At 48.2% G+C, this 72,089-nt stretch overlaps 1 protein-coding gene across 1 annotated transcript; it reads right to left on the minus strand.

The window, feature by feature from the left end:
- Positions 1–46,463: 46,463 nt before the first annotated feature.
- Positions 46,464–47,969, minus strand: LOC144097358 (uncharacterized). Its single transcript, XM_077630099.1, has one exon. The coding sequence runs from the start codon at positions 47,897–47,899 to the stop codon at positions 47,009–47,011; it is 891 nt and encodes a 296-aa protein (XP_077486225.1). The 5' UTR covers positions 47,900–47,969; the 3' UTR covers positions 46,464–47,008.
- Positions 47,970–72,089: the final 24,120 nt, after the last annotated feature.

Genomic DNA, 72,089 nt, shown 5'->3' on the forward strand with positions numbered 1-72,089 from the left:
TCCAGGCTCTTTGGTTCGTTCGCCACGCGTGACGAGCTCTGCGGCGGCACTTCTCTGCGGTTGATCCCCGAACAGTAGCCACAGCTTCGCTCCGCCCTCAAGAAGAAAGCATCGATACTGAGGCGGGTGACGATGATTCCGCTCCGCCAATCACGCTCCTTTTGTGACCGGTTCGGTATACTGTCGACTGCGCACACACGTTCAATGTCTGCTTCGTCTTCACACGCGCTTCCTTTGTATACCCTCTTTGCCTTTCAGAGGCTGCTCTAAGCGCTTCGTTCTGTTAAGCGGGCAGGTATTTGCTGTACTTAGCACGCGCATTTCACACATTGCGACAAAGACTGGTTTTGTGGGTAAATGGTGTCAAGCAGGCTCTCGCACGTAGGTGCCTTGCTCGCTGGGCGCTCGACAACTCCGAGTGGGTGCGCTCTGTGCAGACGCGTAGCTTCGGGGCCGCCGCCATTTATAGAGGGGATGCTTAAGAGATCCGGCTTGTAGAAAGGCCGTCGAAAGTGAAAAGGAAGGGTTCTCGCTTCGTTGCGTTCCCGGATGAACGGAAACAGGGGCGCAGGGAACTAGCGCCAGTATGAACCAGTGCCTTCAGCAAGAGAGACCGGTCTCGGGGGCAAATGGAGCCTTGTGCGCTCACAGAGCATGCAGCAATACAGCCTTGAAATTTTTCGCGCGACTAATGTCCCAAGCAGTAGCTTTCTTATTTTATGAGTGCCGATATAGGCACCCTCGAGTGTTTTTGTGGTTCAAAAAAAAAACAGTTTTCGCGTTTACTTTTTTTTCTTGGCCCTGTTTCAGTGCACTTTGTCCAGTGCGTAATTCTGCTCACTCTTTATTGTCTGATCTGTGTGTCACCTAGCGACTTCTAAAATTTTCAGCGTTATCTACACCTTTGTTTGATGCACATTGCTTCTGCATTGTCGCTGTACTTCACATATGTGCTCGCAACTATTTCTCAAAGTTTTAATTTGTTTGAGCGCGCGTGCAAATAACAACACATGGTGTTGTGAGCCGCCGGAAAAGAAGAACTTAATGGTGCAGGCTACAGCTTAAAGTGCGCAGGACATCATGAATTAAAAAAAAATTTTTTGCTCTGGGGACTCATGTCTCTGGAATTCAAATTGTTTTTCCAGCGTTCGCGGTCTCCACCCACTCGGAAACCATTAATTCCACGCCACAAGTGTCAGCTGTCAAAGGCTGGAATAACGTTCTGGTGCAGTGTGAACTTTCCTATGCATGCAATACATATCTGAGGCAATTTCAGGCGGCGTCCTACGCAGTTAGGTTTTGCCCAGGGTCTTTTTCAGCTCGTCGCTCTATTCCGCGTTGTCTTATATACAGCTGTGCAAAGAAGTGGAATTTTCTTTTTTCTTGGGAAGAGTGCTTTAGAAACATATTTAATTAACTAGAAACAGCTTAACAGGGGCATTCTGCAAGTAAAATACACGCCCCTGAATAGTTTTTACCTTTTTAACCTAGATGATTACGACCAACCACACTCCGGCTATTCTGCCATCAGCCGGAATTAGAAAGAAAATGTAGTGGTTCATCAGTCAAACTTGGCCGATCATTATTGGAAAATTGATATGAATACCCTGTAGAAATCGAGTATGACCGACCAGCATTGTGAATCTGTTGCATGAGCAAAATCACATTTCAGCCAAATTATTGCTCATTTACGGGAAGTGATGACCAGACAGATTGTAAAGCGGAGTGCCACTCCCTCTTGGTGACGTGCTCAGCCTTGCTTCCCTTCTAGTGCTTCGTTGTCTGGATGACGTGCTTTGTTTTTAGATGGTTTTGATGCTACTTTTAAAGACTATGAATAGTTAATGTTCACTGAACGTTATTTCACTCTAACAAATGCCACGCTTTAAAAAAATTTCGGCCCTAGCCGTGTGGCCTGAGGCATCGGAAAACGGAGCTGCTCGATTTGCGGCTGCGTTGCTTCGAACCCCGCTCGGATACCAGATCGAAATAGAGAAAAAAAAATTATGCTGGATTCCGTTCGTGCAGAAAATTCTGCTTTGGGGGCTATTGGTTTCGGTGTCAGGTCAACACTGGTTTCGGTGTCACTTTAGCCTCGATTTCTGAACCATGCTGGCCTGAATTCGCTGAGGATGGGAGTAGAAGCATTGGATGCTGAAGACTGCTTCGCGCCAGTTGCAAGCGTGCCATACATCACTGCGCCTGCACACCCAAAAGCTGAGTGCTTAGCAGCGAATGACCAAACACGGTGTGACCCCCACCACTCCCCCTCTTTGCACTGCCCTCTATATCCACCAGATGCCGCTCCACGCGTCATTTTGTTTTTCTCGGGCGAATAATATATCTTCAAATGGCAGCGGTTTTTGCCAAACGGCATAGCGTCTAAGAGGCCTTAAATACGTTGAGAAATGCTTTCAGTAGGAGTTAAAACACGCATCTATAAGTCTGGTGTATTACGGAGAGATTGCATTGAAAGCGGTTGAAGTGTTTCTTCTGCATTAAAAGCTAAAGAAAATTAATGTAGGTCAAAATGATCAGACTCAGTAAATAAAAAAGAAGAAAGTATGGGTCAACCCCTACTGCCACATTCTCTGATATAATCTTAAACAGCTTACGAATTGTGCTAAAGTGAAGGTAGCTAGCCCTTGCAAAAATTAATAATAATAATAATTGGTTTTTGGTGGAAAGGAAATGGCGCAGTATCTGTCTCATATATCGTTGGACACCTGAACCGCGCCGTAAGGGAAGGGATAAAGGAGGGAGTGAAAGAAGAAAGGAAGAAGGAGGTGCCGTAGTGGAGTGCTCCGGAATAATTTCGACCACCTGGGGATCTTTAACGTGCACTGACATCGCACAGCACTCGGGCGCCTTAGCGTTTTTCCTCCATAAAAACGCAGCCGCCGCGAGTTTCCGTTTTGCGCGAGTTTCATTGAATTTCCTCAAGACGGTCCGTAATTTCGAAACGAAATGACTAAAGTCACGTTGTTGCCAAATTGTTTAATAGTCACACTCCGAATTGTTGACTATTTCTTGATTGACTGTTTGTTCATTTCAATATTAATTTTGTTGACTGCGCATAAAAGTGAAAATAAAAATGGCGGTAGGAGTTTAACGTAGTTAAACCGAGTAGACGTGCGAAGGGATGAGTTTAGCCTGGCGTGCAGTGCACAGCGCAAGACTGCGTTGTAGTTTAACAGTAGGCTAGACTGGCTCCAGCGATAGCATAACGCTCTTGTGCACAGGCCTGCGAAGCTGATTTGTTTCGCGCCGGTGCGTGCTCGAAATCGAGTCACGACATTGTTTATTTATTTATTAATTCAAGATCAGGCCTCACCGTTGAAAAGACTGTTGCAGCTTTGGTAGGGAAAAAAATGCGTGTCTATTGCGCCGGAAAACCCACTAATGATGCACTTTTTGGGGTACATCCGATCCAACATCTAAAAGGGAAGGCAACGACTGGTCACATTTCATTGCTGCAACCTCGGGTTAACGCGGTGCTGTGAGCAACCATATTCATATATATACATGTATGTACTACAATCATACATGTACTATTGCGCTGAGTATACTCGCATGAGATACACCGCGCGGACGCCCGGGCAGGCGCTAACGCGGTGTATTCATACTGAGCGCGATAGTACGGGCGCGCACATAGAATCCTCACATGCACAGAGCAGGCGAAAGTCTGAGCACGGCTGGACATTGGCGCCATATTCTATAAGCAGTCCATTTTCCGTGGCCCATTTCGAGTCCGTACGGTCGCCTGTGAGTGGTTACTCAGATATACCCGCGGCTTTCAAGCGTCTGGGGCAAGCGACCCGGCCATTTGGTAGTTGGCGACCGGACCTCACCATTGGCTGAAGTTGGATGCAATATGCAGCCAATGGTATATATACCATATATATCATACTTCGCACTGTATATATGTACTGCAGCCCCCAAGATGGGGCATTTCGGTTGTGCCGAGGTTATTCGATACATCTCCTTCCGGCAGACACACGTGAGCGGCCGCACAATGACTCGCAGGTCTTGAGCGAACGTCGAGGGTGAGCACGCTGCTACGAGCCGCAAAGGGCAGCGAGCTTCCAATTTCAATTTTCCGCGCCACGAACAGTGCCTTCTGACTTCGCTCAACCTCTCGATGCGGCATGTTGAAGCTGCTTGGCCAGCCACCATAGCTTGGCCCCTGTCTCTGACATCCGTGAATAGTAGCTCTTTTGGGTCAATGATTCTGCTCGAAAGCCCCGGAGTCGATCGGTCAAACTGCCGGAGAGCTGATAAAAAAATAAAATTAGCTAAATAAAAACACTAGTGCCGCCACAAAAGCCGACAGAAAGCCCCAGGAAAAGCTATCATGACTCTGGCTGAGGCTCGCACGTTCTGTTTGAGCACGCGCGAAAGGGTATCGGTTCCCAGTGAGGGGGATCTCAAGGTACAGGAATGGTAAACTCGGGAGCGGCGGCCCACCGCAGTCTGTTTGCAGTCCATCTTGGCTTGCTCCTGCATTCCGCGCCGAGGCGAAGGAAGATGAGGGTGAAAGGAGGGACGGGCAGAGGGTTCGAACGTCTGCTTGCCCGCTGTGCGCACACGCACGAACCGCGTTCTATGGGAGTGCAGTGACCTAGGGAGCACGGGCGCTTGGCCGGACGGCCAACCTGGACCACCGTTGCCGCCTCATCGTGAGAGATGCGAAGCAACGGAGGAGACATGGGCCAACATACGATACCCGGGAAACACAGCAGCCATTCAGGTCATCCCCGAGCGCGCATCGCTGAGGTCCATTCTTGGCCCTGGTGACGATCCCCCCTCAGCCCGCCTTCTCCCGTTCCCGAAGTCTTCTGTTCGGCTGGACAATGAGCCACGGCCGCAGAGAAGTTGCTTTCTTCCCGAAAGCGCGTGCGATGGGCAGCGCTGAAAGAGCGCGCAGCCTGTAGTGGTGGTCGCGTCGTGATGCTCTTTTCCGGTGCCCCAACCGCAGAAAATATGATCGGGAACCATAAAGACGAGCTCGCCCATGGGTGAGTTCGCGAGTGGGACGTGTGTACCCTTTGGCACCGTGACCTGGTCGCAATTGTGGGGGGTCTGCGTTACACGAGGGTGCACGGACACGAAATCGGAGCCGACTCGGGTGCGGGTGGCGAACAATGCCTGTAGGGTCCCGCAGACGCGTGCGGATCTGCTCGACAATCGTGCTACCTGAATGCACGTTGGCTTCACTCGCTGCAGCGCACCGTCTTCGCCTCGGTTATTGTCGTTCCATTTTTCATTTTTTGAGGGTTCAATGTGCGTGCTACTAGTAGTTTATCTGTGGAACTGAAAAAAAAGTTTAAGACCAAGACAAGCGGGGAAAATGCCAGCAAGAAAGCATATAGGCGGATGCCCATCGGCTGCTTCTTCAAGTGCACACAAGCTTTTCCCATACACTGCTCGCTCTTCGGGCTACCCTTGTCCAATGGAGTCAGGTAGCTGGGGGATGAATGACATGAGCTTCTCCCCATGAGACAAAGAAAAGTGCAGTTCACAGGGAATGTGGGTGTGAAGTGTGATTTAAAGACTACGCGTGTGATAACGCGCAGTGAGCATTAAGCAGAGTCAGGACAGTGCAGTTCGAACGTAGAGGAATATAATTTTACATTGGGAAACAATGCTTAAAGTCATTTCTTTCGCTGAAAAATGTACAAGAAATACGTGGTTAATGGTCAGACCAGACCGCCACCCCAAACTGCCCCCTCCAAGAGTGACCCATAAATACACCTAGCTCTTTTGAAGCAGCTTTGTTTTTACAGATATTTTGATTCTTTGGTGAAAGTGGTCCTCCCGCATATTTTCTGACATGGCTAGCGACGGGCTTACAAAAAATTACCGCACAGAGCATTTGCCAATGTGCGCTGAAAACTAGCTATTTTAACCCCGCAATACAAGTGCAATGAAAATGTGCGGCGAATGTTCTGATCTTCCAGAATTTATTCGTTTCTTTCTTTTGAACTGCGGAAACAAACGAACGAACGAACGAACGAACGAACGAACGAATGAACGAACGAACGAACGAACGAACGAACGAACGAACGAACGAATGACACTAACGACACTAACGACACTAACGACACTAACGACACTAACGAAACGAACGACACTAACGAAACGAACGAACGAACGACACGAACGACACTAACGACACTAACGACACTAACGAAACGAACGACACTAACGAAACGAACGAAACGAACGAAACGAACGAACGAACGAACGAACGAACGAACGAACGAACGAACGAACGAACGAACGAACGAACGAACGAACGAACGAACGAACGAACGAACGAACGAACGAACGAACGAACGAAAAACGTTGAGGCTGAAAAGATGTGCGCACGAAGATATCTAGAAAATGAACAGATTCATGGACGCATTAAAGCTATAAATCTACGCCTAAATACGTAGGCACATAGAATAGGTAAGTTGAAAGCTTCAAAACCATTCTACCGCCTGCTGATGTAGCATTATGGCTGTTGAAATATTCACACTGTTTCCAGGTATGTTGGTTTATTACCGCAGTAATTTCACTTCACTTATTATTGACCGTAACTGTGCTTAATTCCGCTCGCTTTGGAGCCCCTGGAAAGATGCATATTATTTAAGCTCATATCGAGTCCTTATGCACTAACGCCCCTGCTTTTGCGCGGTGTTTTTCTGTCAGGCGTGTACACGTAAAGTAAATGCACTTACTTTTTTCCTTCGTTCAATCATGCTGAAGCCCCAGTCCAGTATACCAACGCGAATACAACTCAGGACCGGAGGTTATGCCCTGTTATGTTACTCTTCAGAATAAAGAAAAGGAAATTGCCATGGAAGGTAGAGGCGAGGAGATTTGTTCTCCTAGCGTAATCAATATTTTGGGGGGTGTTTTAGTCGAAATAGGTGGCGCCACCACCAGTGATTTCGTGAGCCCTTTTGGCTGGTTCCTCTAATCATTATTTTGCAATCCCTTTTGAATTGTTTTGCATGTGGGTGCTTTTTTTTCTTCGCGGAAATAAATTGCGATGACTTACTAGTTTCTTTCTGCTGGACTAGGGACGCACGCTCGCGAGCTTATTGTCAGATAACATGCCGCATCGATTTGCTACGGAGATCAAAGCTACAACCAGTGCATCGTTGTGCGACTGAGATGAAGCCGCATCTGTTCTGCACCTTTGAAGAAAAAGAGTTTTTTTTTTTCACTCACTCTGTGGCACAAAGTAGATAAACTTTCGCGCCACCTTCAACTGCATGAGCAGTCTTCTGTGATGGTGAACCATTCGAAAACTAGAATCTTCCAGGGAAAAAAAAGGCTGGTGGGTATGATCATAATTATGGTTCTGTGTTTTGGCTTTTTATTTTCTTCAAAGTCAGGGGTTATTTATCGGCGTTTATTTTTTTCCCCTTTGTTTCGGTGTTTTTCGCTCTCTAATTTAGGTTTGGTTTAACGTCCCAAAGCGACTCAGGCTATGAGAGAAGCCGTAGTGAAGGGCTCCGGAAATTTCGACCACCTGGGGTTCTTTAACTTGCACTCACATCGACGGTACAGGGGCCTCTAGCATTTTGCCTCCATCGAAATGCGACCACCGCGGCCGGGATTGAAACCGCGCCTTTAGGGTCAGCAGCCCAGGACTGAGTAGCCACTGCAGATTCTCGTGTCTAATTTTAATGGCGGAGAGGAATCGGTGTTTATCCGGGATTGTGTTGTAAAGGAACAGTGCAATTACTGAAGAAAATATAACGCACTTGATATTACGCAACTTCTATTGAGCTGTTACCAAACCTTCTGAACAACAAATTAATGCACAGGCGCGTGAAAATAACTGAAACGCGACGCTTTCAGGGCATGAAATAAATGATTAAACTCGTTGAAAAAAATGCACATGTGCCATCGGGGACAGGATGGCTGAGGGGGGATACAAAGTCGATTCATTGCTATTAGCTATTAGCTTGTGGAGGTGAAAGCTGAACTAATATGTTCTCTAATGTGTTGTATTCAAATGAGGTGGTCGTTGGCATTCATTGCTCCTATGCGCCTAGATGGCTTTTCGCATGTCCTGGCGACTTTTGTCTCCGATGGTGCATTGCGAGAAATTTGGCAGCCATCTGAGGACGCTCACTACGGCTCAGGAAACGCAGGCAGAAAACGCAAGTTCTACATTTACGTTTGACACGGGGATGGCGTGAAAATCAAGGGAAGCGTTTGGCAAGGACGGCCAATCTTTTATGTGCGCTTTCCAGAGATGTTGACGGAAACTTAAGCCGATGGAGCTTCAAACGGTGAGAGTTCTTTCAGGGATGTTGGGTCTGCACTGTACAGCTCACGATATATATAGGAGAAAACCCTTCACCGATGTCTTTTTGTGCTGTAATTTGTTCCTATTTCTTGGTTGGATCTACAATTTCTACTTGATGATCTTGATACCAAAAGTCATTACTAGTATCTCGGGAAATGAAAACTGGCAGGAATATTACTGTTCACAGCGGCTTCCCACTTTGAATCTCGAGGAGGGGTTCGTGGAAGGTCCGCACAGATTTCTCTAGGACGTCAGAGCTCATCCTGTCTAAGCGCACGTCGGTCTTCGCACCGAACGCTTGGCGTCCAGAAAGGTATTGACTCTTCTCAAGTGGAAACAGTAGTGGGCTTTGTTGGGCAACTTGTCCTTGGTATATACTCCCATGGGCTCCATTCTTCCTTGTTACAGGAAACTTATGCCTGGCCTAAATACTTGGAAACCGCTATGCTGGTAAAGATAAGAGAAATGAACCAGAAAAGGATTGTGGCTTTGATAGAAAAGAGTCGACCCCGAGGACAGTACAATGCGGGTGTGTTCCGGGTGAGCGAGAGAAAAAAACAACTAGAATAGATGATTTCTTCCTGTGCAGCTGGCGTTTTTTTTTGTTTGTTTGTTTCAAGGAAAACTGAAATTCGGAGTTTCTAGAATTTTACATATTCAGAGAACGCTGCCCCTGGGGTTGCTTTTCGCGGTTTGCCGGTATATACCAGAAACACAGAACTCTAGTCATAATGAGGGCAGGAAAGTTGCAAAACTGCAAGAGCCGCTTAAATTTAGATAGTAAAATGCGTTCGGTCACTTGTATGAGTCATACGGGGGTTGGGCACGAAGAAAAAAGGCGTGGTTTTGCTGCAAGTCCACTGTCGCAGTGTGTCATGTGCCGGCAGCGCTCAGGAGATATCCTTCATTGGAGGTCTTCTGGGTCGCAGAAGGGGTTAGAGGTTTTGTCGTGAACGGTAAGCAGCTGCGCCGGACTAGCGGCCGGCTGTCACGGCACCTTTTGTGCCGCTTCTTGGCCCGTTAGTTTGTGCCCTTAACCTCTTTTCAGTTCGTACAGGTTTGAGCGGCGAACAATGGATGGCCGTGACAGGTCGCAGCCCTCCTCCTCTTGCGATGCACCGGCGGGAGAAGGTGGGGTGTGCTTGCATATGTCGAAAAGCGAGTCAACGCCACCGCTGCCATGCTCGCTCATGTGTCCGTTCCACCTCCCAGTTGGATATGTTGAAAATTAAGGGGGCGTCCTCCATCGACCGGTGAGGTAAAGTGAAGGCTGTTGATATAGCACGCACCTAATTTTCTGCCCTGGTTTCGTTTCAAGACGTTCATGGTTAGAGTACAGTCGAGACCACTTAAGCGGCCGCAGTTTTAACGAACGCTCGCTTATTACGAACGAGCGCGGAGCTACCGTCAAAATATGTATTAGGGCTATGGCACTGCGTATCGGATAAAATGGACAACTGTGCATGCACCATCCGGTTATAAGATATGAAGAACGAAGAGACTGCGCAAACTCGCTCCCGCATTTGAAAAACCTGCGCTTCCTGCAGGCGCGTGGCCGAAGAGTGTCTCCCTGCTCCCGTGATTCCTCGCGAAAAAAGTTTCGACCCCTACCCCCTCACAATAAACAGTGAAAAAATGCGGTATTGAAACTGCAGTTAACTGCCGCCTGAGCGCGCCCTGACAGGCTACAGGGTCAATCTGCGCGTATACGTGTATGCTACCTGCAGCCAAACGTCTAAAGGGGAGGCAGAAGTGTGGTAAACCGAGACAAGGGCGGCGTTCAAAGCGAAACTACTGCGCACAGCCGGTGATTAACCAAGGACGGCGATCTGATAAGTTTAAATACCATTCCCGAGGTATGACTCGCTGGCTCACCCGAGTATGTGGCGTGCGTCGCCTGCCTTCTGCCGTGTGCAGGCAGCATTCAGACAGGATTCTGCGTCGCTGTTGCATAGAGCAGTCGAGCAGTGCGCGCCAAACAATGAAAACTGAAATCGGACTGAAGACCATGGTTTTCGAATGTAGTGCCAGTTCCTGCCCGGTTTGTTGATCTGTGCGGCTCTGCTTCCCCGCAAAGGTTGCTCCAAGAACGTATATAGTAGCCGTGGAGAGGGGTCGCTTTATTTGGAACCCAATGCGATGGCCGAGCGTTTTACACAAGGGTGACGCATACTATACGTCTACGCGCACGTATGTCGAAGTAGCTGTGTCGCTTCGTCCTTAAAATTCCGTCCACGTTCGAGGACGGGGCCCGGATGCCGACCTACTACCAATTTTCGTGAACCCCTCAGTTGCTATAGCTATTAGCGTCTCTGAAGCGACTGGTCTGCAGCAAGGGTCTGCTCTGGGCTGTGCTCCTGAGGCTGTGGTACTAAGAGCCCGAGAAGCATTGGAAGCATATTTTGGTAATAAAAGCCTCAAATCCTTTCACCGCATGATTGCAAGCATGCAGTGCAATGCAGCGCCTCCAACGCGGGCTAAGTTATGGCAAAAGAGCAGATGCCTGCTTACAGAGGATATTATCGAGGTGAGAGAAATTACACATGCGGCCGCATGTGACAAGGTATACCGTTATCACTGTTAAAAAAGCAGCCAATTATATTTGTTAAGGCTCAAGGGTGAAGTGTGATACGAGCGCGCGCGATATTCCCTAACTGTTATTGTTGTCCTTGTTCTACAGTTACTCATTTTTATTGTGAGGCCTTTCGAACAAAAACTCAGAATTCAGTGCTCACGCCTGTCCAGTTCCCTTTGTCTTAGCTATGCTCTGTGTCTGTTTACGAAGGAGTCTAGCTTTTTTTTTTATTCCTTCATATTTTAGGGCTGATCATGATGGATCTTAGCCGAAATTAGTTTACATCGCAGCTCGCCTCTTAACAGCTATTTTAGTGAGGACGGTACCATATATAGATCAAGAAGGAAAAAAGTGCTATTGTGCAATCTGCAACGCGCTTTCAGCCTTCGTCCTGTAGACAATAAAGAGATGCTGCAAAATGTTTCCTTCACAGCGATGACTCCGAGCTGTGCGGATGATTGGCCCCGTTCGTGACTGTGGCGGGCAGGATGGACCGCGAGGGAATCGCACGACAATGGCGCCGATGCGCATAAAAAGACTGGATGGCGCGCACCAGGACCACAAGCGGGGACACTATGACCGCGTCGCAGCGTTCTCCCGCTCCCCATCCTCGGACAAGCGCCCTCTTTCTTTCTCCTTTTTCACTATTCGCTGCCAGCCCACCGCCAGGCGTGCTATTTACTCTGCAACCGGCTCATTGTCTCCGACAAAGCGCTTCCAAATTTAGCGCTAGCTGCATCGCACAGAAAACGGCAGGAGGGCCACGGATATATACCGTGCTCACCGTCTACACAGCTAGAACGCGAGCGCTCCGACCGGCTCGAAGAAAGCCGACTGCACGCTGCGCGCCACTGTTTCAGAGCCCGGCCGCTCAGCGCGCACCCTTCGCGACCCTTCCCGACAGGGTGGGCGGTTGGGGATGACGCGCCGCTCCGCGTCGGAGGTGCGGACCCCGGTTTTAGCCGGAGCTCGGGACCTCCCATCAATCTGTATCAAACAGCTTTGCGATAGGCAGCCCACAGAGAGCGGGGATGTTGGAAGCGCGCGTTTTTGTGCTCGCGCGAGCGCTTCGCTGTACTGTGCGCGCCCGCCGCATTGTGTTGCTTGACGTGGCACCTGGGCCACCGTGACGCCGGGCCACTCGGCGGCAAGTTCACCGCAAATGTACTGGTTTGACCGGGCAGCGTGCCAGTCCTCGAGAAGTTGTTAGCGTTCCGTGGCTGATGGAGGCCACCGGGCGTCCTTTTGTGCGCCAGCGCTCGCAGCGCGTGCAGTCGGGGAAGCGGATGGCCATACTGTGGAACCCGGCGGGTAGGAAGCTAAGGAGAAACAACTATTCGGGCGACGGAAGTTGCCTGACGCCTGAAAAGAACGCATGCGGAGGCCCGTTGAAGCCACGTCTACTTCAAGTCTGTGCTTGATCCCCCGTCATATTAAATGTCGTCATTGACAATAGCTGCGTACGTGGCTGTTAAATCAGAAACTATGGGATGCACGGCCTAGCGTATTGTAGTCACGTGGTCCCCGTTTAAAGCTGCTACCAGCAATTACGCTTGTACTAGTTTTCGCGGTCAGATAACAAGACTCGAAGGCAAAATGTTCATTTCTTTGATAATGCACAGCCGTTGTCAAAAATATGCAGCCCAAGAGCTTTGCTTCTAAACTGGATAGTGAGGCTGTCTAGCAGATTTGGCAGTCATAAAGTTGGAAGGGTTGAGGACGAGAGTTCCGCCTCCCGCCTCCGAGGGATTAGGGTCGCTGGGGATGCAAAGCGAGCCTCGCTGCAGGGCTCAGAAGGAAATCCCTTGGGCTGTATAGTTTTGACAAAGGCGGTACCTTTCACATATAGGGATTTTTTACAAGTTTTAACGACAACTGTGCCTAAATATATTCTGTCAGCCCTTTGCTATAGCGGAGAAGCGTGTTATTTTTATTTTTTAAGTATATAGGATATGATGGGAATGAGGGAAGGGAGAACGATTCAGACATGTGTGTTATATCAAGAAAAAAAGTTTTCAGGACGCGCGAGAGTCCGCATAACTGCGTCAAAACATCATCTGAGCCCAGGAGCTCTGTGCTATTTCTTTCACGTGGCGCGTCCGTTTCGCGATGGGTAGTGCGCGGCGCTTGTCCGGAACTGTTCAGTTTCAGTTTCAGTTTATTTATTTCAGTTTAGTTATTTCTTGCTACTGAGAGCAGTGGGCCCCGGGAAAAGAAATGCCGTAGCTTGACAAGCTCCCGAGGCCCACAACACCCAGAAACAGTGGCGCCATTGGTTACAGGCAAACAAGAAAGGCATACATAAATCCAAGACATAATTCACAATCTATGAATGAACAGCGGAAACACAAACTAAAGAACAAGTAATAAACAAAATTCGAAGCATGTACTGAAAGCAATAGTTAAACATTCTATATACCGAGATTATAGCACTTAATTTCACTGCAGGGAGCACATTGACTACGCATAAAAAAAATCAATTTTCAACATACATGAAAGAAGACAACATGATATTGGTGTGCTTACGAGTTACGCTAAACATTCAACGAGACTGCATATTTCGACCGTACAGAAATACATAACAACCGTTGGCTTTGACTTCCTTGGGCAGGAGCCCCCCTCACGATAAATGGTGAAATTGGCGTGCCAGCCGGCGTGTAGCGATAATTCCGGCTGATGAGGTGTCACCGAACGCGCCCGTTCAAGCAAACAACATTTCTATTTGAAAATTGCTAGCAGCGCTCTGCTGCGGGCTGCCGCAGCTTGGCTTCGCGCAACAAGCAACATTTGCACACTTTAGTGTGCAAATGGGCCTACCATGTGCAGTCTCATTAGCATAATACCGAACCGCCAGGTGATGCCGCGGTACGTGTCGGCTGACGCACGTGTTTTCTGGACCCTTTTGTCTGCGACAGCAGGCTTGTTAGGCACAAGGCAGATACTTTATTTGGCGTTTCGCAGAGGAAGACCTTGGTGCAAACTCAACCGCCCGAATATATGGCGCCAGTTGAGTGAACTGACATATTTCACCCGCGCCTGTTGGTGCACGGTTTTCACGAAATCGATGCCACGCTGCGGCGGCGCCGCGAACTAGTCGAAGAAGGATCGGCGTGCCGAACAACGCTGTTTGCTACTTTGTGCGAGTGGTTCTCCGGCACACTCAGACGTTGTTTTCAGAATTTTGCAGCAAAAATACATGTTATGAGCGCTGTTACAGTGGATGTTTGCAGGAAAACAAGACAGAGGAGAGGTAAATGTCGTTGCGTGAGTTTTCTGGTGCCAGCAATACAGATAATGCATGGGGACAGGAAGTTTGTACGCTTTGTAATGGAGCGTTTGCAGAAGTATGACAGCTCAGTTCTTTTTTAGGCACCGAGCCTCTATTTCCAAAAGAGTTTACTTGTGTTAGCCTATGTAAAAACGAGGTGCTGTTTGTGAACAACCGTCCCAGAGCACACACGAGTAACGGAGGCGTGAGGAATTTTGTGCATGAATGTCCCTGTAATGACAGGCCTGATTGCTGAGTAGGTGTGTCGTCATTGATTTGTTATCCACGGAGAAGGAGAGGGGGAGGGGAGGGTATAATGATTTACTCGAACACCATTTCATTACAATTTTTGCAGTTCTTTATTGCCGTATGCCTTCGCTGCTGGCTGGGAACAGCCCTCGGACGGGATGATAGCAAGGACCGAATAAAATCAGACAAAAACATTCTGTAACAGTAACCTTGCATTCTATACATGTCTTCGATTCACTATTTACGAACAAACAGAGGGCGCAAGGCGCGGTTGCTCCGATAAAATAGCGCGCGGAGGAGGCTAACGATAACTATTAAAAACCTGTATTCGTATCTGAAGCAGCACATGGCCATTAAAATTTATGAGCAAGAAAAAACGTAAAACGGCGACAGCTTTAGCAGCTGAAATTCATGCGACAGTGTGAACGTTTCTAGATTGTTTTTTTGCGCAGTCCGCATGACTTGCTGAGTCTGGCTTACCTGCAGTGCTGAATGCACAAAAAATTATTTTCTAGTTCTGTCCAAATTCTCTCCAAAATGCGCGTTCATCGTCGACCGCTCCATATTCACGCCCACCTTTTTCACGCGCCAGAATGCGAATTCTTCCTTGCATCTCATTTATTCGTTTTACACCGTCGAGCAACTATAGTCTGACCCACATGAGGACGCCACCATCGACAAACAAGAGTGAGCTTACAGGGAATGTTTAAAATAGCACGATTTTACCTAGGCTGCGCCCAGCAGGAATCCTTTTTAGCACCGCTATATTGGATAGGCTGAGGCGCCACCTCTATGTCTTGAAAATCGCCAATAGGGCGCATATGGGAAATCTCTTAGAAGCACGTCTTCACAGCCACGAATGGTGGGAAAGGTTTTGATTAGTAACAGTGGGATTATTTTGTGAGTCGTTGCACTACTCGTTTGCAGGTCGCTCATATATCCTTATGTCAGTCAATGCAAACTTACCAAGGTGTAAGTGAATGAGTAACAGAAGGACTGTGATGTGAGCCCCAGCACTATTTGCTTTCAGCCCACTACTCTTCTTGCTAGTGAATGCAATCTTACCACCCTGTTTATTTAAACAAATTTTGACATGCGCTGTAAAGCGCTTTATATAGTAAGGACGAATTATATTCTTTACTATAAAGTCGGGTACTGCTCAAGTCTGCAGTGAAGCTCCGCTCACACTGAGGATGGCCGAACAGAATGCCTCCGCGACGAAAAATATACCGCTGTTAAAGCTTTTCTTATAACCTAAACACGATGATGATCGCGACACGAAATTCTAAGCTCAAGAATTTCAATGCGTCTGGCCTGTTTGAAAGTAAAGTATTCAAAACCCAATCATTGTTGGCTATTGTAATTTTTTTTTTTGGGGGGGGGAGTAATATTAGACGCAGTGGACTGCGACCAGTGTTACCAACTGCTGCTTTTTAATATTGTTTGTACTGTAGCAAGTTTTATTTTCTTTTAATGAGAACTATCTTTTAAGGCCGTGTATATCTTGACCAAAGCTAATACACTTTCTCAATATTTCGAATGTTGCTTGGCAATGCACTACGTCCAATGGCAGCCGCCTTCAATGGTAATGAAATCGTGCAATATGGGTGTGCGTAATTTCCAGCTTTGCAGCATTTCCTCTACCGGCTTACCCTTTTTTTAGCTTGAGCCGGTATACTCAACCAATAGACTATTTCAAGATCACGCTTTCATGTTCTGCCTATCAAGGCTGTTTTTGAGCTTTGTTATGAGTAAAATTTTTGTTAGCCTTTCTCACATAATAGCGCGTTTAGCACTGAGTGCCATTTCACCTGAACAAAAAGTCTTTTGCTTGCTTTGTCGGGCTAGTATAGCATGGATACCTTCAAGAGATGAGAGTATGTTAACCGACCGTCCATAATTCTAGCCATGTCGCATGTGTAGGGTAGACTAAACATTTCCAAGGAAGCCATACTAGCTAAGGCAGCCTTTACCTCCCTGCAAATCGCTCCTGTCCGATTATCAGCGCGGATCATGGCTGCTGAAACATGGCCACTTCTTAAGCTTGGCAAGGGTGAAGTTTGCGGTATACCGGCCAGGATGTTTTTAGCGGAACTTGGGGCTCCAGCCCGGTATTCCTGCCTCGTTAAACACTTGCTATTTGACTTTGCACGTGAATGTACACACTCTGTCCAACAGACATTTGTGTTAAGGACATATTAACATTCAAAAATTTTCTAGTTGGTTTTCATTTTCACCACATACAGTTACCTGCGCTGTCATGACGTCTAACTTTGGCAGTGACAGGGGTTTTGAAAGCTTTTCCTTTAACCCTGTTTCAGCACCGTTAATACCACTGCAATATCACTGCGTGAGCCTTCATGGCGCCCGCAGAAAGAACAAAAGAATTCAACCTGAAGCACTGTGCCGCTTGGCGTGCGACAGAGGCACATTGACAGCGGTTGCAGCAGCAGCGACAGAGAGCTTCATACGCGGCAGCAAAAGAGCTCAGCTGTGAATGCGACGCGCTGCGTCCGCGGCGCGAATGAGTGACGCGCACCGCCTCTTCTCCCTTGCGCCGCGTGGTTCCCCAATCCTTACTTTCGAACCTCGTGACTCCCCTCCCTCTTCCGTCCCTCCCTTCACAGTGAATGTTGCTGCGTTGCACGTGGGTTGACGTCCGTGAGCAACGTTCCGATTTGAACGATAAGGTGCACTAGCGCAACGTTGCTCGCGCTACCGCCGCGGGCTGCCCCTCAAACCGCGCTCGGTGGGGAGCCACGTCTCGTATCTCCTGTTCCGGTGAATGGCGATGGGTTTCCGTTAGCCGCTTGGCTGCTCACTGCAGAGCGCGCTGTACGTAATCTAGAAGCGAAATCTAATTCCCGCTTTTTCTTTATTTCGTTGCCTCTTTGTCCATTCTTTTCTCCGCGTATTGCCCGGGGGCGTCCTCGTGGCGCTAGCGGGCATTTTTTACGGATATGATCAACTTTTGGAAGCGAAAGAAACAAAAAAGGAAACGAAAGTAAAGGGACCAAATATTCGCAGAAATCATTGAGAGCGTTTTTTATTTCGCCATTTTCGTTTTCGTCGAGACGTAGCGAACCCTTGGACGCCCCACTCCGCATGGTCACTCTATATCCATGTCGCGAGGAAAACGTCGGCTTTAAGCTTGAAATCTGCCGCTTCTTTTTTTTTTTCAGCTGTTGCTTAGATACGCACACATACGCGTATATGCATGCACTTAAGAAGTAAGACGTGCTGCTTGTTTGCGCAGACACATTTGGATATTGGGCTCGAGCCGCAAGCCGATTGCTGCCGCAAAGAAGTGAGCAGGATTATCAGACTCCAATACGAGGGCAACTGTACGCTATATACTCGCTTTCCGTTGCGCAGGTCTGGCGCGCCTAGGCATAAGTTATAATTTTCTAGCATAGCGACTGTTCATGTGATTCGTAATAAGATCAAAGCCTAGCTGGAACAACGTAATGATATTGGCTGAATCTATACTCACGGCCCACTGTTGCCGGGATCTGCCAGTAAGTTCGGCGGGCGCATAAGAACAGCAGTAAATTGAAGGAAAATAACAATTAAGATACTCAAGACGCTCAAACAACACGGCGCTTGAGGTTATGCGTAGGGGGGAGGGGGGGCAAGGCAGTTAATATTTGCCGGATGTGACAAACAATTCCGAATTTTCCTATGTTCGCACTATCAGTCGTTCCGCTCGTAGATAGTCGCCTTTCAGCGCAAACCCGCTACTTGCAGTCTCAGTTGAGCCCGCTTGGCCCGAACCAGTATACACTGGGCACAGCTGGTATCGCTTGAAAATGAAAACTGCCATATAGTATTGATTGTAAGTGGCCATAAGTAAAATATACTGCAAAGTTCACTCAAAGCGATACGACATTCAGCGTTAGTTCTTACTATATACGATAATGTGTTATGATTGTAGATGTAACGCCATCTAATCCCATAATTTTGGCTCCGATTACGAGCTTACTTTGTCTTCTTCCTCTAATTTTGTAATGACACCGGTGACATTTCAAGACGTGTAACATTCACTAAAGTTATAGCTGTGTAGGCGCGTTTAATGCAGTTTTATTTATTTACATAATACTGGACATCCTAAAATGGGTACAAGCAAGAGGGGTAAAAAATACATTAAAAGAAACACAGCAACTTGCATAACATAAAAATAACATATGGGGCAAGAAAGCGTTTTCATTATTGAGTAGTGCTTCTCACAGAGGGCATTCTCTAAACGCGCCAAGCCTAAGGGGTATTTCTGCACCCTTAACAAAATACCCATTCGGTTAGGCCTTTTTCCAATTATTACTGCCTCTCTTTGAACTCTGATAGCCGAAAATTCTTCCGTCCGAACTCCCTCGTTTTCACATACGCAGTACTTCTCTGAACTTTACACCTAGAGAAAACACATAGTCGTCAAAATGAAGAATACAATACAGAACAAAATAATCTTTCAAGGTTTAAGGGACCCCCTACTTCGTCTGTGTTAGTTTGACGAGTGTCGAAGGTCCAGAAACGCAATGTAGTTTATTTTTTTTTATTTTTTCCTTGACCAGTCTCTGGTATGACAGGTCATCACGTCTTTTCATTGCCAGAGGAGCTTGCGTCGAACCCTCGGAGCTGAGTAATGCATACCGCATAATACGCGCAAATGCGAAGAGTGGAAAACGGGAAGGAGGCTGAGAGCGCAGGTGAGGTAACGGTGCACATACTACAAGCTGCTATTAAGTTTGAACTGTGATCTTTTGCTAAATTAGGGCGCTTCCATTACGTGCGCAGTTTCTTGAAAATTGAGCAACCGGAGCCGAACTTGCGACTGCACTCTACGCCTCTTTTTTTCTGTACAGCGTGTGAAGAACAAACATCGGGCTGGTGCCATGCGCCGACAGGGAAAATTGCGCGCACGCGGCCGCTGCTCTCGCTGCGGTTACACTCTCTCTCTCTGAAACAGGGCTGCGTGAATAGTCAGCAACCTCTTGTTGACCGAGCACTGCTGTTGTTGGAGGGAGGAGAAATGTGCGAAACCGCAACCGAGCTGATGTCCACGTGTCGCTCATTTGCAAGGCGGTTGGCTCATTTCACTGCTGTATGCGTCAAAAAGTGACAACTGCTGAGCGCAGTTCACACACGCGCATCGCTTTTATTTTCCTTCCAGTGCGATTTTTCTTTTCTTTTCCATACACAGTTTTGATTCACTTTCCACTCCATTTGAACGGGCATTGCCGCTGGCTCCTACCATATCGGACAAATGAAGTTTACTATACGTCTCTTCTTTTCCGTATGTTTGCATACTCGTCTCACTGCGCGGCAATAGACGGACGTGGAGTTGCTTCGAGTGCCCGATAGATGGAGCCTGCGTACTGCCCTTTCGTTGCCTTCGACGCTACCGCCGCACCCAGTCCCCTCTGCAAAGGGACGCTCGACCGGCCTGCATGCACGCGTTTGCTGCGAAAGGCCGCTGTGTGAAAGGCAAACGCGAGACACTAAACAAACCGGCCCTGCTTTCGTTGAGGAAGGAATCATGAAGATAAAATCGGTGAGCGAACAAAAAGAAAAAAAAAAGAACAAGGAAGGGAAGAGGATAACAATTGCGGAATGCAAAGTATAACCACGTTTTTAGCGACCGTAACTTGAAGCAGGCATCATAAGCACTCAGGCATCTGACATTAATTAATGACAGTGATCACAACATATTTAAAAAAAGGTTGAACTTCGAGATCGGCTTTCGTGCTTCTACAGAGAGCTTTATTTGTAAGTGTAGTTTAAAGAACTTGTTGTGCTCTAAAAAGATAAAGCGCAACTACTTCTTTGCAACTTTTCTAGTAAGATAGTCTGTACTTGTTGAGTGATGCGGCACGCTGCTAGTCACGGGCGGCCAGCTGACGAAGATGTTCATGCCTCTGTAGCAAGCATGCCGGCGAGTCGCTGGTGTGTTCTCGTGAGCCGCCGACGCTTATCAGCTTTTTTGCGTGGAAGCACTAACAGGACCAGCAGACTGCGCCCTCCGAAGCAGTAGCTCAAAATGTTAAGCGCGGCATTTGCCACCACACGTTTGTTGATTTGCTTGCTTTTATCTTTTTCCTCTTGTTAGTGCGCTGTCCCCTAAAAAGCGGGATTGTTTGAAGAGTGGTTCCAAAGGGAGGCGAAAGTGTGTTTGCCTTTGAGTGTTTGCTTTTCGAAGGTTTCCCGTTCCATCGAGCACCCCCGTCCACAAGGCAACGGTGATGGCTGCTGGTCGGCCTCTCTCACGTGCTTGCGTACGCGGGTGAATCAAGTGCTTTCGCATATGCAAAACACTCCTGGGCTGCTTGCGTGAATTGCCGGGCACGAACATTAACCGCTGGTGGTGCAGTTCGCTTTTGGAGGAGCTCTCACGTCGCCGCCATTGACACCGTGTGTTTGATGGCGGTAGTTCCCGCTCTTCTTCCCTAACGGAAGTGGACCGACCCACGCAGAAGGAAAGTTAAACTGAGAATTTTGGTTCCCACGCTTCAAAGTCAACAGTTCGGTCATCCAGAATTGAGCAGGTCCTTGCCGTGCGCGAGAACGGCAAACACCGCGCGTTTCCCGCACGCTGAAGTGTGAAAGAGTGTCAAGTTTTTTCGGGTCTAGAAGAAAGGCATGGTCTTTTTTTTTTTGTTTCTTCTACTGTTATTTGCTTCGTGCCTGGAATATCATAAATCACCGCTGGTAATATGCGCTGTCGGAACAAAGGCTGAATAACACCGAAGCTCACCGAACTTGTAGAAGCAGACGTTCTTCTTTCCAGACAACTTTCAGCCCGAGGACGACAGGCCAGAATGACCGCGTAGTCGACGCAGGTCATTGGGACGACTTGGCTGGTTGGCGGCAGTTGAGGTGGTTACAGTCCGCGGGACTAGTACACTGATTCCCCATGTTGTCTGTATACTCCGGCCGGTGCTCCGTTTGGGCTCACATTTCCTATCCGTCCTGCCATAAAAAAAAAATAACTATTCATGTGTTTAAGCTAAGACTTAAGGGTAAGCTCCCCGTGGCATTTTAAAGCGGTCGTTGCTATAGTGAGGTGCCCCATAGTTTCGAAAACCGGACATGTGCTCATCATGAAATCTGCCTGAGTATGACTCGTAACGATTGCCCTCGAGGGGACAAATGCTTGTTAGAAGCTGCTTTGAGTGTGATACACTTTTCATTCTTATCATCATCAGCCCAACTAAGCCCAATGCAGGACAAAGGACTCTTCAAGTGATTGTTACTTATTTAACACTGCCCTCCGCTAGCCGCAGTCATCCTATGCTCGCAAGCATCCGAACTTTATCTGCCCACAGACTCGCTGTCGGGGCCCCCTGCTACGATTGCCTTCCCAAATTTGAAGCTACTTCCTTACCCTAAACGATGATCAGTTATCTGCTCTCCGCATCGCACGCCCTGCCCATGTCAATTTCCACTTCTTGACTTGAGCTTCGACATAATTAACTCGGATTGGTTCCAAAACCAACTTGTAGCCTAATTGAGTAGCCATGTTTGAGGTACCCAAGAGCAAGAACGCAAGCGCATTGAAGAACGGTGTATTTAGAAATACAGCTCCAGAAAGAAAAAGAAAAAACGAAAGGGGATTGACGCTTCTAAACGTGACCCCCTATTCGCTTCCTGCTTTTCTTGACACATCCAGTAGTAATCTTTCCTTTGTGCCGTCCTTGTCGGAATCCGGACGTGACGAAATGTTTTTCCAGGTCTACACGCGAGGCGGCCGTGCCAGCTGTCTCCCATACATGTCAGCGCCACTCGAAAAATCAGTGTCGTTTGCCGCAGAGTCGACGACTCCAAGAATCGCCTCAGTTCTCACCTTGCCTCGCGCAGTCCGCGCTAGGTGCATTCACGCCTGACAGCTGCGTCAAAGGCGCCGTTTTGTTCGCGACCGGCTCATCCGCAGACAGCCTTTCTGCAAAGTTCCACGGATGTCTGAACGCAGCGGCGGGCCTCGGCTAAGCTCCATCTGATTAGCATTCCTAATCTTCGTCGTGGTTTTCCTACAGGGAACGCGGGCGTAGGAGCAGCCTCTCCGCGACGACAGGATGTCGCGACACGTGATGGCGTGAGTCGGGCTTCAACCTCCCGTCACTCGCGGCCCTACATGTCCACCCGCTGCCTCGGGGCAGGCACTGGCTTTCTTCCTGTCGCCGCCACAGCGTGCGGATCCAGGGATCCGTTTTTGAATAATCCGCAGCTTCGAAGCCCCAACCAGTCGGTCGGCCGCCATTCATATTTAATCCAGGTACGAACCCCCCCCCGCTAGGCCTCCGTCTTCCGTGTAGACAGTTGAAATCGCAGTCTTGAAGACGGCGACAGCGGGGAGAGGGGATCTAGGGGCCGCCCGTCTGATGCAGGCACCGTTATTCGATGGGACATGGGAATCATTTTCCAGACCGCCTCGCACGAACTTCTCGTCTCGGTTCGCGTAGTTGTGTGCAGAGCGGTACGAACGCTGCCGCATTTTCGAAACTGAATTGCCGCTCTGAAGCCCGATTGTCCATGATTTCGAGTCCTCCCATGTTGCGCACTTATTCACTTACTAGCGCGCGGATATACCCGGCAGCGATTAAAGAGGGCCGGTTTCAACTGGACTCGGTTGAGTGTGAACCTTTCCCCGATTTCCGTGCGCCGGCTGCCTCGATCACCGCTACGCGGCTTGCGCGAGCGATGCACGCAACTCTACCGATTCTTGCTTTAGGCGCTACGGCCATCGCGCGCGGAAAGCCGCAAGTCGCTCGCTCGGCCTGGAAGCGAAACCGCCACAGTGACGCGCAGACGCAAGAGGAAACAAGCGCCTAGCTACGCCCCTCCCCACCTCCTTCTTCGACACCGGGGACTGACAAAGGGAGACCCCGACGTGGCTATTCGAGAAAGGGGGAGGGGGGGTCTGCTCTTCACCGGCACGTCAGAGTTTGACAGCCCGGCGTCATTCAGGTCTTCCTTGCGCGAGGTCCTGGATGTGAACCTCTTGGAGACGTGGCGAGGAAAAGCGACCTAGCGCCCCCTCCTCCGCTTCTGCGCGGTCTGTGGGAGTCAGGGCAGCTACTCTACGGGCGCGAGCGTTGTTATCTTACCAGCTTTTTCTTCTTTTTGCGCTTATCGTTATCCTACCCCTGTTTCAGTCCTGTCGGGAGTTTAGCGGCTTTTGTGCACTGCGTTTTTCGTGGGGGTTGTTCGGCGAAACACCTTCCGATCGCTTCGTTGTGCCCCAACTGAATACAGTCTCCTTCATTCGCGGAGTAGCGCAGAGCGCCTACCCTTGCAATTTGTTCGTCAGCGATGCGCTTACTTTGCGTCTTTGCTGTCAATGCTTCCGCCCGTGTCACGCTCAATCACAAGTCTGTTTGTTCGCTCAGCGGCCTCCGGCCCTTTGCTTGTGCGCGCTCAACGGTGCATGTCCTTGCATAGCCGCGGGCGGGCACTTCTCTGTGAGTACGCATATTTGGTTTAGTTCTGATTATATATTAGTTTTATCATGCTTCTGCTTGTGGCTTTCAAACGGTCACCCAGGCTCCCAGCCTTTACTGCCCTATATTTGGCAAAAACTGCTGCACTGAACTGATACAAGTTGTTAACGCAGCAGAAATCCCTATACTTCATACTTTTGGGCTTTGCGATGGCCGCGACATCTGAGTCGAAGACGAGGTTCTCAGAACTTGGGTAACGCAAAACGGGTATTTTGGGATTCGACACGCATGATTTTGTTGGCGCAAAGAAGACAAGTGGTCCTTCTTATTGTCCTAGCTCATTTTTTTTTTTCATTTCTTGATGTTCTGCCGCAAGGTGCGTTTTCCGCTTCGCGGCCCTATACATGTGAAGTACATGCGGCTACAAAACTTCAGGCGCCACATCTCAAGCGCCTTGCTGCACCGCGTACAAAATGTGGCTCTCAGTCCTCACCGCTACGCACCCTGCGGTGTCAAGGTGACAGTATTCTTTTTGCTCATTCTTTCGGTTACGCCAGAGGCGCTCCAGATTCCTGAAAAAACCCGCAACGAGTTGTTTCGACAGTCGATCGCACGACGATACACACCAGTTTCTCTCCAGCTGTGTGATGCTCAGTTTCCGCTTGAAGCTTCTCCCTTCTTTATCGTACGCGGACAGAGAAATGATTAGTTTTCTTGTTAACAATGTTTTTCGATGGCGTCTTTCACAAGAGCGCAACAGTCACATTTTTGGAATTTCCCAAGCCTGAACCAAAACAGTGAACAACTTTTTACGGGCGGTGAAACCCCGAGAAATATATCTGATTATGCGGTAAAAACAGCGGATGAAAATGCCAGGCAAGACGACAATGAAAAAAAAAAAAAACATTCACCGAAGTAACGGATTTGGCAACTACATTGACAGAGCAATCCCCGCCGCTAGGGAGAAAACTTGTGCCACTTCTCGAACTCGACGAGCCTGAAACGTGACAGGGCGACGGTGGTGTATATCTGAGCCTTATCCAGTTTTTCATGAAAGCCTCATGTCTGCTGCGACTCGATCACACCCATACGTCCGAACAGAAGCCTCAACACAATAATAGTAAAGTACTGAGCGGGACAGGTCTGCATTTCGGCACTTACTAACTTTTAACTACTTTCCTGACCTTAGTCCCCGCGAGCACATTGCCTGACTTCTGCAAGGCACAGCATTTGCAGTACTCGCAATTTCTTGCCTTCCGGAAACAAGAAGTATGTGGCAGCTTAACGGTCTGCTCTATAGACACCCCACAAATCTAAAAATCAACGCAACGAACCTCGTACAGTCTGTGTATCAGTCTTAAAATAAATATTTCCGCACCTTTATAATACGTAGGCGAATATGACGGGGTCGATGCAGAAGCAAACCACGTCTTCACTTTGGCCCGGTCGCTTCTAAAATCACGTGACAATTATTCAATCGCCTAAACCCCGTAGCGCTTTCTTAGATGCGCACCGCAAGCGTTAGCTGTTTTTTCCTCTCCAGCCCTTGTCATGCTTACGCGGGATTTCTGTAAACACCTATGCGGAATGTGAATACCATGGCAGTTGAAGGACTACGTACATAACTCTTGAACATCCATCTACTTAGTGTATTAAAATAATTAGGCTGATCGCAATTATTTACCTGTTCGTTTGGCATTAAACTGTTTTTTTTTTTTTTAGCGTAGAGGTTCGCTGTTGAGTGAAGTCGCTCGCGTCAGAGCGGTGTGATGGTTAATGTCAGGCGCGTGACCGCCACAGTTGACCGGCAAAACCATGTACGATCCCGTAAAGTCACTTGTGACGGCACGAAATCACACATGAGCGGGCCGGGCGTATGCGATGGCACCACTGTGCTCTGTTTGTTTTTTTTGTTTTGCATTTGCGGGCTTTTCGTGCTTTCGCTCTATAATTTATGTATCATTATAAAAGAAATCTTGCTCCTGAGCAAAAAGGTATTAGTTTCATGACGCTTCTAGAGCAGTTATTTTGCAGAAATATATTACTAGCCGCAGCCAATGAACTCGCTTTCCCCGAAATGTGCACATAGGGTGTGCTGCACATAGTGTACCTATGGCATGCTTGGTTGTCCCGGGCACCTTACAGTAGCGCTATTTTCTCCAGAACACAGCCATATATTATCGGTTTATTCTATGCATCTGCATCCCTGAAAAAACAGATATTGTTCTAGAGAAACTTTATTTACGTTCAGAGTTCCTTTCAGTCCACTGCAATCCTTTACATTCCGCTGGTGTCTTTAATTATACCCCTTACCAACCCGCGATACCACAAGAGCATATGCCAGAAAATCTTCGGAAGCCAACTATGCTGGCAACGTTGTCAATGCAAACGGGAAAGAATTTTTTTTGTTGGATGATTAACGCTTTGTAAAATGTAAAGCCCCCGATTATTCCGATTTGCTAGAGCTAGTCGCGGCAGGCGTGTTTGTATACGCCTGCTGCACCTCACTCCTGCAGGAAGACTTCCTTGAGTCCGTTAGGTGGAAACAGTTACGCACTGAGGTGGGCACCAAGGCCCCCACATCGCTATTTATTTTTGCATGTCCGTGCGCCCAACACACGTTTTTTTTTTTTTTGCAACATTTCTTCTGAGAGTGGAGAGGGGAAGAAGGCAGCATCCTAGTAGAAATAATCCAAGGCTCTCGTTCGAGCCTCCTCGGTCGTGCAGACGAAGCGCAAGTTTGCAAGCAGCTCGCTGGCACTCTGCATCACTTCCCGTGGCAGACGCAACGAAGCGCCGATGATCGGAGACGCTGGCTCCCTCAATTCCCGTTCTCACGGGAGCCACCGAGGTCAGTACGACAGGTCACCGGGCTCGAATGGAGGAGCCTCCGAAGGACCGTCCTCCCTGCCCATACCTCTCCCTCCTCCTCCACCCTACTCCCTGCCTGCCTGCTCGCTTCATCTCCTCTCCCTAGACTCTCTGCGGCAAGCATCCCTCTTACAACCCCTCCCCGCCCCCCACCTACCCCCCCCCCCCCTTTCAGCGGCTCCTTGGCTTCTAGCGTTTGCCTCTGATCCTGCCGACGCTCGAGTTTTTCTACCTTGTCTCTTATTTTTTTTAATCGCAATCATTTTCTTCTGCGTAAAGAATACCCTTGTTGTGTCATAGTTTTTATTCTTAGGGCTCCTATTTCCGCTTTTCTTACTTTTTTACAGCCTCCAAGGCTTTCTTAGGAGTGCTCTTCTAGCCAATTTCTTTTTTAGCTGTTCCTCGAATCGTGAATTTAACTGGGTGTTTTTTTATCGATTCTCCTTTGATTGTTGTCTCTTCGCAACGAACCCCCCCCCCCCCCCCCCCCCCAATCTCCCCACCTTCCCGGTACCCACCGTCCCTCTTCCTTGCGCGCCTGTTTTCTGACTCCATTCATGCACGGTGCACACACAATACCGCTCTTCGCTTTGCGGCCTGAATGTGCCCGACTTTCGCGCTCGCCGATTTTTACGAAAGACGCGAGGAAGGAACAAATGAAAGAAATAAGAAATACTTAAGAAAGGAATTATCCGCTCCCTGCACCTTACAGGGCTCTTTTAGGCTCCCCAGCGTTTCTATTGTGTCGCCAGTGTCCCTTCGCTTTTTTCTTCTTTTGATTTTTTTTTTGCGTGTGCGTACGGTCGCACATAACATCGTCGTGTCTGGTTTTCTTCGAGTCTGCTTAGTCTTTTCGCATTAATTTTTTTCCTATTTCTCCTATGTCGCTTTGTGTGTGTGTGTGGGGGGGGGGGGGGGTAGTTTTTAATTTCTTGTTGATTGTATTCCTACTGGAATCTTAACCGAGGAATAAATTCAATTGGTTGCCGTATCTCTCTATTCTTTGCGCTAGGAATACTGTCCTCGCACTGATGATCTTGTAGAGCACCGTGAAAGTGGATGCAAAAAAGTATTACGAGGCAGTGATTATAAAAGGGAAACCTAGTTAGCAGAATGTCCTTTAAAGCGTGAGACGCTCTGAAACCCCATTGGGTTCAGAAGAAAAAAATCACAAACTGTAAAAGCATCTGGAAAGTTATTAAAATGCAATGGATTCTAACGGAAGGCAGTGGCGTCAGAAATAATTCAAACATGACCTCTCCTTTTCAGAGCTCACGGCTGTTCACATTAAGTCTCCCGTCATCGTAGGGATGATCATTCTGCTGAGACTTGTTGATGTGTAGCAACGCGATGCGAAGTGCATCAAAGGAGGTTCTTCTCAGTGGTATTTACATTTATTAAAAACTTTATCGCAAGGGCGGCTGAAGTTCCCTCCTTGGCCTTCAGCTTCTATGTCTGCCAGAATCCGCACCCAGTGGCGTCGCTGTCATCCTGCGATTTCGGTTTCCTTGCGGCTTAAATGCCTTCGTGTTTGCGTCGTCCGATCTGAAGGGCAAACAATTTATATGAAGCCGCGAATTTTGCCCGCTAAGGGTGTTCGATGATCGCGATACATTCTTAGTCTAGTTCCGCCTATATGACTAACTGCGCCTCAAAAATTCCCAAAATGTGTGAAAAAGCATTTTCAAGATTTTAGCTGGAACGGTGCCCACATATTACTGCTGGAACTGCTTTGCAGATATTTCTTTAAGGGAATGACACTCGAGTTATTTCAAGTGGAACGCCATTTCAGTTAACTTTCTCGGCTGCGTTGTTTCCTAGCCACAGTTGCTCTCGCCGTCCCTTATACCTTATGACAGGCAGACGTGATAACTAGTATACAGTATTGAGCAATGAACGCAGCACGCGCAAGGAGATGTAGGGAGAAACATTTCAATAATACAATTAAACTGCTGCAGTTCTCTCTCATTAAGACTATTTCACGGTTTGTGCAGCTCTTGACACTCAGTCGAGACGAGAATGCTGTTGAAGATTAACCATTTAAACGTGAATAAAATATATATCTTCCATAAACCCTCATTCAATATTGTGTCGAGAGTATAAACTCTGTAAAATAGCGAATAAATTTACCTGTCCATGGAAAACTGGAAAAGAATGTTTTTAAGAACACAACAAATATCGCCTTAAATGCAACGACCCACCTCCTTGCTCTCTTTCGCAACGATATGCGATTGGGAAAGTCCCAAGGGGTCCTACAAAAACTACTTAAGAATGTAGAGAGAGAGAGAGAGAGAGAGACGGAAAGGCAGGGAGGTTAACTAGGCAGCGCCCGGTATGCTACCCTACACGTGGGAAGGGGAACGGAGGGAGAGATAGAAAAGGGAGAGAACAAAGGGATATGATCACATTTCCACATGTCCGTTGGCCGTTACTTGCAGAGTACACAGGGCACACACTGATTGTTCACAATCTTGCACTCAGTCCTGAGTCCTTCAAGAACTTTAAAAGTGCCTTCAAAGCTGTCCTCTGCGATGAAGGCTTACTCCAAGGACCCAGAATCTTGGCTTCAGTAAGGGGCCGAGGATCTAAACGGCGGAGTGTTGCAGCCAGGAGCGCACGCTCACGCTGAAACCGAGGGCAGTTACAAAGAAGGTGTTCGATAGTTTCGTCGTACCCACACATCTCACACGCAGGAGAGTCTGCCATTGCGATTAAGTGGGAGTAGGCATTTGTGAACGCCACTCCCAGCCGCAAGCGGCACAACAGCGTAACATCGCAGCGGGAGAGGCCGGACGGAGGACTGAGTCGGAGTAAGGGGTCTAGGCGGTGCAGACGGCACGTGGAGTTACTAGTAGAGCACCATGAGGCTAAAAGCTCTCTTCGGCCAAGCATTCGCAGATGTCTTGCTGCGTCGGCTCTTGTCAACGGTATCTGGACAATGTTGACACTGCCGTGAGCCGCTCGAGCTGCAGCGTCAGCTGCGTCGTTTCCAACGATGCCAGAGTGTCCCGGTATCCACTGGAAGACGATGTCATGAGCCTCTTCCTGCGCCTGGTGTTGGAGATGTCTTAATTCAGCTACGAGTTGATCGTGACCGCCATGGCGTGAAGCAGAATTAAGACAATGTAAGGCTGCTTTTGAGTCACGGAACACAGCCCTATTGTGGGGTGTTTGTGCACCGATGTACTGCACAGCCGCACGAAGAGCGGCCAATTCTGACCCGGTGGAGGTTGTCCGATGCGAAGTTTGCTGAATAATACTGGTCTGTCTCGCAGGAATGATCACGGCGTAGGTTGAACTTGTACCTGAGACCGAACCATCTGTATACACATGAGTGCGGTCACTATATACGGAGTGGAGTAGGCAGAGTGTCAACTGTTTAATGGCCGGTGTCGATAAGTTCGATTTTTTCGTTATGCCCGGAATTGTAAGGCGCACGCAAGGCTCCCGCAGACACCACAGCGCCGAGGAAGGCCGTGCTGCCGGGGTGAACTGTGATGGGATGGACGACTGGTGGGCTGCTATAACATTTGAAAACGCTGCATGTGGTCTTTGATTCGCCACTGACACAAGGTGGCGCTGTGGAATCCTTGTTTGATGCCTGTGTGGATACGCAGGGTTTCAAGGGTTATATACGTCGAGAGTGGGTAGTCCTGGGCGATTGCAATGGTAGCAACTGTTGATGCGCTGCGAGGGAGACCCAGGCATGTGCGAAGTGTCTGACCTTGTATAGCTTGCAAGGCACGCAAATTTGCCTTGCATGTGCTTGAAAGCACTGGTGCGGTATACCGAAAAAATCCCAAAAAGAGTGCTCTGTAGAGTTGCAGCATTGATAGAATCGACAATCCCCATGATTTTCCGCCAAGAAATCTGAGCAAGTGCGTGATAGAGATTAGTTTTTTTATTTACAATGCTGCAATGTGGGCTCCATAATAAATTCCGATCTATAACAATTCCTAAAAAACGATGAGAAGCACGATAGGTAATGACATGGCCATCAATAGTTAGCGGATAACGAGTCATACTTTTGCGCGTGAATGCCACTATAGCGCACTTCTCGGCTGACACGCTCAGACCTTGCTCTCGGAGATAAGAGGAAGTTATGGTTGTTGCCCTCTGAAGTCTTGCTCGCACCTGGAGACGCGTCACAGAGGAGGCCCAGATGCAGATGTCATCGGCATACATAGAGATATTGACGGTATTAGGTAGGTACTCATGGAGTCTTATAAGTGTTAGATTAAACAAAGTAGGACTGAACACTCCGCCCTGGAGCATGCACCGGTAGGTGTAATGCACGGGTGTGGAGCCATCTTCACACATAATAAAAAATGTCCTTTTGGTCAGATAGCTGTGGATCCACCTATACATCCGTCCACCGATTCCAACTGCCTCTAGCGCATAAAGGATGGCCTCATGTGTCACGTTATCGTATGCACCTTTGATGTCAAGAAAAAAGTGCCGCGCACATGCGCTTCTGTCGTTTCTGTTGCTGTACTGTGGACACGAGATCAATGACGTTGTCTATAGAGGAGCGACCCCGTCGGAAACCCGCCATGGCATTACTATACACGTTATTGTGCTCAAGGTACCACTCAAGACGCGCCAGAAGCATTATTTCCATTACTTTTCCCACACAACTGGCCAAAGTTATTGGCCTGTATGATGACAGGTCGAGCAGGGATTTCCCTGGTTTTAGTAATGTATCATGCGATTGGATTTCCACTGGGGAGGGACAACTCCGTCTTGCCACGAGTGGTTGTAAAGGCTGAGTAGCTCTCTACGCGCGTCGTGGCCAAGGTGGCACAGCGCATGCAGCATATTTAATGCCATCTGGACCTTGTGCAGACGAACGCTTACATTCTGCAAGGATAGCAGCATCAAGTTCCTTACGAGTAAAGACAACATCCATCGATGAATCCCGTGATGCTGGAGGAACACGATGGGAACTCGAGGTAGTCACTGCACTCGCGATCGTCCTGCAGAAGTCAGTTGCAACTTCAATCTGATGACGGTTTTGATGTAGAGCCAACGCATAGAAAGGCTGTCTTTGCTGTGGAAGCGTTCAAAGCCCCCGCACTGTTCGCCTAATGAGGAACATGGTGTTTCGAGGATCTATAGATTGGCAGAAGAACTTCCAGCGCTGTTCCGCCAGCGTGTTCATTCGTCGCTTGATTTTCCTCTGCACACGACGCGCCTCTCTGAGGTCCCTTACGCATTTGGTCCGTATGTAACGTCTTTCGGCACGCCGACCAATAGCACGCAGGTGGTCTAATTCGACATCAAATTCGGTGCACATTCTAGTTGACGCGAGGAAGCCTCTAGCAGCCTTCATTGCTGCTGCTATAATGTCCTCCAAACTGGAAGTGAGGGCTTCTTTACACGCCTCTTCCATTCGAGTTTTAAATGCCGTCCAATCGATGTGCGCGTGTTTAGCTGGGCCGGCCGCCTCAAGACCTGGAAGCTTGAGGTAGGTGAGTATGAGGTCACTCCCGTGGGTCTCCACATCAGAAAACCACTGGAAAAGCCGGCGCAGAGACCGCGAAACTAGCGTCAGGTCTAGGCAACTGCTGTATGAACTGCCTCGCAGGTATGTCGGGCTGCCGTCATTCATTACGGAAAGTTCATTTTCTGAAGCAAATAAGGCCAGATTCCGCCCTCTGGCGTTGACTATAGGACTTCCCCACAGTTGGTGGCAGGCGTTGAAATCTCCGCTAATAATCCAAGGAGCCCGGGTTGCCTCCATAATTGTCTTCAACCTCTCGCAGTCCAATTGAGAGGAGGGGGAGACATACGCCGCAATCAGTGTGAACTATATGGATCCTTTTTTGATTATCAAACACACGTACTGATTGTCATTGTGGAGCTGAACTGGGCAGCAAACGTACGTTATGTCGGTGCGGATGTAGACCTGAACTTTGCTGCATACCCGCATGTCGGAGCAAAGAATGGCTTGTAGCCGGAAAGCCTGATGGCTTGGGATAAGTTAGGTTCACAGATGACTAATATCGGGAAGTGGTTGTTGAAAACATATTGCCGAAAACTTGCGATTCGTCACTTTAGGCCTCTTGCGTTCCACTGGAAGACCGCAGCGCCTCTGACTTCCTCACGAAATGTGGGAAGCTGGCCAGCCATTATGTTTTAAAGGTCTTCTAGTGCTGGAACAAGAGAGTCCAGCACCAGTAAGACGCTTCGGGCGGTTGACTATTGCAGGGCCTGTATCATAGGGCGAATGGCGTTGACCACCGTCCTGGGAATCACGAGGGGTTGAAGATCTTGATCTGGGAGCCCTTCTCTAACGACAGGTGAGCTCGGCGATGGGAGCTTGCGCTGAGGAGGCTCAGCAGGACGAAACGGCGGAAGCGCTGGTCAAGCATCCGCACACGAAGAGGTCTGATTATCCTTGGCGATATTTCGCGTACTGGACACACTTGTACGTGGCGGCCTAGGAGGAGGTTGAGAAGGAGGTGCCATGGGCGCGTCGACGTGGTTGCTTTTTGCAATACACTTTCTTGAGTTATTCTTGCGGCGAGAACACCTTTTCCGAACAGTCGCGGCAGCTTCCCGGTGCGTAGAATTCTCCCGAACCATTTGCTTTAGAACGGCACGCTCGTTTTTTAAGCGCGGGCAATTCTTAGATGAGGCGTCATGAGGCCCGTTGCAGATGGCACACTTAAGCACTTGTGCATTACATCACTCAGCGCTGTGAGCTCCGGCACAACGAGAGCACACTCTCGTGTTGTCGCAGACCCCACTCACATGACCCAGTTTCAAACATTTGTGGCACTGCAGGGGTTTCTGAATGAATGGCCGCACGGCATGACGGAAATGGCCCACCTTCACGTGTGATGGAAGGCTGTCGCCTTGGAACAAAATCTTCACACAACGGGAATTCCCCAGACGTGATACCCGTAGAATTACGGTGCCATCATTTACCGGCTTCACGAGTATGGGCAAATCATCTCGCGTGATAGCCTTGTCGACATCATAAATTACGCCGGAAGAGGACTCGTTCCTTCCGAGGGGGATAACAGTACGTACTGATAATCCGCCGAGCTGAGCTATGGCCCGCAGTGGTTCCAACGCAGCCGCATGGTGGACATCAAGGCTACACTGTTCTTCCGCGCATTCACTCGAACGTCTTTGATTTCGTTAGGCACGAGGGCCTCGAATTCTACAGAGACGACTTGCCTGTTGAGCCGTCTCATGTTGTCGGTTGGCTGGACAGGAAGGACGAGGATGGTGTGTGCCGGTGTGTTGCCACTTGTTTTTGCAGTGGACTCACTGGATGACGATCCGGCTCTGAGCAGTCTTCTCTTGGTCCTCCGGCTGAGGGAAGTCTCAAAGCCGTCCTCACTGCTGGCTTCGCTGAGGTGCTCGATGGTGTCATCGCTGTCGGGGTCGCTCAGACGGCTGCACCGCTTCCTCGACGAGCTCGAGGAGGAGGCCGCCAGGCCATTCGGATGCCCCGGAGGGTTCAGATCCATCGCCGTATGATGGGGGACGGCGTCCCCGCATTATACACGCAAAAACACATAAAAAAGCTGGAGACTGACTGAAAGCGTTCCACAAGGATGCACTTCGTCGTCTTTTTTTTTTTAAGAATGTAACGCAAAAGAAACCTCCCGACGTTACTATTCAAGACACTCGATGTGTCTTTAAAAAAGCATGATAACAGGTCTCCTTTAAAAGGGGACACTGATCCCCTGAACACCTTAAAGATATAACGTCATCAACCCTTCTTGAAGAATTCCTACCGGTTTAGAAGCTGCTTGGATACCGCATCTTTTAAAAACGCACGCTTCATTATATTTTTCAGTGTGTGCCTCAGGCTTACATTGTATAGTAGTCTTGTATGAACAGGAATAAATAGCTAAATAACAACTGCATTTAAACCAATTTTTCTGGTATGAAGAGGCGAAGTCATACTATTTCTTTACCAAGTTTCACTGCAAACACGTCACCGCACGGGAAAATGCCGAGAATATTTCCGGGGGGTATAAATTGCTTATGTCCTACTGCATCCATGCCTCCACTAAGCACCACAGGGCTGGCAAGGTGCGAAAGAGCCTGAACACGAGAGGCCTGCAGAAGTGTAAGCATGCTGTAGAAGTGTTCTCTCGTATAGTCACTTGTTGGTAATATGTCTGTACAATACCGCTGCAGAAGGTTCTGTCACATATACTGCTCACAAAGCGGCTAAGGCAAGGTTTCGGGGATTACCTGAACTGCAGTGGCTTGAACTCTGAAGTCGAAAATATCTGACCAACCGTGTAAAGTGTCACAGTGATTAGTGGCCTGAAAACATGTAACATAACCAATATTAGGCTGTAAAGTATATAAGAGACAATATAGGACCACACTACAGCACATCGATTCTAAAACTCACTCTATTTCACCTTAAAACTTCTCTAAAACGGTAGTGGACGCCCGCAGCTGCTGACTTGCCTTTACAGTAGATCTGTAAAAATACGTAACAGAGGCTGATACTCGGTAGGCTGATACTCGTCTGATACTCGGGGGGGGGGGGGGGGGGATGTTACTTGGGGGTATCAGCCTTCCAGTATTCTTTACATGGGGTCGCTTCGTTTTCTCCAGAAGAACGCCGACATCGAAAAAATATCTCAACCCCTGCCACACCTTCGATATATCAACGCAGCCCAAATATGCGCATTACCGAAAGGATGCCCCTTAACCATCATTTAGGCACTGATTAGATTGACCACAAAAATGTAATACTTTCTAAATATTCTGAATGAATAAAATTAGGAAATTTCTGTATTTCCCTACAGTTTAGATTGACCACAAAAATGTAATACTTTCTAAATGTTCTGAATGAATAAAATTAGGAAATTTCTATATTTCCCTACAGTTTTTATGGAGGAAAAACGCTAAGGCGCCCGTGTGCTGTACGATGTCAGTGCACGTTAAAGATCCCCAGGTGGTCGAAATTATTCCAGAGTCCTCCACTACGGCACCTATTTCTTCCTTTCTTCTTTCACTCCCTCCCTTATCCCTTCCCATACGGCGTGGTTCAGGTGTCCAACGATATATGAGACAGATACTGCACCATTTCCTTTCCCCAAAAACCAATTATTATTATTATTACAGCAACCTGGCTTGTGTAACTAGAAATAAATTGTTTGCTCATCACAGCTTCTCAGTCGTTGTTACATTGCAAGGCAGCTAGTGTAGATTGGATGGCACTGCCACGTTTCTTTACTCAACAGAAGCTCTTCACAAACGACCTACATTTATTATTGCCCATCCTTTCGGCCGCACACTTTTCGTGAGCGATATTAGATGTGCAGTGGTAGTCCGCTTGCAACCATCTATGCGATTATCAGAACGAGAGTATAAATAACACAGCCCGGGAAATGTGTTCCACCGTGGGAGTCAAGTAAACAAAAATTAAACATGTACAGGAGAAGCAGACCACACATCAGCGAAAGAAAAATTTTCTTTTGTATGCAGTGAACATGTGTCAACAATTCCCGTTAGTGTCTTAACTTGTTTTAACTAGTATGCTAGTACAGTTCGTTGATGCATTCACGATCAACTCTAGGGTCAACTTATTCTTCTGGAGTAAATATATCAGATGGACAAAGACACCAAGCTAGGGTTATTGGTCTGTCATGCAGAGGATGAATTCGGTAGACAAAACAAGACAAATGACTGAACCACGAGAAAAATACGAACACTGCACTGCTAACAGTGTTTAATGTTGAGTGTTTATAGCCTAGGTAGATTACAGGGTTGCTTATAAACTGATTGTATTTAGTGGGAGATAAGTATGTTAGGCAATAGATGGTCGACAAGACGTGGCACGTTTATGCTAGCACTTTTTGAAATATAGATTTGTTATGCTTGAAAAGAACAAGATTAAGATCAGAGAGATGAAGCAACACGGTCGGTATAATACAACGATTCCTTCCCGAATCGATGCCATTTTTAAATTTCCCACCCTTCGCCAATGGCTGAAGCAACGCCACACCCTAGGCTTCAGTCAACAGCCAGGAGCAAGTGTGGCATGTGGCGCACCTCAGCCAATGAGGAAGAGCGGGAATTTCATAAATTCCATGGAATCGGTTTGGGAATCGTTAAAATACCGCACTAGTTTCACAATGATGTAAACAGACGCAACTACCAGTTAAGCATGGTGAGGGAAGAGAGCAAGGGACGAAACACAAAGAGGGGGGGGAACGAAACGTTGAAAGACACATACGGGCGCCAGTGTGTGTATTTCAGTGTTTCGTTTCTTGTGTCTCGTCCCTTGCGCTGTTCCCTTACCATGCATAATCACCAACTAGCGCGCCAACTAGCTGTTCTAAACTTCATACCAGTTCAGAGCGCAAAAAAATTATAGCACTATGAGAGCGCACCTTTTGAAAAACTTTTGCTGAGTAACGGCATATAAGGTAGTTTCATATACAGCAGCAATGCAATAAAAGCATGAAAAAAAAATATTTTACCGAGCTGCGTCTAGCACTGATAAGATAATAGAAGGTTTCATGACATTTTCAATGTATGATGCTATCGTCGCAATGGCAAGTACCGGCTGGTACATATGGATAGTATTTAATCTCATATAAACATGACCGGTTAACGACTGAATTCAAATTTTCTGTCTTTGTTTCTGTATCGGGACTGTTAAATATACCAAAAAGTCTATATGTATTGCACTCTGTACAAAAAGCCATCGCTCTAAATCGTAGCACCGCAGTTCCTTCTAGAGTTGCAGCTAAGACAATCTAGTCGCACGCGTTTGATATTTTACATCTGGGTCATGGCTATAGCTCCAGTTCTCAAGACAGTCCTTTGACTTCAACTGCATGCTGTCGCCTCGCTCGACATGTCCGTCACGCTGTTTACTTTTGTTGCTTTCCCGGTTGACTTCGCTCCTGTGTTGACATATGATGGGCATGTATTACTTAAATTTTGCTCGAAAATACAAATCCCGATTTTATGTGACAGTATGAAGGCCCTGAAGTGTTTTAACGTCTCACTAGAATTGCTTAGCACCTAAACAGATCAAATGGCATTCAGTGCACAAAATGCCGCTCAGTGAAATGAAAATAAGTCATCCATTGTGATAGAGCGAGTGCTTAATATTGTTATCGATTTCTGACATCTCGCATACTGAACTCATCAACGTCGCGTTATACTGACCGCGAAAACACAATTAGGTTACAAAGCTCTTTATAAATATGGTGCAAACTTTTTTAGACACGTAAAGCAAATAACACGAGTAAATTTGTTATGTCACCTTATTGCAACATGAATGCCAGTCCTCACCACACACCTTTCAGAAAGTCATAAATGTGCTGCGACTCTGTAAAAGAAGATAACAGCAAATTAAGTCAGTAAAAGCATATCAGATGAAAAGTGTGATCAATCAAATTATTAAGCATAACAAAATACAGAAGTGTTTCCATTGCTTTGATATGACATGAAGAAATATAGAACAGCTCCTTTCCCTGTTTATTTGCAGAGACCCTTTAAAGTGCCAGCTCAATTCTTTCTGGGCTGCTACAAACTAATGCATCGACCAGTGCCGGTCCCCACTGAAAGCTTAATGTTGTCTGGGTCACGAACAAATGATTCACGGAAATTTACACATGCTAACTTTATTTCAGGCCACGAAACTGGGCCAGGACAAGTTTCATGGCTTCACTATAAATACCAACGCAAACGAAAGAAAAACACAGCAGGGAACACGCACCCAAGAAAAGCTGTTATTAACGCAGGATTCGAAATATCAGCGCTTGCTGGGTATTCATCACCGTCTTCGTTGCTCCGTCTGGTTTCCGAGCAGTGACCAACCACCCCTTGCGCAGTGCTGCACATTTCACGCCACACTACCGTGAAATAGTTCACTTACTTGAATCGTCGCTTGCTTGCCGCAATGAACTCGCTGAACTGTTTCATACTGCATGTAGCTGCGCATCGGAATGGTCAGAAGACGTTTCAGAGATCTCAGCGCATTCTGCACGCCAACAGACTTCAGGGCCACTAGCCACAACAAAACACACGCCCCGATGGTCTCTCTTTCGTGGACTCGAACCTATTCTGTCGCAGTAATGAAGCAACGATCCTTCAAGATTCAGGAATGCGACTTGATCCTTCTCACACCTTCAGAGCAGCGCAGTAAATACGAGCGTGTGGCGACGACAGCAATAGCTTCGTGGTTGGCTCGCAAGCGCGAGAAGTACAGTCGAATGCTTTTGTAACCATAAGCGCTCGGAACATTCAAAATCCTTCGATATATAAGTCACTTCGTTGTAAAAGTTGGGCTCTATATAGCACGCAATATAGCGACTTAAGCACGTTCAGCAAAAGAAGCCGTTACTTAACGTGAATTGAAGAGATATTTAATGAAACAAGTCGCTAATTTTCTTCTGGACACTGCGTCCGATTGAATGTGCAACTGCACCCGCCCTTATCACATCGAGGTCCACTGCATACTCCGCGGCGAGAGCCGGGAGCGACGCAAGGTACAGCTGCAGAGTGTCGAATGATGCCATTGCCTCTCTTGTCAAAATTCTTCTTTCTCTTGCACGCTCTTCGCCACTGCTGTGTTCTTCGGCCTTCGCCTCCATCCCGTCCTTCATGGCTTCGACGATATCGTCAGTTCCTAGCGGATCAGCATGTCGTCGTCAACTGCGGTCCTATTCGTCAGCCGGCACACCCGCTGCTGTTCGCAAGAAGCGCCGTACGAGTTGACCGATTTCTGGAGCTGTGCAGCCAGCCCTGGAACAGTTGCTGTCATCGGTACGCTCGCGGAGATCTTTGTGCCTATAGTGTTGCAATTTGCCCAGCAGGCAACGCTAGCACATTTCGCCAAAATATGTGCAGCCGTTCGGCTCACTGCGCATTCTTTTTCCTGGCGTTAGTGTGGCGGTCACCACGGCTACTGCGGAGTTCGGATCCTCCCGCGCGATGTTTGCTGTGGTGTCGACCGGCACCCCCTATGCGCACCGCTGCTGAGTGGCAGCTGCGGAGGCAATGGTGGTGCCTCTACGTGCGTTCGCTGTAAAGCAACAAGTAGGCCGTCCGGAAAGCCCAAATTCCTTCGTTGTGCAGGAAAGTTTGTTGTAGGGGTATTCGCTCTAGAGGCGTTCGCAGTACATAAAAACACAGGAATTCGACCGGGACATGAGAAATCCTTCGTTATACAGGCCATTTCCCTGAGGCGTTCGCTGCGGAGGCGTTCGACAGTATACGCGGGTTCAAATCACAGCGAACAAGTTTTGAGGCGTAGTAGTGTAAATGCAAATGCACTCGCGGTGCTTCACTCATCACATCGCAACACAGCGAAAGTCATTTTGTTGCACTGTACTTACATCAATCCCGACTGGCCGCTTCTTCAGAGGTCACCATATAGTTAGGCCTGAACAGGCACCCCACCCTCTGGCTGCAGTGACAGCGCGGGATCGACTGAAAACACTTTCAAGAACATAGAAGAGCGCGAACTGTTCACAAGGATCAGCCCGCAACCTCTTTCGGCGGGTAGCGCTCGGCGCCCAATATGGCGCGCAGCTCTGAGAAGGGAATGCGTCCACTTGGGGTTGGCTGCAGTATGGCGAGCGAGCTCTCACGACGAACTTCAGGCATGTGATGACGTAAACGTTTGGAACGCCGATCGTATAGTAGCTGAAATAATGCCCAGTAGGATAAGCGATTTGGTTAGACTAAAACGCATTAGTCCTTCTGAACGAATGTTTTCAGCGATTCGGTGAACAATTTTTACTATTACATCCTGTCCTATCGAATAGAAAGAAATGCGCCTTATCGCGCCATTACAAAAGCAGTATCGCGTCGGAGCTCTGAAATATCTATTATCTAGATCCAACTCATGCCACCGCTGATGAAGACGCAAGGCCACAAGAGTACGCACACTAGTTCTTCCATGTATACTACGTCACCATGTAAGTGAATAGAAATAAGTGGTGGTTATTTTTGTAGTGTGCTACGCTGGCCGAGGTTGAGCAGTTTCGCGTGACTCCCTGGAGAGCCGCACTGCGCATGCGCGAGGAGCAGTGACGACACACGGCGCACAGCTGGCGCGCCGGAGCCGCCGCCGCCGCGCGCGCCTCGCCGGTCATAGCCGCGGCAGACGCACTGGCGCCGGCAGACGAGCCGCGGCAGACGAGCTGTGCGCCTCCGTTGCGCAGTAGCCAAGTCTGACGCTGCGCTGGAGCCGCGTGATAGCGCTTCTCATTTTGTGCGCATGCGCAGATACATCAGGGGAGGGGGGGGGGGGTATACATATAGCGGGCCGTTTGCCAGTGTGGTATAGCCATGTAGAAGGAGCGCGAAATTGCTGGTCAGCGGCAATTGATGCTCAGCGGCCCAGCGTAGCTCACGCTACGTATATCCTGGCATAGCCGAGCTAAGCCACTGCTAATTTTTTTTTACCTTCAGGCATTATACGCCATTGTACGGACAGGTTTGACTTGCGTCGGCTTTTCGGACGGTGAATTAAATGACAATGATCTGCGCTCACACGACTCGTCATTTTGCGTTGAGGCATATCGATCTTTCGAACGATGGTAATTACGGCTGCATGAGGCCCTCAAGTTAGCAGCAACAAGGGATGTGTTTAATGAAGTGAGTGTTGCGTGCTAAAGCAGCGCTTCGAGGTTTAACGCACGCGCTAATAGAGGTGTAGAGGTTAATTTCTACCACATGGCAGTTCGCATATAACCCCCCCCCCCCCCCCCCCCCCCCGTCGGGGCAGTGAGATTAGCCTCGCCCATGAAGGGATGCCTGCTGAGTGTACAAAAGCTCAGTCGATTCAAAATTGTCGAAGCCTTCTATACCTTCAACGGTGATGATAGCCTCGTAAGCGACCCATCAATATATTTATCCAAGAGTGAACTTACCTACCTTGAATCATTTGTTAAATTATGAGTCTTGTTTGCACGTTTTTGGATCTGTTTATTGTTACTTGCTTTTCTAACTTTGTATCACATTAATTTTTTTACCTTTTTTTCATTTTTCTCCCTATACATTCTTTAGCCTTCCTAATAAAGATTCAGATGTTAGACAGCGCTCATCTGCGTCTTCTTCCTTTGTGCTCGTCCCTTTGTTGCGCTGAATTTTCCAAGATACATCCTCTTCAACTCGCCCAGCTCAGCACAATCGTGCTTACAACAGCGCCTGACGAAGCCGGGAGGTACTCCGTCCACCCATTTTAGAGCAGTGCGGTCGCCGCCCTACCAGTCCTGCGTGACGCACGTCCAACATTCTTGGACAACAATTTTGAATATCGGAAAAATTTATTGTGCTGTTACGAAAATATTGAAGGTAGTAGTCCATTCTTCCGATGTGTAGCAAAATATTTTAAAGTTTTTTCAACGCTCGCGTCGGCCAGTTAAGACTGCCATAGAAAAGCAATGGCGATCGCTTTTGACGATAGTTAATCACGTTAATCAAAAAACGCAAGCCTGCCTAAGGGAGATCATGGGATATATTGATTGTTATAGTGAAATCTTACAACATATGAAAAAATTGCGTTGATATAAACTCTTTCCTCAAAAATGCTTTTGTCGAGAATTTATTTATTTCGTTACTATCAGGACCGTTGAGGCGTTACAGATAGGAGTGGTAAGTGATTAATAAAAAAATACAAAAGGAGAGATATTAACATAAATGATGAAGAAGCGCAGATTTGAATGCTTCTGGTTCTGGGATGCAGACGATGGAGGCGGGCAGGTGGTTCCAGTCTGAGCTGGTCTTGGGCAGGAAAGAATGAAAGTACTGGTTAGTTCTGCAGCTTGGAACACTCTTTGAATCGGTGGTCAATACGGGATGATACATAACTTGGAGCAGTGAAAAGACTTTGTTTTAACGATTCATTTGTGTAATATATTTTGTGGAAACTTAAAAGTCTAGAAAGGTGACGCCGCAGTGAAAGGCCTTGAAGGTCTAGAGTTAGCTTCATGAGTGTGACGGTAGACGAACGAGAGTATTTAGACAAGATAAAACGGGCTGAACGATTCTGAATAGATTCTAAGGCATTAATCAGTGATTTGATGTTAGGGTTCCTTACGAAATGCGCATATTCTATTTTAGATCGGACGACCGCTTTGTGCAGAAGTAGTTTTAAACTTACCGGAGCAAGTGAAAAGTTGCTGCGAAGGAAACCAAGCATGCCATTAGCATTGTTAGTTATGTGCTCGATATGCGTTTTCTATAAGAGGTCATTGGTAATGTGTACGCCAAGATACATATATGCAGAAACAAAAGCTGAGGGGGAGCCATATAGAATATATGGATGCGGGTTAGCTTTGGAAGGTATTCGTGTTACTTTCATTGCTTTACATTTAGGTGCATTAAGCTTCATTAGCCAAGTGTCGCACCAAGCCGCAATGTTATTAATGTCGGATTGAAGGACTAAGAGTATAAGATGGGTTGGATATTTCTCTGTAAATTACGCAGTCGTCAACGAACAGCCTGGTAGATAATGTTATTAGATCAGGAAGATCATTAATATAGATTAGGAAAAGGAGAGGCCCTAGAACAGATCTTTGAGGAACGCCCGATGTTACTGAAGAAAGATCAGAATTATGGTTATTAACTGTTACATACTAAGTACGACCAGCTAAAAAACACTCAATCCATTTTAATACATTACTATCTATGTTTAGCTTGCTAAATTCGAAAAGTAGAAGAGGATGAGAGACGGTATCGAAGGCTTTAGCAAATTCAATGAATATGCAATCAATAATCGAAGAACGATCGAAAGCTGCAAAAAGGTCATTAGTAAATGCGATTAACTGTGTTTCACATGAACGATTTCTTCGAAAACCATGTTGATGGGCTGTAAAAAAAGAATTGGACTCAAGGTGACTCATGAGGGCAGAATAGATTACATGTTCAAGTAATTTGCATGGAATAGAAGTTAATGATATTGGTCTGTAGTTTATAGGGCTGTGAACATCACCAGACTTGTGTACTGGAACCACCTTGCCCACATTCCAGTCGTCAGGGGGCGTGCCGGCCTGCAATGACTGAGAAAGAATTTCGGACAACATAAGTGAAGAATAAGTAGTAGTGTTTTTCAACATCTTGTTACTGATACCATCAGCACCAGCAGAAAATGACATTTTAGCATTATCAATAAGTTTGTAAATTTCCTCCCAGCCAATGGAGATCGCATTCATCATATCGGAGTCAAATGTAGGCATGTCGGGGAGAGTAACGGGCGTAGTTGTTAGGAAACATAGAGAAAATGTCCGATTTAATAATGTGCAACATTCGTTCAGTGGGACCAGGGCACCTTGGTTATCTTTCAGTATCAAATCTTTTTTGATTGTTCGGTATGGAGTGGCTGAAGACAGCAGACGCCGCATCGCCGTACCGAATCCGCACGAGCTCGGCGGGGACTTAGCGCAGATGCACTAGACAGGCACTGGTGTCGTCACGGCTGCGTTCCACGTGTGGTGTGTATGATGCTTTGCAATATTATCTTCAGTGCTGCACAGAACACGACGCTGAGAGGCGTGCCCTGCTTACCGCACTCGCTGCCATTATAAGAAGAGGGTAAGGGTGTCATACTGCTAAGTATAAAGACCGCTTTCCGAGAGGGAAACGGGTGTCTTGGAGGGAGGCTTCGGGCTTCTCCGATATCTCTCTCCATGGCACTTAACCATGCGACTGGTGGCGACAACAGCAGTTAAAAGGTTTCTTTCTCTGGGCGCTCAACTGCGCCCCGAATGGTGCCGTTTATTTTTTAAAAGCGTTTCTATGGCGATCAGTTATAGGCAGCAATCGCAATTATGGCTTGTCACACTCATAGCCTGGAACTGCCTAAAGTTCAGAATTTACCCAAACAGTCAGCGCGTTCATTTCTCGTTTTCGCACATCTTTGTTCTCCCTTTATTTGCCCAGAGATCGCCATTTTTGGAAGTAATCATATCGTGCGCACATGATTCGAGGGTCCAGTCAACGAAACTGAAGGCTCTTCTGTTGGTGCAGTACTTGCTTCTCGCAGTTTCCTTTCTTTCGAGCTCTTTCCAGGTTCTGTGCTGCTAAACGATCGCTTTGAGACAGTCATTCATTTATACGTGTGCTGCCGATGAACGTCAATATCAAGTGCTGAAGGAAGGAAAAAAGGCGCTGAGAAAACGTCTTTCAGTCCGCCATGTTGTAAGTTAACGCTTTTACATTTTGGCTGGTATTGCCAATCTTTTTTGAACTGTGTCTGACGAAAGTTTGTGTATACATAACATCCCTACTGGGACTGATGTCGACTACGTGATGTCAACTGCCTGATATCAACTACTGTAGGATAGAACTTAATAAAAATAGCAGTCGGTACCACTGGGCCACGGTCCACTGCGCCCTGTATTACAACGCCGGTGAGTCACAGCAGTGAAAAAAAAAAAAGCTTTTTAACGTTTGACTACATTAAACAAGGCAGGTACGAAAATTCTAGACCTTATATTTTTTACTTGTGATTAGCATCTTGTTTAAGCAACAAGAAAAATTTTAACAACGGACTACCTATTTGCCATGGAGGAATGCTGTGCGGCATTCCTGAATGTTGGCGGAACTTCACAGAAGACTTAAGCTGTATCAGACTATACGTGATGTCAACTCAGGATAATTGTATTAGGACGTGTGTCTGCTGTTGCTGTAAGGCATCAATTGTGTTTTAATCCGCTAAAATGGCATGCTTTAAGGAGCACTGCGAAATTAGTTATTAGTGTTTACCAAAAACTTCGCGGGCTATTTTTCAGTAAATGGTATTTGTGTTCTCCCAGTATATTAAAAAATACGTGCACGGCACGGAGCACGTCCTTTTGCATTGTGATCAACGGTGCAGTTCTTGCCAGCCATGCTTGTGCTGCAGCAATCACTTTTTTTTTTGCAAAAAAAAAAATCTCGTTTTTACACAACGATGTGCCAGTCCAGCATTTACAAGAAACCGCACTACGTCGTCGTCGGTTACAGCGGCCTTCACAAGCTCTGTGCTAGTTAGGGAGCGTTTGCTGATCAAAGAATAAAATACGCATTGAAAGATTAGAATCGTTGAATCGCGTCGAAAGTTTCGGCGCGGCAACACGAAGCCGACAAGAGGTTGCGGGAACAGAAAAGGTAAAGCGCCAGGCGTGTTTTTATACTCTGCCCTGTCCCGAGTTACCGAGCCGAAACCTTCGACAAGAAAACGTCTGGAATTTTTCAACCCTATTTCATATATACTAATTGAAAACTCGGTTGGTTGTTCGAATGCGACGCTGGAACTCCTACTAATCAGGACTATGGTTATGGGTTAGACTATGGTCTAGCTATGTCTAGATATGTAGCTAGACTTCGGTAGAGGGCGCGCAGGTTTTTCAGTGTATATACTAGGGGAGATCCCTTGTCACGCGGCAGAAGCAAAAGGCTGCGTGTGCCAGAAGTACGCTAATTTTGTTGTACTACAGCATGCTTAACTACAGAGGAAAAATCGTCCCAGTATTCTTGAGAAATATTTATTTGTCGGCGAAATGCATGAATATATAAATAACACGAAAGAGCTGCAGAAATGTAAGCACTGTAAAAGACTTGCGTCACCTGAAGATGTATATCGAAGCACTTGGGAATTGTACTGCAGGCTCAGACCACAGGGAAAAAACAGATTGGATTCCAGTGTGTTTCATGGAAAGGATATTATCTAAACCAGCTGCATTTTCACGCGGCGTCACTCGGCAATTGGCTTGTAAATGAAGTTCATTCGGTAACCTCACATTCGCGCTCGATTAATGAACGGTTTAACTCAGCTCCGATTAGGGGTAGGAGTAATGTTGACTTAAGGTTAGCATTATCCTTCGCAGCTTAATTTGTTTTTATTGCAGCATGCAAAGGATTCTTGGAGCTGGGAGCTCCGGAACCAGCATGAGGCTACATTTACACTTTTTAGTTGATTGCACACACAAAAAAAATATGGAAAAATCGCTCGCAGGGGCGCTCTTTACACAGCTGCAATGCATGCCCCGCACAATTAGGTCACAGCCCCGCATAATTAGGTCACACGGGTATACACATCGCCGTATAAAAATATATATTGCTGTACTCGTGAACAAAGCAAAAAAAAAAACTATTCGTGCATCTGCAAGATTGCCACAGTGTCCACGTCATCTTTACGAAGGCTCATGTAAAGGTGTTGCATTATTTTTGGCACCAAACGACAGTCCACGCATTCACAAAACTCGCCCCATCTGTGTCCGCTCGGAGCGCGAAGTTCCATTCACTTTCGGACTGTCCAAACACACAATGTCCACACACGGGGCCTTTTGAAGAACTGTGGGCGCAGACCTTCCTCATAAGGTCTCGTAAGTCGCGAAGCCGCATTCGGAACCAGAGCACGACGAGTCTGAAAAGTCCACAGAGCTAGCGGGCGTCGAAATGGGCACAGAACCGGGACAGGACGACAAGTTCCATGGTGTTGAAGGTGAACCGAGGCACGCTGCTGAAGGAGTAAGTTGCCTCACGGAGGACGGTGAAGATGTGACGGACAGTGGGGGCGTGTAATAACCGCGGGGCGTCGTGGGCCCACCAGCAGCCATCGGGGTCAGCGGTGCCGTGGGCGACGCGGTCGTAGACTCCTGAATCCCGGCGGGCGGCATGGACGTCCCCAGCGAATCCTGATTAACCTGCTGCGACTCCTTCTTCTCTGCTTTAGACTCGACCAGCTTGAGGGTCTCTGAGAGAGCCCAGATGTAATTGTGCGCAAAGCGGAGCGTCTCGATTTTTGTCAGCTTGGTATCATCAGGGAAAGTAGGCAAAACACAACGCAGCCGATCAAGGGCGCTGTTAAGATTATGCATGCGATTTCGCTCCCGGTCGTTGGCCTTAAGACGGCGCGTCTTCTTCATCTTGGGCGGCGCGGGAGCCTTGAGTCCTGCCGCTGCATTCGCAGCTGCCGTTCTGGATCGAGCCGATGGCTTCGGTGCCCGCTTGCGTCTGGAAGACATCTGAGATGCTGCAGTGGTTGAAGAGGAGTCGCCGGACTCAGCATCATCAAAATCATCCGCGTCCATGTAGGACGAGGGACACGGACTGAGCAGGTCTTGAGAAGAAGAGGTCGGAGAGCGGTCGTCCGGGAGGTCGTCGTCTTCGCTGAAACTGCCGGAAACACCGTTGCGGAAGGCTGCATCTTCCTGAGGAGACATCGGAGCCTCTGACTTCAAGGAGAGCATGGCGGGCGTCATTCGCGAGCCGGGTCCCCCTCACCAATGCCAGGAGCTATCTTTCACGCCCGAGTGCAGCTCTGGAGCTGGATATGGCTCTTGCTTCAGGACGTCGGCAAGCCAAGCCTGCAAAAGTAAAGCAAAAGAGGAAATGGTTAATCATCTGCTACATAAACGCATATGTTTGTTTTATTTCGGGTCAGAAAAAAAAAATACATACGTCACACATTGAGCTAGAGAATCTAAATAGCACCTCCTAAAATGATTTCTTCAGATTTTTCTCCTGTTCCTTATTCAGTACTTTTCTGGTAACTGATTGCATATGCTGGCGAAATTCCTACTGCTTAATTCCAGGCCCCGATCTCCTATTATTTACAAACTCCGAGTTTTTAGTTCGAGACCTGAGCCATCAAAGGCTAACATAAAGCTGTCCCTGCTGCTGGTTCGAACTTCAGCGAGCTGGTATGCGACTATGCTTTTACAGCATTTGGGAGAATACAAGCTAGAAAGTACAAGACACCGAACAAATACAAAAAGTACTCAGATTTAGATGTTCAGACGTCGGAAACCGATATGAAGTTTTCTGTCGAGCACACTATAATCGCTTTATATCCGCTCTCAAATTTCTTAAGCGCAACATTCCAACTAAATACTAAAAAAGTAGGAATTAAACCGCCAAAAAGGTACAATGATATAGCTCTTGAAAGAGTTCCCTTTTCAGCAGCACATACTGCGCTATGTATATCCGTGTACGCATAGAAAGAAGACTCCTATTCATGAGCGTGAGCTCCAAGCACTGCCCTTGTGAAATTCGATCCACTCTTGGGCGTGAACAGAACGACTCGGTGACGGAGCACTTGTACTGGACACAGCGTAGCGGATCGTGTCAAGAACTGTTATTCAGGCATCCAAGTTTTACAAAGCAACTACATGGCAAAGGCACAGCCTGCTGAGGCATTGAGCACCTCAGGTGCCGCTTCTACAGTGTGCCTGCATTTTAATCTGCGGCCAAGCTCCCAAAAACGGCAGCCACCACTAACAAACCCACTTCAGAGCTCACACACGGTACACGGGCGCTCGACAACGCGTGAATGAGTTGTAGGCCCGCTCACAAAGATCGGTTCTGGAACTGCACGGCTCAAGTTTCACGGCCTCATCTTTTCTTGGACGGCGTCCGGATGTCGCACACAGGAGCCGACTTCTTCCCTCTAATCACGCTCACTGTTCTTTGTGGTTAGAACTTCTTTTTGTAAAGCGCCGCCAGGACTGGGGACTGGGCATCCGCGAAGTCTAACCTGCACACGGACGCGTCACCAAGCCTGACTCTGCCGGCGGCATGCGACTCCAACTGTGTTTTGAACGAACGAGTTATGGCGACAAAGGGACCAGCTCTATTGTGTTTCTGTGTGCGAAGGGCGGGGGAGTTGTGGAGGAGAGTATAGACTGGAGCACGCAGTCAACCCTGTTTGGTTGCCGGTGCGGGTTCACTGGCCAGCTTTCTTCACGTATATGCCGGCCGCCGGACTATACCGCGCCCACAATCCACCCGAGTAATTTATCTTCTGGGCAGTTGTCCTCACGTCAGGTCCACTTTGGCCCGAACAGTCTTGGCTCATCGGGCCGAAAGAAAGGCTGATCGAGAGCACAGAGAAGCCCCGGCTGGGGAAGGACTCCTTCCTTTCTCTGCCCGAAAGCCTTCTCCCTTCCTCACCTAGGGAGAGCATTATGCAGGCAGCGAACGCTTTGTGCGCCGCGGAGGTTGTCTGCGGTCAGCGGAGGGAAGCACATGTAGGGCTCGGGCGCCCTGGCGACCTTTCTACTTCGCCAAGATCATTGATCACAGCACGGCGCCGTGTGCCGCTCGCTGTCCGCAGGAGACGGCTAGTGACGGTCGCCGTGGGGACCCTTTGATAACGATTGAGGGACAGGGTGCAGATATCGTGGTGCTCGACCGAAAATGGAAGAATCTGCGGTCGCTCGCCACTTGAAGAACACAATGGCGCCGTGGAAGCAGACGTTTGTACTCAGGCGTCGCAAGCCGGAGCTCCGGCCGCTCTTGAGACCGGGCCTCTGTCTTGGGTGCTTCCGCTGCTATTGAGAAGGGTTCACGGTCTCCCATTGACGTCAGCCTTGGCACAGCACTCCGTAGTGGGTGCAGTCCGTTTTGTGCTTTGCGTTGGACACCCGATCGCACTGCCGAGTGATGGAGTCCGGTTTCGGAAAGGAGTGCGCAGAAATAAAAGGTCGAAAGAGAGGGCGCAGGAACGAAGGAAGGGCTTCGTTCAACCATTGAAATTCAAATTCTGATCTGCGCACCCAATAGGATGTGACGGTGGTTCCTACGATTTCTGACAAACAACGCGTGTCCGGTGGTACCGTTTCCTCCGTCATTTTTAGTTGCTTTTTCTGTCCAGTTATCTTGAGCGGAGAACTCGCGAGTTAGTAGGACACTCGGGGCAGTGCAGAAACTAACCAAGCGTCACTGTTAATGTATCCTGCCCACTCAAACAGCAGTGAAAAGACGAGAACTTTATTTCTCAATATTTTTTCCTGCCCAAACTAATCTCTGTCATGGCATTAAACCGGAACCTCCCAGGCTGACTACAGCTTCCTTCGTGCCTGCACTGGGTACAAACTGTTCGCTTCATAGCGGCCGCAGAGAAAGAATCCGCACAACGAAGGAAGCAGAACTCGAACTTTCCACACGTTGCATTTTTATTACAAGGATTTTCTTTTCCTCCACCTCTCTTTTGTGAGCGTAAGCTTTTTGAGTCAGTGACGGCCAGCGGCTGGCGGTCGTTGCTTCACTTTTATCCAGCGGACGCAGTTTTTACCCAAGGTTTAAAAATTTAAAAAAAAACTGAGAAAAGCAGCTTCCCATGACACGCCTAACATTCTCTTTCGGGGCGAAACACATCCGACCAAACCCACAACGCGCCACAGGCATAACGGTCAGTCACTCAGGAATTTCCCCAAATACACAACGCCCGTCCCCAAAAAGAGGAGGCCAGCACCGGATAGCGAAGAGACACCACAGCGTTACGTGGGGGTAAAGGGAAGGCAGAAGGGGAAAAAAAGGGGGGGGGGGCACCTAGGCGGTGAGCGTAAACTGTGCATTCCATGGGCGTCCCCTCCCTGGTGGATCGCTTTAAGTTGTTTCCCTCCGCGCAGAAAAGCAGCAGGAGCAGCCTCGCCCGGCAGCGCGCGAGCGACAAAATAAACGCGCCGCTGTAGTAGTATTTGCATTTCCAGGAGCCGCGGCGCCCCTTTCATTTCCCGAGCGAGCGGACTAAGTGCAGCGCGGGAGAAAAGAAGCGAACGACTCTCTCTCTCTCTCTCCCTTTTGAGCCGAAGGTGAGCTCCCGTGTTTCTTCCCTTCGGCCGCCTTTTTTATTTACGTCTCGGAAGAGGGTGGCTCCGCGTTGTTACCGGTCGCCGTTCGGCAGAGGGCGTCGGCCGCATTCTTAAGACGCGCCGGCTTCTTCACCGCTTGTTGCGAACTCGCGTCCGCAACTCATGGCGTGCGTCTGAGCTTCTCTCGCGTCGCTGCAGAGCCGAGGCGCTACCCGCTCTCCGAGGTAGCGGCGGCAGCGCCGGAGCGAAATCATTCTTCACCGCCTTCTCGCGCTTTCCCCCCGGCGCCGACCACGGCCCTTCCTTCCGACGTGCGTTGTTATTCCGCGCTTGTTGTTCTTTTTTTTTTTTTTGAACCCTGAACGCCTTTGTCACGGCGGGGGATCGTGGCGGAATGGGGAGCGTGGATCCTTGCAGCGGTGGTTCTGTTCATCACGCGCGCGTCCCGGCGGACGACGACTTGGGCTATCAAGGCTTCCATTGTTTGATTTTGCATTTTTTTTTTGCGCTGCGAATGTTTGTCCCAAAGCTCCCTGTATACCGACGTGCTACTTTTGGCAATACAGTTCGTTAAGGTTTGGTTGATAATGAGAGCGCTCAGAAGCGCAGAAAGCTTGCTCGGTATTCTCGTTCGATGTGAGTTAAGTTTAAGCGATCGACATCAATCAAGCACTGACCCTCTTACCCCGGCGCCTCATTTTCGCGATTGGAAAATAATTGCTAAGCAGAAAGCGTAAACGCTAGTGTAAGCAAAGCAAGCGCGGTATCTACCTTGCATTCCGAAGCGACCAATTGATTACATTTTCGCTTGGAGAACAGCTTTGCCACAGAGGCCACTCTATGCCTTCAATGCTCAGCGTGAGTAAGGAACTCTATGCCTTCAATCCTCAGCGTGAGTAAGGAAGGACAGTACCCCGGCTTCGGCGTACGCGTAGTCCGTCTTGCAAGAAAAACCGAGCCATTACGCGTCCTTCCCTTCCGCCGCACTGCTCATAACTATTCACGGTACGCGGAGGAAGCGTCGGCCAGCTCGGCATGGAGACTGGCTCGGTCTTCGACACAGTTCCGGGGCCGTCGCCGGGACGTGAATGGCGCTCGTGAGGCGACGTCTCGACGGGCATCGCGTGCTGAGCCAGCGGGACGCCTCCAGTCCGTCCCTCCGAAGTCCTAACCACCCGCGGTGCGCGCGTGCGCCTCCGCGATTGTACAACTCCTTGAATGCAGTGCCCCTCGCTGGCGCCTCTATCCGCGCTGATGCTGGACTGATATGGCAAGTGTGTCGCTGATCGTGACTACTATTCGTTGTCCTTGGGTTGTACTACTGAGGAATTGGCTGGCACGCACGCGATAGACTCCACTCCCCCTTTTTTTCCAATTTTCTGTGCTCACCTGGTTGCTGCAGAATTCCCCGCGAGCACTGCATCTAACGACTTATGGTCTCCCTTATAATTTCTTAGCTGCATTCCTTCAGCGAACACCGAGCGCAATTGCATGTCGGGTTAGGTTAGAGTTAAGGAAAAGTACTGGCAGCTAAGGTGACCAATGAGAGCAGGATGAGCTGAGAGCGAACGAGTGCACAGGTCATGCGGACAGGCTGTAATGCATAAGTGCCCGCATTCTGGACGCAGGCAGTTCTTCAAAAACTTGTCAGAATTTGAAGAAGACGGGTAGAAATCGGTGAGAAATCGGCGAGAAAAAAGTCGAAAACAGGTCACAGCAGCAGTCCGCTCGCCTAAAATGCGAATTACATCTTTTAACGGAGAAAGGCCACGAAATACGTACAAAAAGTGAGCGAGTAAGGTGAGTCGAAGTGGAAAGAAGAATGGAGTCAAGCATGAGTGCGTCTATGTTGCGGTTGCGCCGACAACCATCATTCTACGAGGCCGCAGAATGGTGCAGGTTCGCGGAAGACGTGCGCACGCACTAAAAAAAAAAAATGTAAGCGAGAAATTCATACGCGTATCAATGGCCAGCGGAGATGCCCCGCACGAAGCCATAACTCAGGACCTCTTTTCCGACGCCTTTATGGGGCCTTGTCAACGCCGTCTTTAGATGGGGCGTTCGCCACCGCACGGCGTTTCGATCGCACCGCAGCGACGGAATAAATCGAAGCGCGCCTTCAGGTGCGTGCCACATAATAGGCCGAAGCCTCGAGCACAAACGACGGACGTGCATCACACGCGCCGGTTGCTCCGTCGGTTATTCTCACAGGCCAGCACTTGGTAGCAGCGCGCAAGACAATAAAGAGATGGATGGAAGAGTATTCTGAAGACGTGTCGCCATGCGGCATTGATAAATGATGACTTTCCGGAGGGCCCCCTACCGCTCTCGTCTCCGAGAAAAAAAGAGAGCTCGATCGCCTTCCGAAATGGCCACTTTACTCCATTAAATAATGTCACTCCCGAAGATGTATATCTATAGCCCTGTTGAGGAATAAAAGTGCACATGCGCCTATACAGACTTGCGCGAGCAGCCATTATGCGTCGACACTTGGGTGTACGCGCAAACGTACGCGCTGTAATATATATATATGAGGCGAGCTGTGAGAGGAAACAGCAAACAGTGAATGAACGCTGAAAGCCAGTGCGTGCAGATATAGCAAGTTACAGCTCTGAGCACATACACGCGTTCCATTAATTTTCTCGCCCGGGCACGGCTGGTTCACTTGTGTCTGTTTGCGGCATGTATATAGCTTTGCAAAATCATTTCTCCATCATTTGTTCCCGCCTGAAGGTGAGCCTCTTATTAAAAACAGAACATGCATAGAAAAAAAAAGCCGCATAAGCAAGCTTTGACGCTTACACGCACGGCTTTGCCGAGTCGGCACCGGTTCGACATCGAGGATCCCTGCTTGAAAGCAAGAAAAAAATTTGAAAGAAGTAGAAACATACGTGAAAGGAAACACGAAAACTTTGCATCCCAAACACATCGCGTGGGGGCATGAAGCATCGAGGGGCTGGTGACGGGGCGGTGGGATGCTGTATAGCGAACGGAAAGGGGTGGGGGCCATTGGGGGCTGGTATACGGAGGGGTTCGCAAACTTTGGGCCGACCGGGAGATGCCTTGTGCTCCACTGATGCGAACGTCCCGCGACCTTGGAAGAAGTGGGCTTCCGAAAGTGATCGGGGGAAGGAAAGAAGAAAAAAAACGTGTGTGCCGCGTTATCAATGAGTCTTCACAGATAAGAAAGGGAAAGGCAATAGGCACTTGTTCTTACTCTTCATTTTTTTTTTCAGCGTTCTCGGCGAGTATCTGCGCGCTTTCTTTTTTTTTTCTGTGTACGCCAGCTTCCTTTCATCCCTGCTTCCTTTCATTTTTTAGCCGTCGTATCAAAAAAGCAGTTCTATGAGCGAGCAAGTGGAATGGTAGCCGCATCCCATTTTTCAGAGCCACCATTCAGCAGTGGCCGTCTTGAAGAGAACGTGCGTAAAAAGAGAGAGAAAAAAGAAAAAGCTTTAAGAAAGAGACGGAGATGCGCCAGCAGAGCTCCTCTCTTGGTTTTGTGTAGAAGGAAACAGGCAGAAACAACTCGTGGGATTATTGTGCACAAACGCGATCCTCGGACGCAAGTACGTACATCCTTCTAAAGAGAGAGAGAGAGAGAGAGAGAGAGAAAGAGAGAGGTGCCGTAGAAAAGAGTGCGCGTGAGGCGGGCGGTGGAGAGGCATGCAACGAGGGCGCGGTTTAACAGGTTTGGAATCTTTGAAGCCTGAGCGCGTTTAATTCTGCCCGGTCTATTCAAGAAGCACCACGAAGTAATAGAAAAAGAAAAGAAGCCAGCAGGGAGCTGGGGCGAAGAAGGATACACTTGGTTCCCGTTCCTTTCCTCGTTTTTTTGGGAGGGTTGCCAACCACCCCTGATACCAGGAACGATCATGATTCGTCTCCTGATAAAAAGTAACAAAGAAAGGGGAGACAAATGGCGCATATCAGAGAAATCAGTATCGAGTGCGGCATGTGTGCCTCAACCCTTTATGCGTTCACGCTGAGTGCTGTTACTTTTAAGGTGTCTTTTCTTTATTGTTAATATTGCAGCGCTTCACAGTGCATGCCGGTTCGCTGCATCGATGACGCGGCGAAGAAGTGTAAAGGGGCCCGCTGCATTCAAGCACGCGTTAAGTCTGCGGGAACACAAAGAAGGTCTGAGCTTCACGGCGTCGTAAAGCATACGCAGGCCAGGCAGCGTTGCGGCCCATTGGCACAGGGCGTTGAAAACTTCAATGCGACGTCTATGGGAGTTTATGACTGCAGGCGTTGTGGTGCAGGTGAGTAATAGCTCCCGCGACACAACCGCTGGTCGTTGGGATGACTGTGGCCAAAGGGTCGATAAACTTGGTCGCAGCTTGGGCCCTTTTGTTTTTGTTTTTACTTTTTCTTGCAAGCCGTATGCAGCAACTAAGTACAAGGGCGCTACTTGAGCTGGTGGCAAAGTGGAGCCCTGCTCATGTGGCGGGTTGTGCTTTTACCACTGCCAACAACGCATTTAGGCGTGAGTCACGAGCTGTCTTCATAGGACACGAATATAATCGCATCGGTCGCGTTTTTTACCTCCATTTCCGGTAAGTTAAACGTGAAAAATAGTTGGGGCGCTTGTGGGTTGCTTATGCACAAAAGCCTCAGCTACAGTGAAAACATTCCGAGCAGGAATGATATTCGTAGGCGCTCGATTAACAAACGAGATGCCGAGAGCTGGAAGAAGTGCGCCGCTTGTGCACAGATTCCAGCGAATAGCTTGCGCGACCTGAGTGCTTCTGCTGGTATCATTGGAGCAGGAGTTTGCGAGGACCTTTGTGGGCGAAGGCGAAAGGCTGTAGAGCGAGCGTTGAACAGTCTGGGCTCACGGTCATCGCCTTGCTGTGTACGGCGCCCACTGCTGTCACATGAAACGCCTCACCTTGGCACACACGTGAATGCCGTGTAGCTACCAAACATTGTCAGGCACTCAGCAAATATTGGCGCAAATCTGAATTAAGGAAAGCCTTGGCACTCACACGATATGGGGGATATTTTTGCCGAGACTGATAAGTTAAAATGGACGTGGGTACGACACGGGATGCGCAGAACTGATGTCTGACCGTCTCGTTTGCTAGAGTGACAGAGCAGTCGGGAGCAGTAGAGTGTCAGAGAGAGCGACCTGCATAGGAAAGTTGTTAGCATAGTGGCCCGTGCCTCAAGTGGTGCAAAACGACAGTAGTTGGGTGTCGTTGGGAGAAGCTCCTTTGACCTGGCGTGAACACAACTGGTATAATGATGATGATGATTAAAGAATATGCGAACGCTTTTCGATTTATCCAAGCTCCTTACTGATGCCGGGTCGCGCTGCTACCAGCAGTCTCAAGTTAAAACCTGAAAGGTCACATAAGGCCCTTATGTGTATATATATATATATATATATATATATATATATATATATATATATATATATTTATATATATATATATATATATATATATATATATATATATATATATATATATATATATATATATATATATATTTATATATATATATATATATATATATATATATATATATATATATATATATATATATATATATATATATATATATATATATGTGCCTTTAGGGAAATGTGCTTTCGGTATATTTGCTTTGAGGCCGTTAGGAGCACTCGTATACTATCGAGCAAAACGTCTAAGAATCTGCAAGAACGTGATAAAACTAAACTTCCTTACACACTTAAAAATAAATAAATAAATAAATAAATAAATAAATAAATAAATAAATAAATAAACAAACAAACCTCTCCTAGATGTCTCGAATTCGAAAATATTGAGGGTGTCACAAGTGCAGAGTTATTTATTCCCATTATCATCCAGGTTCTATATCCCTCAGCTTCGAGAAAAACCGCGGTTTATTTCAATTTTTGATCAAAATGATCCACAACGCTGGTTGAAATTGTTTACTCAAGAACATGAAATGATTCTGTCAATGCTCTGAGGCCACATTAGTTCATTGGGTTTACTATATGTAATGTAATTGCGATAGTGAGCCCGAGTCAGTTCGACTCCCGGCCGCAAATTTCGGCAAGCGAAAAAAAGCCCCCGGTGGTCAAAATTATTCCCGTGCCCTCCATCACGCAGTGCCTTTTAGCCAAGGTGTATCTTGAGCGCGTAATCATCTAATAATTTTATCTTCAGAATACCTGGAAATGTTGTGAAAAGATTAGCTTAAAGCACGATTACCCTTTTCACTTTAGGGTACGTTGCTAGCGTGACCAAATGAACACCACGTACAAATAGCTTTTGTTTCGCCGCGAGTATAAATTCATCAAGCGAGTCCAAGTTGAAAATAGTAGAGCACTTCCTTGAAGACATGCAGTTTTGGGTTTAAGCTTTTCTAGCTACGTTCGACACGAAACAGGGGCGTAACAAAATTTGTTTTGTTGCGTTCCTGTTTCGATGATTTCACACTTTAGCGCGATAGTGGGTGGAGTTTGACAGTATTCATATTATTCATGCTACTTTTCGTTTTCGATTGCTTATCGTTCAAGAGATGTAACGAATACGGCGCTGATACTCTCCCGAAGTTTATGCATAGCTCTTCACTGCCGCGTCGCATCATAGGCGCTGGCATAACTTCGCCACATTAAAGCGCACTGCTTGCTTGAGACGTCAGAGTGCAATGCCTCACTGAAGGGATCTAGCGCCACCTGTCGTTGGCGGTGCCCAGTGCAGATTTCACTCTCAACGCTTCCAAGCGTGCAGATCATGCCGTTTGTCCAATGCGGATATGTACAGTTTTAACAAGCTTGTACCGTTCGTGATCGCAGTCAGAAAGTACTGAGTGCTCCTTTGAAAAAAAAAAAATGGCACGCGATAACACGTATGACGCCAGAAGCTGGCTCAACGTGTAAGTTGTTTTCTTAACGGCGCACAGAGCGACAACTGGATCATGACGAAGCAAAAAAAGGAGAAGCCACAGAGAAAACGAATCGCTACCAGGCCATTGTAGAGCTTCCACTCATCAGAAGCCGGTGGGCATAAGGGAGTGCTGGGGATCGAACCCCGCACCTCCCGCAGATGAGCTGGATGTATGTAACTCCTGTATGCCTTTCGAAAGGAACAGGAACAAGTTACGCAAATAAGACATTCATACAGGATGCCACTGACGCACGCTTACCTGGTAAGTTTGCGCCAGTTTTTTGTAGCGTTTTATGAGTGTCTGATTTGCGCAACCTTCTTTCTTGAAGTCGAAATACATCATGTGGCTCAACAGCCGACCGTGCAGATCTCTGTACCTGTGCCTGCCCATCATTCTGTAGCGTTCGCTTGTAGTACACAGTATACTTACTTACTGACAGTTGCATTGTTGATTCAAAGCTTCTGGCTCAATCAAAGTTCTGCAACCGGCAAAGCCTGGCGTCAGAACACCTTACTATCGCCCCTGCTGCTGCGACTTGTCTCAGCGCCGTGTTTGTAATACCGTGTTCAAGAAACTGCCGTTCCAATTAGCTTTTGCAACAGGTGACGCTGAAATTGCCTACCATACAAAGGAACCGTGTAAAATGATTCAAAGGTGTAAATGATTTGGTTAAAAGTGATCAAAATGTCGTTTTGGGATAGCAGCAGTTACTTTTCGGAGACAGAAATTTGTTCATGTTATCATGCAGTTCGCGTCTATGATTACTGTTTTTTTTAGTTTCTCTCGTCGTCAGTTTTAAAGCCCTGCCGAATGATCGAATCACATTGCCTGCATCCCTGCAATGAACGCTTGATTTCAGCCGAGAAACCGCAGCAGTTCCAAAACACCTATTCACCTATTTTGGGTGCGAACTGAGCGAGTTTGATTTGTTAATAAAAGTGACTTCCTAGGAGAAAAGTGATGGCATTAAGATATACACGCAGTCATTACGGGGAAATAGGGTTAATTAATAAAAGATGGCGACAAAGAGAAATTCAACATTGACAGTGCTGTGATCGAGCTACTGTCTAGAATCAACGCCAGTAATGCAGAGCACGTGAGACCCGTGGCTGGCGAAGCCCGCTGGGGAGCTCATTTTCATCTGGCCTTCGTCGCAACTAATTTCCTGCTTTTCCTCTTTAGCTCGTCTCGTTTCTACACTTCCCCGATATTTTCGTCAGCAACCTCAGTCCCATTGTCCGTCTTCCTCCCTGCACCGGCTAAGATCCAGGATCACGGCAACTGGTTGGCAGCGGCAAGATGGCTCCGGTTATGGAGACTGTATCGCCTTCTCTCCTTGAGTAGAGAAAGTGAGCATATAGCAGAAGTCTGCTCGCATGTAAACCTTGCTTTGCACCAACGCGTTTCCGAGAGAACAGCAATCACAAAGGGGTAGTCATGGACTGACGAAAACTGCGTAGGAAGGGCCAGGTCTGGATATGTGTAAGATTCGGGATCGATTGGGTGAAAACGATAAGGAAACAGCAGGTAGTCGCCATAATCTCGGACGGCGGCTTTGAGGATAAGGAGATCGTAAAGTGTTGGGAGGAGATAAAAAGCATAACAGCAAAGGAGGAACTACAAAGCAAATGTAGCTAGAAATGAAGCAACGGGATATTCGGCTAACGAAAGCACAAACGTCAATTGCAAATGCGGGCACAGCCACTGTTGCGGGCATTCAGACACCCAAGCAACACAAAATGGATGGTGTTTTGCTATATAAAATAGGCGTAGTGCAGGACGTAGGCAGCGGAACTCGGGAAAAAAGTGAAAGATCTGACCCCAGAGCAAGAGGCCGAAATGGCAAGACCGGCCGTGGCTGAGTTGGAAAGTCGTAACACCGCAAAATAGGACTCAGGGAAGGTTTCTAACCGGGGCGGAGGAGAAAGGGAACAGCTCACCCATACACACTAATGGCAAAAAAGACCAGAGAGGCAGTCGCTGTGTTGGTCGGCCGCGACGTCAATCGATTCGGGAGTGCTGACACGCTTTTGCGTGGAACATAGAGAAGGTTAATAGTGAAGCCATAGAAGTGTATCCCCGCGGTATATGTCAAAAACAGGAAAAATCTGGTTTTCTCCACGAGGCTCACACGGAACACTTGAAGCGTTGGACACAGACTAACTGGGAAGAGATCAAGCGCCAGGCACCAGATCCGCTGGCACTGAAAGCATTTTGTGACGGCAAAGACGGGAAAGCCGTAGAACCACATGAGAAGGCTCACCGCGCAGCACCTGGAAAACTCCCGGATGCATTTTCCTGTCAGGTGACATACGCGGGTGGTTTGACCATTGAGCCACGCAAATCGAAATGGAAAAGTGTTTTTCAAGAAGAACAGGCACGGGGTTCTTCAAAGGGCATCCGCCTGCGAGAAGAACCAGACAGCGCCGTCCTGACACAATGGTGATAAGAGGAAGAGCAAAGCGGCCCAAGTGGTAAGGAAGCGCTAAATCGTGCGACGTTTCGGGTAGGCTTGCGCGAGGCTTCAGCAGCATGGAGGCAGCGCCGAATGCCCTCAAATGCATGGCGCCCTCCAGCCAATGGTGTCGACTGGTCCTCATGACATCGCGGTTAATCATTTTTTATGAAATTGCAAGTGGCAAGTGCCTCTATGAAATGTGATCAACCGTGACGTCATGACAATCGCTCGGCGCCAGCGCCATTGACAGGAGAGCCTTAATTGAGGGGCATTTGCCGCTGCATTCTTGCTTGTAAGTTGTTTCCTACTATAGACATATTTGTTGGCGACACTGCCCACAGGTACGTCTTGCACTATCGGAGCTACCTCCTAGGAAACGTCCGACTCCCCACGTGGGCCGGCTGCAATCGGTTGCGAGGAGTGGTCCAAAAGCTGCCAGCGTGGTTTCGCCTGCCAGGGGTCCCGCATGCTTCGGCTGGCGTTGATTTTATAGTAGCTCGATCACAAGAGTAGGCGCATCTAATACATGTTCGCGCCTCTCGTCATTTCTGTTTGTGGCACTTACAGTGCGACCAAATGTTCTTGGAGACGACCGTTACCAATGATACCGCATCTTACAAAGAAGGCGTGTCTTTGATGGGAAAGAAACGATGGTGATCTGTTGTGACCCTTCATATATCCTGGCGTAGTTGACGCGCATATAGCTGCATGTGTCACGTGTTCTTCTCAACGGACGGCAAATGAGGTCAAATTTGCATCCGTGAGAAGACGAAACGTGGTCATAGACGCATCACATAGATTCTGCCAATTCCACCGAGGGCCTGGTATTAAATAAAGTTCGCCCAAGCTTCATTGCGGAGCATAAAGTTAATGCAACTTTATGCTTCGCAAACCGCCGGCGTTTTCCCCCCTGAGTCTCAAATGTTCTCATGCACTTGAACTGTGTCTCGTCTCAAATCACTTTCTGCACCTACGGTAGAAAACTCTGGAGCAACCACTAGACGAAGCATGAGTGTGCCCTAACGTGACGAACAGTCAGCTCACCTCACAGCGGAGCGCAGCGTGAGATGCCGGCTCTCGCGGCGGCGTTTCACGCGCGTGACTAGGAAAACGTGAAATAAAGCAGCAGTGCTTCGTGAAACTGACCTGCTGTGTGCTCTGGTATTGAGCCGGCCGATATTCCAGAGCCGCGCCACCACCACGAGCGTCGTCGACCCTTCGCAAGGGCACGCACCACCGGCCGGCAGGAGCAGGAGCGGAGGATTCCGCCAAAATGTCCGCCCAAAGTGCAGTCCTTGCAGGAAGATCGCTAGCGACCTACGCGAGGTGTAGTTCTGGAGAGCTGTGACCACTGAAGCCCGTGTGTCGTGTCCGGCGCTCGCCAAATCAAGGCGGTCACGTGCAGCTCCGACCACGACGCGCAACCTGTAGCCGCTAGCACTGATGTGTCGGAGTCGTCGAAACCAGGCGCGCTGTTTCGCGATTGACTCGCTATCCAGCTTCGACTCTGGCTTTTATAAAGCCACCCCGGCCGGCAGCTCCACCTTCTTTTGCACTAGCCCCCCCCCCCCCCCCCCCCCCCTTTCTCTCGGCCCGCGCTACGACTCAACCCTCCTCCCCCTTTCTCGTGCCCCTGGTCCCTCTGCCGCATGCACCCCCTCCGGCGGCCGGCTCGAGTCGGGAGCCGAGGCTCGTGCCACGAGGCTGTTTGCGAGCGTCCCTCCTCACCATACTCCTTTTGCTCTCTTTAGCTTTCGTTTTTATCTTCTTTCGTCGTTACAATTTTTTCTCTTGCTTTGCTCTTAGGGACTCCGAAGGAGGGGGATCATCCCCTTTCCGAGGAGCACGATGGGGGGCTAGCGGAGGGGCAATGGGGGGGGGGGGGGGGGGGCTTTTACAATGCCTCCTTGCCGGCGAACTCAAAACGGGGGTTCGAGCGGCGGGGTTTCCTGATTGGACACCCCGCAGGGACTTGTTGGCCAATGGGGAACTCTGAAAAGAGATCGGCTCTGGGGGTTGCAAAAGGGGGCTTGGGAGGGGGAAACTTTTGGCGGGAGACTGAAGGGACCTAGCTGAGGCGGTTAGGGGGACGATGGCTGGTGCGCCTGTTTGTTTCGGCGCGCACCGCCCGTTTAGTCGTGTGGTCAGACTTCCGCGCTTACGCATGCGCGTTAACCCCTCCCCCCACGCGACTTTATTCAGGACGTTTAGAGGGCCGTAAGAAGACGTGCAGTCTACAAAACTAAAGAGCCCGCTGCGTGCGTGTCCTGAGGTGACGCCTGGGGAAGTTGTTGAGTTCATTAGGCCCCTCTGGCATTCTGAAGCTCTTGGAGAGTGGGGAGAACTGTCCTCGTCGTTACCTAGAGCTTTGGAACGCCAAGCGAGCTACAGAGCAAAAAGACAGCCCAGAGCCACCATCTGCTTACTTTTGACGAAGACTGCACGTGAGTTTAGCAGAGATTTGCAGTTTGTAGCAATCATGCAGTGCTGCAACGAAATATGAGCTGCAGAGCATATCTCAGAGATTACTAAATATCTTCTGTCTGGCCCTAGTGCAGTAAATGTTATTTAGCCGCTCAGATGTCCTGCTCTTGTGCTGCTGGTCATCACTAGGAGATTAGTTGTGCTTAAGGGGTTGCGCGGGTCACTGAATGTAACAGTGTGAGCAGATTGCTTACCGTACGAGGCAAATTCGTTTCTTCTTCTTGTTCTTCTTCTTCCCATCTGTAAATATGGCACATACCCAAGCGGGGGATTGGCAAGGTACAGTGGAGAAAGCCAATGAAGTATTTGCGTGGGGAAAAAAAAAAAAGACGTGAGAAGACTGAATCAAGATAAAAATTCAAAAATTCAACTAAATTTTAAAAATATGAATTACCGGGAACAGAATCTAGCATTTTCGGGCATGCGACAAATTTTGTCTACAGCTAGCAAGGTAGCCGATCAGTCGCACTTATGTAATCATGAAGGTAGCCGCAAACACTGCGTAACGGGAATTCCTTGGCGCTCGCACCGAACGAGAGAACTGGAAGAGACAGAGGGAGACCTAACCTCGAAAGTGGGACCTCCAAATACTGCTTTCTTTGACCTGCGAACCGCTGGCAAGAGAGGAGAAAATGATCTAATGTTTCAACTTGCCCACATGAGACAAATTTTTGTCGCAGCGAACCCGCATCTGCTTAAGTACAAATTTAAGTGAGGGATTCTGCATCGCAGAAGCGTCATTGACACCTCACAACGCCTTGATTTACACCACCGGACATTCCATGGGATTTTATCCAAGCGAGGAGTCAGAAATTTATCCAAACCACTAACGACAAGTGATAGCATTGCGATCTTCACAGTCGTCACGGCGGCGCAATGGCCCTGCGACATGAGGAGCTTTGGAGCGCATGGTAAAATCCTATTACTGCGTATCCTGAGAGCGTATCGCCGACTGATGCCGTCTGCCCGTGGAATTTACGCGATATCGCGCGAGATGTCGCCCCCGTCACCTGCCGCTACCAGCTGCGTCGGCTCTACCGGCGCCGACCGCTGTCGCGCTGGCCGCCATGGAGTTTTGTTGATTGTGGCGCCACCTCTCGGAGCGCTGCGCAGTGAAGGCGCATTCCTCTTCCTCTAATTGTCGCTTCTGACTGTAGCTTCCTATTTTTTTTTTCACATCCAACAATTCTGGAGAAAAGCATTTTAACTGCAAAGCGTTTATGAGCGCAATTTTATCATACATTGTAAGATGTCACTATAACATTCAATATACCCACAGACCTCCCGTCGACAGGCTTGAATTTTTTTGCTATTAACGTTTTTGCGATCGTCGAAAGCGTTCCCTATTGGTTTTCTATGGAAGCCTTAAATGCTCCGTGTGAGCGAGGGAAAAAATTAAAAAGAAAGATTTTGCTACATATCGGAACAATGGACCATTACCTTCTATATTTTCACAACAGTACCTTACAATTTTCCAATGTTCAAAATTTTTGTCTGAAATGTTGGACATGTGTACAACTCGCCGCCTCCGCTGTATTGAACCAATCTCCGTACATTGAGATATATTCATGTAGGTTTACGTTTGAAGTTCAGGGTCGTGTCTGCATTTGTATCGTGCAAAGCTTGTATATTCACCTGTCTCGTTCCTGGCAAAAGCAAAGAGATAAAGGCACTTCGCTGCTATATTCATTAGTTTTTTATTCACACTGCAAAGTTCGCATTACTTTTTCTCGTGAAACCTAGGCATCTGCAACCGGCTTCGGCTGCTCTGCGCCCATTTCTTGGACTCACTGATTTCCATCTTGTCGCTGCTGCGTCAGGGCTCCTTGCTTCTACACTAAAAACTGTACAGCGTACGTCTGTGTTCACAATCATCTTGAGAGAATCCTGCCTATTTTTGATAATCATCACCGTGCTTTCATCCCCGCTTTCTCCCATCTTGTTGAAGAGGCTTTAGCGCACGCATGACTGGCGCTCCAAGGAAGCTGTAGTTCCCGTTGGTACTGCAGCGTAGAAGCGGAAACATCGGTCTTGTGCCGGGTTATGGGCGCGGTGGGCGTGCTATTGGAATGAGAGCTGTAGTGAGCCGGGTAAGAGGGCACGGCTGAGCCAGCATGAAAGGGTTTAACCGCTTCTGTGCACATCAAACCCTTTGGCACCAGATCATGGATTGGGGCCAGGAGTGAGCAGTGATTCGAGAGATCCGCCCAATCTCTTTTTCAACGGCTCCTCGAAAGGCTGCACACAGCGTAGTATTGGGTGTGCAACGAGGTCGCCCATGCGAATGGAAACATAAAAGAGGTCACATGGGAGAAAAGGGGTGTCACAGGCAATGCAGTCGAAGCAGCGTGGTTCCACTACCCAGCTGAAATCCTTGTCAGTGTGAAGTCGCGTTTTCTTTTTTTTTAAACGGCTGATGTTCCAGTTTTAAACTGTTTCAGAGCGTTGTCAGCAGATCGACACTCGTCGGAATCACGGCCAGGCGCTCAGCACACTCACGAAAGCAAAACAACAAAATTTTCACGACAGCAAATGAAGTTCGAGGCCACCCAGGTACGATGTTTAATTTCTGAGCAGTTAGGCCCACTGGCAAAACCCGGAACATGCGTGATTCACTAAGCTGTTAATGTTTAAATAACGAAAGGAGCAAAACTGGTAAAGGATGCCATTTTTATATGCTCAAAGGTCATTTAATCCCACTAGAGAGCTAGAACGGCGCGATACGTCTGTGCATGTACTCACACGTACAACCGGCGGCAAAATAAGTAGGGGCATGCGACAGGCGGCCAGAATCAGATGAAACTGCATCGCCGCGCCGTCTGACGCTGCACTTCTGGTGTCGAAACATCGCAGTGCGCGTGCGCGTCCTTTCATGCTCGCATCCACGTCATTTTTTTCGCCTGCAGTGAACTAGCTGATTGCATGCAGCGTTCGGCGGTAGAGGCCGCTCTCTTTATTCGCTACCTCAAGCTCGCACTTTGATGTGCGCACGCCAAACAGCGAGTGTTACGCTATGAACAAAGAAAGGGACCCCTACCGCCAAACGCTGCATGCAATCAGCTAGTTCACTGCAGGCGAGAAAAAAGACCGGGCTGCGAGCATGAAAGGACGCGCACGCGCACTGCGGTGTCTCGACACCAGAAGTGCACCGTCAGACGGACCGACGATGCAGTTTCACCTGATTCTGGCCGCCTGTCGCATGCCCCGACTTATTTTGCAGCCGGTTGTACACTAATTTCTCTTATTTATAGGTAAATTAGGCGCATACGCGCGAGAGAAATCTACGTTCTCCTCAAAAATATTCTACCGATCAACGTCACTTTCGTTAGCGAAAGGATTAGGCTGTTAAAGAAAAAAAAGACGCGAAATTATACCGTCTACTGACATGCCTCTCTGAACGTTGTAAACAACTAATTACAGACATGAAAGCATTTGGGTACTAGGGCAAGAGCTGCAACGCACACGCACGCACGCAGGCACATAAGAACGCATGGTTCCTGGGCAATAGAAAAGGTTCAAAGAACAACAGGAAAAATACAATACTTCTAGGGACGAAGAGGCGAAGGATAAACCTGGGGACTGTTTTGGGGATTTGAAAATGGTAGTCGTACAACGCGTATAAAGAACTCCGCTGTGCATAAGAGAATCGTTCATAGCGTTTTCACGAGCGCATCGGAGCGATTTCGAGGGCCGATGGGGTTGTGAGCAGCGGACTGAATGGGATGAGTGCCAGCGCGGGAAGGAGAGGGCCTGAGTGTTCGACAGCCGAGCCCCCGACTCCCCTCAACGAGCGCCCGGCTGCTGCTCACAAAGCGAACCACAGAATCGGGCGGAGACTATTTTTTGTTGTTTCCATTTGGTCGAACAAATCACTCGCTTATCCTGTCAGCGCAGATTGTCTTTGGCAAGTCCAGAGCGGAGTACAGTCGCGAAAACAGGAAGGTTTTATTATTCAGTACGCCGCTACCGAGTCGATATGTGAGAAAGGAGAATTTGAAACTGGAAGGAGGGAGAAAACGTGAGGGAGAGAATTTGAAAAAAAAGCTTGCACCAGTCAAATTTTAGCACCACTGTGCACTTGCTTGTGCAGCCGCCATACTGATCTCCATATCTTCAAGGTGCTGACTGATTTGTTCGAAAAAAGCTTTATATGACCACTTGTTGTGACACACCTCGTCCTAACTTGTATTTTATATCTGATCACGTGGATGTTAAGAATATGCTCATTTGCTTTAAAGCGTTCGAGCTGATGGAAACAACTTCTAACCTGACGCCCACCTTTTCCCCTATTTATTCGCATTATATCCCCCTTTTCTTCTCAAAGAAAACGAGAATAATAAAGCATATAGCTATTACTTTAACAATTCCTCAATTCAGGCTCAAGTAAGCGGCGCGAAGGTTCGTATTCGCTGCTGTTATAGCCTTTCACGGCTGGAGGAACATAATTATTTGCGGCTGTGAAAATTAGAATGTGCCTTCCGGACGCATGATTTAAAAACGACATAAGCATGCAATTAGTTCAGCAAAAGGGAGAAAAAAAAAAGACAGCGCGTATGGCAGTAAGAGGAAATCACTCTTAAAAGACGACAAGGATGGATATCAAGAAATGCCTCTTACCAGTGTTTCGTCACCCGTATTTCATTCCCCGAGTCGTCTAGAAAAGGAAAGTGAATCATATTGCCTTCAAGGTGCCAAAATATTTGCCAACACGATATTCTGGCCGAGTTACTAGAGCGACAGTGGACTTTAAGTGATGGGAGAGTTCGGCAGCGAGCCCGTGGTCCGGCAGCAACGTCCCCGCACGCAACGGCTTTGAGTACGTCTCGCCGTTACCGCACACCCTGGCGGCACAGAGCGGAGGACTTTGGCCGCAGGTGCGGCTCACGTACCGGTGGTCGTTTGGCCACGATATGAACACGGCACCGGAAAAGGCGCCGCCCAGCAGCTGCCTGACGTTCGAACTGCAGCCCAGTCGTGTTTTGTACTCATCGGGCTGAACACGATTTCTAATGGGATATTGCCTTTCCTAACTGTATCTTGCTACTGCCAAGAGGTGGAGTGAGAAAAAAAGAGAAATCAACTTTAATTTATTAAAACAGATGCTTGGGCGAGTTGGTAACTCATTATAACCAGAACAGCGCGCACTAAGACACGGACACGAAGGGAGACACGACACACACGAGCGCTCGTGTGTGTCGTGTCTCCCTTCGTGTCCGTGTCTTAGTGCGCGCTGTTCTGGTTACAACTTTAATTCCCTTCAGAAGTAAATGTATCCTTAATTATTTGTTCGCAGTGTCCCCCTCCTTTAACACCTCGTTAGCCATTGTCAGTCAAGGCAAGCTTACACTTCCGGATATGTCCAGCAGTACACAGATCAAACGAAGCTGCCCAAGGACAAGTTGCCAGTACTTTGGCTGCTAACCTTAGCAGTCCTCTATACGCTGCTCTAAAGAGTATGAAAGTTCCGGAGGCGTGAAGTTGAAATAATTAATGTTCTCGCAGCCAGAGTGAAATGCAAAAGGTCAGGTTTTTTGGAATGTCGGGGACAGTTTTTCGAAACACGAAAAAAAACTTTAATAGTTGATAAACATGTTCTTAGAGTAGTCTAGCTCCGCTTGCTTCATAAGGTGCACAAATACAGGATTGAAAAAGAGGACTCCGACGTTTTTTTTATTCGGAACTTCTAAAGAAAATTTTAACACTTTACCGAAGATCGCTGTAAGATCGAATAATTTTTTACATACTCAACAAACCGACCATATTCATGCCGGTAGTCAGGTGAATGTAAAATGGGACGAATATAAGCCTTCACAGATAACTAAAAAAATTATTGGGTCTAAGCTTACCAACTAAGAACATTAATCAGCGAAAGCTAATTGGCATTAGCGGCCGAGTGGTCTGGAGTTGCAGGCCCATTTTTCTGTCCTGTCCGAATAGCGTACGGCAAATTTTCTGTCCGAATGGCATAACACAGAAGTATGCACTCATATACTATAGTCGGATGCGATTTAATTACGCAGCGAAGCTTCGCCAACATTCATTGTTGCCAAAAAAGAATTTCTCCAAGACAAAAATGTAGCCCGCTCATAAAGCTTTTCTTGTTACTTAAACAATATGCTAATAATGCTAAATTATATGCTAAATTATATGCTAAATTATATGCTAAATTATAAGCTCAAGAACTTTGATCCCTCTGGCATGTTTCATATAGTCAATCATTAAAACGCTGATCTCGTTTATTGCTTTGACTTGTCAGTGGAGTAATACAGGATCCCACGGACCATAACCCATTGTTACCAACTGTTGTTTTTTTCTAAAGTTGTATCCTACTGTAGAGCCCCGAGTCGGATTCGCGCTAACGTCTGCCCAAATCGAGCAGCTTCGTTACTCGACCCCTCAGACCACTTCATCATCGCCGCAAATTTTAAAAATTAATTTCATGTAAAGCTACGCCCTCTCTGCACCGGTTCATGCCTCACACGGCCGTGCCTCGTATAACCGGGTCGCATCATGCGATCCCGCCATACGTCCTTACACTGCCGCGAGAAAGCACAAGAGCGCCTCGCGGTGTGTGTTCTAATTGGTATATAGCACATGCCAGCGTCTGAATGGTCGCCGTCTTTGTCATCCTTCTTCCATTACGGCACATTCAAATGATCGGTGGCAGTACAGTGCTGACACCGCAGCCGAGCAATGAAGCCAGGTAAGGCAAGAGATAGGAAGGTCCGCCTATATCGCCAACGGCAGTTTTATGCAGCCGCCCACGAAACCTGAGCGACCTATGCTTCGCTAATGCCGAAGAAGACAGGGCGAGGACTATGGCGTGCCAAGCAGCGAAGTTAACGAGGGACGCGGAGCGCGCGTGCTGCCCAGCACGAAAATTAGAACCAGCTGAAAGCAGCTGCGTGTTAAGCAAAGAAAAAAAATGGCGGCGAGTTTCGCCGGGCACGATGTCCACCTGGAAGAGAAGCGCCCGATGGCAGCGGCTCGTCAAGCCGCGAAAGCGGCCGGGGAGAGGCCATGCGGGCTGTCCAGCTAGAACAACAAATAAGGGCGAAGGCGGTGGCACTTCCAGCAGCCAAGGGACCTGATTGATATTCGAGTGCGGCTGCCATCTCCTATGAGCCGTCGTATAGAAAAAACCGCCTGTTGCAAAAGTTTACATTCCACCGCGCCGTTCGGATGAACGGCGTGGTGGACTGGACTGTGTATCAGAGTCAATGGAGCACACCTACGCAATTACGAATTTGCTGAAGGCATTCTGCTATTAAGTTACTTAGAGGATTAATTGCATCGCAACACTGATGAGCTAAACAGGTAGAGTAAAACTGTTTAAAACTTAATATGAAAATTGAAGTGACGCCTACTGTCTCTGAAGGGAACAGCAGTCCTTAAAAGGTTGCGAAGCATTGGAAATATATTAAGGAAGTACACCTATTCAGATAAAGTACCGCCTGCAGACTGCCGTGACTCTGGGAAAGAAATTACGAGAATGAGATTAGGTGGCAGCCAGTGCACCCCGAGGTGTTCGTTAGATCGCATTCCGCAGGCAGTCTCAAGTTACTAGCAACAATTTAACGATGTCCATAAAAAAAACTATATAGCAGCTGTGTACTCGCAGTACTTACGTCTCGAACTGAAACCTGCCGGCTAGCGAAAAGGCTTGAAATAAATCCGCCTTTTTCTGCCGAGCGCTCCGCACATGTCGACATGCGTGGCGCCATCTGTTGGCAGCGCCCGCGTGATTATGGAAGTGAGATCACGTATGCCGCTCACCTGCTTTGCAGTGCGTCTCAAACCATTTTGTTTTCGTGTTCATGGCTTTGTGGTCCTGTTTACAACCGATATGAGTCATTAAATCAACTTTATCGGTGGCACAACACCTGATGATAGTGATTTTTTATGGCGCAAGGGGATCTGCTGCCAAAGTGCTCCATGGCACAATGTATTTTTCGTTTTGCTCAAGGTGGGGTCAAAGATCCATATCCCAAGCATTTCACCCTAATTATGCCGAGCACCAGACCAGGGGAAGCTTGTACACTGGTGGGTACCCGGCGGCACTGGGGATCGAACCCCGCACCTCCCGCAAGCGAGGCGGAAGCTCATGCCACTAGGCCACCGCTGCGGCACAACACCTCACCGAGTGAACAATGCGTCGCAGAATAACACGGTGATATTTATCCGCCGTTAAAACGATGAAGCGACCAACATTTCGCAGCCGTCAATCAGCGCATTTGTCGCCGCCGTTATGGACAACACTGAAGCGGCTACTCCAATAGTCAGAGGTGAGTTGTTCCCAGGTAAATATATCTAAAAAGAGAAATTCTACGTTCAAGGCGCGCTGCTGTACAGAACGCTAAGTCGGTTTCGATATACTATACCGGCGGAGGCGGCGCCGTTCGACTGCTCCCTTGAACTATTTTAGACTAGGCGAGTAGGGTAGCAGGGTGGACACCACGTCTTGAACGACACCGAGTAATATTTCAATGCTTAAACTGTTGAGGTACCTTTTGTTGCAAATGTGCAAGTCCACCATGGCATAGAAATAAACGGTGCGATCGATTATAAACTTTTCCAACAGACGGTATGTTTCAGCTAGCTTCTTCGTCATCGGATGCAACTTAGTAAGTTTAGCGACAACTCTATGAACGTAATTTTGCCCCCTGAACTACTTACTCTACACACGACATTGTGAGCTTGCTTCTTTGTCCATTCTCAGCGTAAATAACCCCGATTCTCGCAGCTTCACATCTTTCGGATCTAAATCGGAGCTTGCATCGAGCTTGGTAGCATACCTCTGGCACTGAGGCACGAATAAACCATTGTGAAAAAAGCCTAAATAACGTGCCCCTGTTACCACGACTGAACATAACCTCAATATGCGACGCAGAAAGTCCTTAACAGGGCAAATTAAACAGAATAACGCTACCTCTGTCTTTCAATGTCAAGTAATGTCTCGTCATACTACTCTTGAGGAATCAAATAAACAAATAAAGCGCAAAAAATGGGCAGTGGTTTCACTTTTCTTAA

The sequence above is a fragment of the Amblyomma americanum genome, chromosome 1, assembly GCF_052857255.1.
Source record: "Amblyomma americanum isolate KBUSLIRL-KWMA chromosome 1, ASM5285725v1, whole genome shotgun sequence".
In the NCBI taxonomy this organism is placed as follows: domain Eukaryota; kingdom Metazoa; phylum Arthropoda; class Arachnida; order Ixodida; family Ixodidae; genus Amblyomma; species Amblyomma americanum.

Coding starts and splice junctions, on each gene's coding strand:
- LOC144097358 (XM_077630099.1), bottom strand. CDS start 47,899: ATGACGCCCGCCATGCTCTCCTTGAAGTCAGAGGCTCCGATGTCTCCT.